The 71,478-nt window shown below is 49.7% G+C and overlaps 3 protein-coding genes across 6 annotated transcripts in view; 1 reads left to right on the top strand and 2 right to left on the bottom strand.

Annotated features, from left to right (window-relative positions):
• Window positions 1–3,136, top strand: part of Shal (potassium voltage-gated channel protein Shal) — a 119,067-nt gene extending 115,931 nt beyond the window's left edge. For both annotated transcript variants that reach the window (XM_017909624.1, XM_017909626.1), the window contains one exon: window positions 1,199–3,136. The gene's annotated coding sequence lies outside the window, so the exon portion shown is untranslated. The remainder of the gene's footprint in view (window positions 1–1,198) is intronic.
• Window positions 3,137–11,496: 8,360 nt separating this feature from the next.
• On the bottom strand, window positions 11,497–24,306 carry HisCl1 (Histamine-gated chloride channel subunit 1). Of its 3 annotated transcripts, XM_017909621.1 has the most exons (9): window positions 23,817–24,306; window positions 23,115–23,190; window positions 22,397–22,528; window positions 20,400–20,577; window positions 19,221–19,447; window positions 19,050–19,132; window positions 17,903–18,214; window positions 16,907–17,112; window positions 11,497–12,554 (listed from the first exon to the last, which is right to left on the bottom strand). In XM_017909621.1, the coding sequence occupies exons 2-9, from the start codon at window positions 23,186–23,188 to the stop codon at window positions 12,378–12,380; spliced, it is 1,389 nt and encodes a 462-aa protein (XP_017765110.1). In that variant the 5' UTR covers window positions 23,189–23,190; window positions 23,817–24,306; the 3' UTR covers window positions 11,497–12,377. The 3 variants fall into 3 exon arrangements, with proteins under 3 accessions (XP_017765110.1, XP_017765112.1, XP_017765111.1); XM_017909623.1 differs by lacking the exon at window positions 22,397–22,528; XM_017909622.1 differs by lacking the exons at window positions 23,115–23,190; window positions 23,817–24,306 and having other exon boundaries at window positions 22,397–22,755.
• A 9,245-nt stretch (window positions 24,307–33,551) lies between these two features.
• Window positions 33,552–69,911, bottom strand: Gfrl (Glial cell line-derived neurotrophic family receptor-like; the record flags this gene model as incomplete). The annotated part of the gene is made up of 10 exons (XM_017909618.1): window positions 33,552–35,259; window positions 60,650–60,778; window positions 61,132–61,277; window positions 61,735–61,939; window positions 63,075–63,139; window positions 63,780–64,043; window positions 65,491–65,696; window positions 67,066–67,203; window positions 69,409–69,561; window positions 69,806–69,911. Coding segments are annotated over 10 exons (1,643 nt in total), but the record flags the coding sequence as incomplete, so codon positions are not given.
• Window positions 69,912–71,478: the final 1,567 nt, after the last annotated feature.

Raw genomic sequence — 71,478 nt, 5'->3', positions numbered from 1 at the left:
GCGGACCCTGCCGTTCGCGTTACAAATGGCCGTCACGCGGGCCCTGCCGTTCACGTCACAATTGGCCGTCACATGGGCCTTTCCGGGCCATATGGACCGATGAGGCTTTAACGAAAAATCTAGCGTCGGTGCTTAGAGTCCAGCGTGGCGTTTAACGCGTTAAAAAACAAAGCACTCGTTTACTTTACCCTCGAACTCGATTTCTTGGCTCGTGCTTCCTCCGTCCGTTTTCCGGTCGCGCAACAATGCGTGCGTCGCGTTTCAAAGACACGCGAGGCATAGTTCTCTGTGAACTTGGCTGCCTTCCCAAGACCTGCTTGTCCGATCATCGTCTTCCGGGCAAATTCGAAACCTCGAACAGGTCCGCGTGACGATTTTTGTCCCCCTTCTCCGCGCTATTGTAGTCGCGAGACTATAAACGCGTGGCGAGGAGTGGCTGAAAGAGTTGCACGAGGCACGAGCAGTCGCATAAATTCGCTGAAAGACGCGTTTTCCGTGAAACATCGTCTCGCGAATGCTTTGACACGCCTACGAGAACGAGATTTCACGCGTCGCGACGTTTTAATGGTAATCTCGGCGAGATTTCGCGCGACGCTATTCACGAGCGTGGAATTTTTCGCGGAAATGCTTCACGCTCCTCCTTCGCGAAAGGGCTTTCCCGGTTTAGTTTCACGACGACGAAGATTTTCCCCCTCGGCGAGCTCGTTTCGTTACCTTTAGCCTGGCGCATGGTTGAGTAAAAGTGATTGGACCAGCACCAAGTGCCGGGGGGTTCCGTCCAAGTGCTCGTCCCCGCGCTATTTCTCCGCTTTATTACCACGACGAAAATTTCTGCCGCGATTTCGGCCCCCGAGTGTCCGTCGATTTTGCGTCACGGGCGTAGCTGAACGTCCCTTGATTTCTCCGTGTATAATTTATGTACGATTCTATAGCCACCGTGGCGTTCGTTTAACGAACGCGGAGAACCGTGAAGGAGGTCAAAGAGGAAGCATAACTCGCTCCACGATCTCAGTCATAGCTCCATCGTCAAGAGAGAAAGAGAGAGAGAGAGAGAAAGAGAGAGAAAAGAGAGAAATCAGGTAAATGAAAAGATAGTTTCTCGAGCGACGAACCAGCGACAGTCGAGTACCTCGATCGATCTTTCGAACGACTGCATCTCGCGTGCAAAGTCAGTGTAGCAGACCGCTTTTAATTTCAGTAAGGAAAGAGAGACAGACGCGAGATTCGATGGCGCCTCCACTCGCAGGCGCCATGATCTACCGTGAGAGACGGAGAGAGAGAAAGAGAAAGAGAGAAAGAGAGAGAAATTGCAAGGAAGGAAGGAAAGGAAAGGAGAGAAATCGTTCAACGACGATCCACGACGTCCTCGAGGAGGACGGAGGGCCTCTCGTTCTCGAAGAGCAAGGATTGCCCGCGACTCGAAGCTGCACGGAAGCCGGCGACCGGAAGAAGATGCAAAGAAGACGCGAAGAAACCACGAAGAAACCACGAAGAAGAGAACTTCCCGCCGATCATCGAACCCGCAATTCCTCGCGCTTTTCGAGGACGAAGACTCCGCGAATGCACGCACCCGCGCCTGCACGCCACCTTGTTCTTTCTGTTTTCGCTCACGACATACGTGGATCGATGAATTTTAGCCCCGCCTCGAACCGCGCCAGCTGCGCCGCTTTCCGCTCGGGAACGCGAGAAGGAAATCACGGAAGGGGAGGACGCGTAACGCAACCGGATCGGCGTGAAATCCGTCGTCGCCGGTCGAAAACTCGGCTCGTCGATGCGTGCCGCTTCATCCACTCTGCCTCCTGTTCCCGTGTCGGAAAGGAGCTTTTTCAATTCCGAGCCGTCCGGCGGAAAATGCCACGCGACTCGATGATTTCCGGGACAACTGGCGCGCGTTCCAGGACCCTCGTTATTTCCGGGATCCGCGCGTCGATCAATCCGCCCGGGAAACGAGCGTAGTCGCGAGATAGATCGGTCGATCGAGTTTCGTTCGCGTTGTACCGACGAAACCTTCGCCACGTCCTCTTCGCGCTCTTCGAAGCTTGCTGCGCTTCCAAGATGGCGCGACGTCGAGACCCTTCTCCTCGACGCTCGCGACTCGCCGCGCGAAGCAAACGGAAGCGCGGACACTGAGGGGATGAACGACGCGATTGCCGCCATCTTGGACGAGGAGATCCGAGACGAAGGCGTTAATCGTCGCGGATCGTCGCGACTCTTTAGACGGGGCACGTCCCCGCTAGTTATAAGGATACTCGATTTTTAAAATGTCTTCGCGACCGCGAGAGAAATTCGATCGATCCCCGAAAAAGCGGGTTCTCGTAAGGAGTCTCTTAACTCGCTAGGTTTAATTTAGCAAACGATACACTTAAGGGTACGCGAGACGATGACAACGATCGATCGATCAGTCGAGGGGGTTGTAAAGCGGCAGGGAAGGAAGGAGACGGAAGTAAACGGGGAGAAAAAATATCGTAGGTTTACGATGGCGGTCGTAAAACGTCGGCAAGATGAGAGGGGTGGGTTTCCGCGCGGTTCTGGCGCCCCTTGTGAGACTGAGGGATGCGAGAGATCGTAGGGAGGGCGAAATGATCGCGAGCGTTCGTCGGGGACCGCGTACCTCGATACTCTAAATAAAGTAAGATGATGCCCTCGTTCTTTCAAGACTCTTCCACGAGTCCAATTTTCGTTCTTTTTTTCCCTAGATAGTAATTCGTCGATCAAATAGCCGATTAGTGATGGAAAGATCTGTCGCGTGGTCGATCGTGGATCGCGGAGGACCCTCTCTACCGCTTGATTCCAGACGCGTCGGATATCGAATGTTTGGGTGCCATTTTTTCTAATTTTATCGAAATTCGCGATTCGTGGGAAGGATTCGAGAGACGTTGAAAAAGGGAGGATCGAGGGGTCCGCGATCGATCCGCGCTTGCCTGGAGGGACTTTCTTTTGGGCGACAATAGACTACGAGGAATCGGTGTTTTAATTTTCAACGTCGCTGTAAATAATCGTGAAGGCATGGGGGGGGGGGGAGAAATCTCGTGTTGTCTGTAAAATTAACTTTGTAATTAATTGTAAACGATCTAACGGAGCGAAGACGAAGAAACGGAGAGAAAGAAGAGAACAAAAGGCAGAGAAAAGAAAAGAGACAGAGAGCATATATATATATATTATATTATAAATGAAAATAAGAAAAGGGATATATATATATATACATAAAGATACAGATATATTCTACAGGTAAACGTACACGTACACGCACACACGAACGTGAGACACGTGGAAACGAGGGGAAAGACGACAGGAGAACACGTTCACACGCGTTACTAATCACACGTACACACATACGAACACAAACACACACTTGCAACACCATCGCGTCGCGCAATAAAACAAATTCTAAATCAACTTTCAAACTAGAATGCGTGCCTGAGTGCGTGGGAGAACAACCCCGTGAGCCACCGAACCACCCTCTAAATCCACCCAATTCCTGTCTCGAATTTTAGCTAATTTTTCACAAGCCAAGAAAGGAATTGCTTCGATCGCTGAAAATGCCGTGGAAAAATCGAAGGTTGCAGCGACTTTAGCTTCTAGTTACGGATTAATCGGATTCGGCGTTTGAAAATAGGTCTATCGGAACGTCGTTCGGGGAACGTGGGAAAATTTCAATTCCTTTCCGTGAAATCAGCTTCTTCCAATTAACTTTCGAATAAAAGATCGAACTCGGATATCGTCTGTCTCGGATATTTTCGACGACTTTCGAAACTTTTCGGTGAACGTCTCGAATTACTTTCAAAAACTCAATTTCCCTCGTCTTAATTCGAATATCGCGGTTAAATAAAAATGTAGAACAGACTTGGAAATACTCGGTGCACCGGCAGGAGAAAAGAAGAAGCGATCACCGAGGTCGGGAAGTTGTTATCGTAGAATACGAAAGTTGCGCCATCAGAGGCGCGGTTCGGTGGCTTCCGGGTCCGAGAAAGGGGTGAACGTGAATTTAAGTAAAATTTAAAGAAAAAAAAAGCAGATTATTATATTATACGATCGTAGAGATAATCGAGAATAACGTGTCAGGTCCTTCGTCGTCCAAAGTGCTGCAGTTGTATCGCGAGATCGCGTATTAAAAGCGAACGAAAATTTCTGAATTATAGAGAATAAAAACAGAAAGAGAGAGAAAGAGAGAAAGAGAGAGAGAGAGAGAAAGAGTGGAAAAATGAAAGAAACGAAGTAGGATTAAAAGTACGATAAAATGGAACGTAGCAAAACGATGGCTCGAGCTTAATCCGAATTTAAAGATAATACCTCTCTCTCCACCTTTAAATTCCATCGATCCCTCGATGTTACCGTACATTTTTTATTCCCTCCTTGCCTCGCAGAAATTCGAATAAATTCGAAAGCGGAAGAAAAAGCCGACGAAAACGAGGCTGATACGCAACGTCCCCATTTCGCGTTTGTTAGCCGAGAAAAATGACTGTCCGGGTTAAGCTTCGACGCCATGTTGCCTTCGCGGGCACTCGAAAGGAATTGCTGGAAAATTTGATAACCAAATTTCGGGCAGTAGGAATAGGAAAAATGAGAGAAGAAAGAGAGAAACCGAAATGAAACCGATGGAAGCGTACTAGTCGCGCGCGCGCAAGTATTACTCGGTGATTAATTCGTGGAAATTAATTAGTCCGTTAGTTGTTGGCCGAGTTGTCGCGCCTTTTGCTTCCGGTTCGCGTAGCAGATTCGCGAATCGAAGATTCAGCGCGAGGATCGCACGCGAAGCTTTTTCAGCTCGGTCTTCGATTTCGATTACGGATCGTCGGGAGTGACCGGTTCGTCCATTTCCTGCCCCGTGGTTTCTCGTGTCGTCGGCCGGAAATCGCGTCGGTGCTGCCGCGGCCGGCCAATTCGCCGGCTAATCGATCGGTCTCGAGCCGAGCGAGCTTCGCGAGCAATTTTCGGCGGATGAAAGGAAACGACGAAACGGTGGCTCTCTCGGTGCGTGTGCACCATGAGGGGAGAGCTACTCGACACTCTTTGCTCTCGTTAGAAGAACGCCATAAAGTTTCTAGTCAGCCGTTAGGGAAGGGGTGAAAACTGGAGGAACGCGGGAAAGAATCGTTATCGTTTCGGTATTCGTCTTATCCCGACTACATTTTCTTCTTTTATCCGAACAAACGTCTCGAATTTTCGACCCCCTTATTTTTCTACCTTTTTTATTTTCATCCCTCCTCCTCATTTCGGTGATTTCGTTTTACTTGCTCGGTGCACGAGGAACGAGAAGATGAAGGGAAGACGCGATCGAAGGGAAGCGAGGAACATGAATAACGAGTCTTTCAATTCACTACCGTACTGCCAATTTTTCCGATGCGACGCGTAATAACTTTAATAAGGGTTTAAGGCGAGGCGAACTGGCGCGACGAGCGACACGATTCGCGTCCACAAGCGCTCGTCCGATCCGTTCGTTTTCTTTCGTCGCTCCGAAGTCCTGACGGAGGACTACCCCGCGACGTTTCCGGGGGACGCGCCACAGAGGGTGCCCCTCTTCCTCGGCCGGCCAATCCGATTATTTCGATTCCGATATCTATCCGTATAATCCTGACACCACTTCCGTGTTCTGTTCCCCTCAACGGCGCGCGAATTCGATCAATGCCGCGTACCGGGCCGCGGAAAAACACGCTCTCGGATGGGTTCCGCCTAAATCAAATCGACACAGAGGGTAGAACGAAATGGCGCGATCGGTGGACAAACCGGCGCGATTTCCTCGCGAAGAATCGAGAGGAAGAGAACGAGCCGTGACGGTGCATCAGACTCGGCTGAATCCGAGCGGCGCGATCGATCAGCCGCGCCGCTTCCGCTTTGTTCCGCGCCGATTCAAAGCTGCACCCTCTGCGCCGGTCCCTCCGGCGGACCTGCTTTTGCATCGTGAACGGAAAAGCGATCCTTTTGTAATCAGGACACCGTCCACAGGACCTGCGAGCGTAGCAGGATCGACCAATGTTCCTGACACGCTCGACCGTGATTGCGATTCGCGCCGATCGACCGGCAGAGATCGAGGCCGTCTTCGAAATCCGACGCAACATCACGCGCCATATAGAGACGTGTCTCGATGCTATACGTGACGAATACGCGTATCCAAAGTACATAAACGATAGATAGATATGGTCCTTATACCACCGTAGAATGATTGCGCGAAGCGTTGAGAAACCGGAAGGTAGAAATCGGTATGGATGGACGAACAAAATCGGACGAGTATGAATTTTGAACTATGTTTCTTTCCATCCTCGATGCTCGCTGCTTTAACCACTTGCGCCGGCAAGAAATTCACAAACGCCTATGTCAGAACGGTCCAGTGTTTCTGTGGCAACTGCCTGGCGACGCGTACACCACGTTGTTGGCGATTCTGCGACAGAAGCATTACGACGTGCGTGGCACGTCTTTCCAGCGCGAGTGGTTAACAGCAATGGAAAACGCCTGGTGTATCGAGTAATTTGCGATTTCTCGTGAGTCGCGAAACTACGTCCACGTAAACTCTTCCGCGAAGAATCACACGTTTCCGCACACGTGTCCCGGCGTGAAACGAAGCCTGTGTACCTGTAGTTTCTCAACGCGTTCAGGTTGGAATCAATGACGATCCTCTCTGCCGGTCGCGGTTAGTCAGTTATGTAATCGAGGGACGATTAATCGAGCCACGGCCGAAGCAGCAGATTCTCGGCGACTCGAGGATCGTCGCAGCGCGCTGCACGAGGCTCGCCGTGCACGAGGTCCCTCGTTATTTGTATATTTTTCTTAAATCGATCCGAGAAGGCCGGCCGCTTCTCCCTCGCGCGCTTCCGATCTCGTGGATCCTCGAATTTTAATTAACCTCGAATGCTCGAGAAGAGAGAACCGTCGGAGTGCTCTTCGACTAGAGGAAGCTCGCCCCGAGGAGGAGTGACGGGAAGCGCGAAAGGAAAGCGACCGTCCTTGGCTGTTCTCGTGGCCCCATGTCGAGAAGTATCGCTGGACGAGGCTGGAGATAAAGGGGTGAAACGAAATGAAACGGAAAGAAACGGGTAAAAATTGGGATGGAAACGGAGAGACGCAGGCGGGAGAAGCGAGAAGATAGGGGATGAAACGGCGTTCGGGTGTACAGTCGAGCGGTGTTGCGCGAATGTCTAGTTTCCGATGCACTAATCCTAGATTCGTAAGCGGGCACGAGGACAATTGTCTCTCCGGTCAGAGGCTCGGGGTTACGCACCGTGTTATCGATCATACTTGGCAATAACGATATTTTTAATCGTACAACTGTAAAAAAGGAGTAAAGAGAACGGAGAGATACAGATGATAAAAAAAAAACAAAGGAGAAAAATCTATATATATATAAATAAATAAATGAATGAATAAATAAACAAGATATACATACGTAATAAGTGGACGGAGAAGTACGAAGGAAAAGGTAGTTGGACAGAAGATTTATCGACAGCGGTCAAGCGCCGGCACGTTGTAACAATTACACCCGATAGTTGTAACTAGGAACTGGGTGAAGACGTTTTAGCCGATGGTGTTGTCCGTCTTCGGTAGCTTCCACGCCTTACTCAAAAGTGAAAAATAAATTGAAATTCATATTTAACGCAGTCCCTTCATTCGCCCGATGCGTTATCTCGATCGGCGGGGATCGACGGGTCGAATGATGAAAGACAGGAAAGGAATCTCAGTTTCGTACCCTCGACGTACTCGTAAGCCGAGAGAAAGGGGTGGCGAATTTTCCAAAAACCGTGACTCGATTTGATCCATCGGGCACTCCGACCCCCGACCACGCCTCTAACCAACGACCATCCCGAGGGAACCGTCCAACTTTCCCCGATTCGTCCGTCGAATCGTGCATTTCCCACTGTCGAATTCTACGACCGTGTACGTCGGAAAGAAAACACGGAATTAATTGGTGTTTGCGGAACGTCAGCCGCATAGGCGGCAGCGGCGCGTTTACGCGGGAAATCGATTCGTATTTGCGCGTACACCAACAGGACGTGCTTGTTAGCCATTGGGTGGTTTGAGCCGGGCGCCATGGTGTTTGCTGGCCGCACTGTCGTTTCGTCGCGGTATTTATGGCCGTGTCGCGGCATCGCGCCACTTTTTCGAATCCCTCGTTTTATTTCCGGAGCGGTGGTCAAGGACGTCGATACGGGATCAGGATTAAATCACCGGGGCAAACTCTCCGTTCAGCCCAGCTGCTTTTCATATATGCATCCACGTACACACAGGTATACACTCATTTGTCCAATCGATTGCGAGGTATCCGCGAGACGAGAAATAGAAATTTATTTTAGGTACAAAGAGTTGAACGTCTGACGAGCCTTTTATCGGTGGAATTGAAGAAAAATTCGAGTCGAAGAATTTAATTTCAGTCCCCCGTGGACTATGTCGTTCTGTCTCCTTGACAGCTCTCAGGAATATTGCCTCAATTTCCATCATCGATCGTTCTTTTCTAAATAAATAGGCCTCTAGACCCGACTCATACATAGTCAGGTCTAATCCTAGAAATTTCATAGAAGGTTCGAAACGATCACGGAGCGAGTAATCGACTTCTTTTCGCGTTAATTTCACCTGGCCATTCGGGAGCAAGTCCCGTACCATGGAATCCGGAACTGGGTTTTCGTGTGGGACGATATTTTTAAGAAAGGCGGTCGAAATTTCCCCCGACACCGGCGTCGTCGATAAAACAGCGCCCTTCTCTTACCTCCGCCATAGACTACGATCTCGATCGAGACGCGCGCCACTTCAGATCATCCCAGATTCGGTGGACAGAGCCAAAGGAGGCGCGCAATTATCGAATTCGCGAGCCCGCGTCGCCTCGCGTTACACTTGGGTCCGATGTAACCGGAAGCAAGGAATAATTATTCCGCTGTCTCTCGTCGTGTGTCCGCCTCGGCTGGCCGGAATCCATTAACGATCGGTGTGCTTCTCGTTAACAAGATTGTCGACGGAAAGTCGATAGTTAATTACGCAAACGAAGGGATCCCGTTAAAGATGGGCTACGACTGTCCTCGATGCCTGGCGAATCGATCATCGCAGGCGGCGAGCTCATCCACGGGTTTCCACGGACTCTGTAATTGCCTAGAAAGAGTCCTTATTAACTCTCCTCGAGGAGTCAACCGGTCTATGGAGATGAAGCCGAAAGCCGGGAGCGATAGCTCAGCGGCGTCGTTTGGAAACAATGTGCAACTTCGCGAAGGGGTGGGAAGAATGTTCGGAGAAAGGCGGGAGAAAAAAGGGGAAACTGCGAGACAGAAAACGGAAGAAAGAGAGAAGGTGTCGGCGGTGTGAGAGAAAAGATCGGTGAAGAGGTATAATTTCCATCGCGTCGTTGGCCAGCGAAGGAGATTAAGGGGCGAAGCCAAGAGGGAGGGTTAAATCGTTGGAACGCGAGGGCGCATAAAGAGGCCGAAGAGGCTGAAAGCTCGTCCGCGTAAACAAAGAGGACGAAGGGAAGACGGTGGGTAGAAGAACGGAGAGGAACGATAGGAAAGGGGTGGGTCAGACGAAAGTATCTTCGTCGCGGGCACAAAGGCTCCTCTCTCGGGATAAAATGCCATGATTAAAAACTGCCTACTCGTACGCCGTGTTTGTACACACGTACACGCGAGCTCGCGGCGCTGTCGTGGTCCCAGCTTCTCTCTCCGGGTGGAAGCCGCGCGCAGGATGGTTGGACGGGGATGGGGCAAACGGGGTGGGCAGAGTAAAGGACCCGGGGTGGAAAAGCGACAGGCGGTGGCAGTTAGAAAGGTCCGCGAAGTGGCGTTTTCGAGGAGCGAAACGACTCCAAGTGGCGGCGCGTGCTGACCGAAGATAGATTGCTCGAGGAGAAAGAGCTCGTGAAATTATTATCGTTGCGGTCTAGAATGCTCTGGCTGGACCACGAGGACACGGAAGAAGCGGGACGAAGAGACAGAGCGGAGAGGGACGGAAGATCGTATCGAAGACGCGATAAAGGCGAGGAGGAATAAAAATCTTGGGGGTGAAACGTAGGGGTGCGTTTAACACGGACGAAACGATGAAAGTAGCGCGACGATTCGACCTGGGAATAGAATCGCACGGATGTTTCGCGCGGATTGGCTTGTTTAACACGGACGAAACGATGAAAGTAGCGCGACGATTCGACCTGGGAATAGAATCGCACGGACGTTTCGCGCGGATTGGCTACCTCGCGAGCGTGTATATCACTTGGATCAAGATTCGGAAGAATTTCGCACGGATTGGCCACCTCGCGAGCGTATATATCGCTCGGAGCAAGATTTGGAAGAATTTCGCGCGGATTTTGGGAATTCGATTTGGGATGATGGCTGGTCAAGTCGGCTAGAGAGGTCGAAATGGGGCAGGACGATTAACGAGGCGAACCCAGCGAAAAAGGAACGCAAGGGGTGACGGCTAAAGAGCTATTAGAAGGGAGCGTTTCGCGTTCGCCGGGATTATTAAAGCGGCATCAAGAGGGCCGGATGCGAGAGAGGCGAGCAGGGACACGCGGAAAGAGTCGACGACGCGTTGTTTTAATTAAGCGGCAACGAAGGAAAAAAAGTGGAACATCTTTTCGAGGCAGCGCAGTTCCGTCCCGCGAAAGGGAGACAGCCATTCGGCCGCGTCACAATTACGCTAGCTTACGTGCGGATTTAATTATTCCGCGCGAACAACGGGGCCCCGCCGCGTGTTCGTTCCAATTAATTACTGCTGGTCGTTTACCGGTGACATTCCGGTGATATTCTCGCCGCGGCTAAAAGTGGCCGCGACCCAAAGGGGTCGGCAGGGCAACGGGGGAGGGGAAACAGCGTGGTCCTTTGTCGTTCACCCGAGTCTCCTACGTTTCTGTGAACTGCAGCCTGCTCTGTGACGCCGAGTAGACCGGGAAATCCTTTTTCCTCGACCGTCTTTCTTCGTTCCAGTTTAGTCGATGCCACGATCGTTAGCTCGTGCAAGGATGACGTACCTCGAGAGTTGTTCCTCGCGCGAGGACGGAGTGGTCTGCGTTTACTTTCTCGATTTCGAGAACCAGGTATCCGTCAGCATATATACTCCTACTCTTTTATATTTCTTTCTATTTTTTCCTTGTACACGTCGACGTGAGAAGCGTTTCTGTTTCATGAACCGATTTCCGAACGGTACGGAGATCGTCTCGCTCGATACCGAAAGAGGAGGATGGGTAAGTCTAGGTTGGGCCGAGGATCTCTAGGCAGAGGTGGTGGTCGTCTCTCTAGCTCCCCGGATCCTCGAGGCTGGGACTTCGCCGTGGCCAGCAGGTCCGATCGATCCACCGATGGGAAGGAAGGGACGCGAGAGGGCAGGAAGCCAGGATCCGTTTAAATACTCGAATAAAAAGCTCTATCGACTGGAGGAAGAATAAATAAGCTAGCTCGTAAAGCTCCACGTCTTTTTCATTCCCCCTTGCCCAACTCTTCCCACGATCGCAGTTTATCTCGTAACGGGGAGGGAACGAGTCTCGACTGGCAGAGCAAAGCTTCTTCTCTCTACGTGTTAATACTCCGTTTATTTGTCCTTACATTCTGCGATCGCACACGACGGCTAAACCGTTCTGCCAACGACGTAATCACGAGCGAACGTTCGCGCGACCAGCCCAGCCTCGCTCCTTTTAATATCCTTCGTAAAATTCCACGGGATTGCGCGTCGAATGTCTATAAAGTTATACGGCCGTCGTATCTTATCAATTTTCGATCGTCCCGCCGTATAAAAGCAGAGCTTTCGGATAAGAAGATTCCGATGATCCCGAACGTTTTATCCCTTTTCAACGACGCTCGCCGGGTCGGTCCGGGACGAGACGCTGGGCTGAACACGGTAACGTATCGCTGGTCCGTCGAGTCGGGTGTCATCGAGTCTATCTATCGACACAGAACTCGATGGGACAGGCGCAAGTAAACGGAAAGGATCGCTAAATTAAATTAAATGGTAAATCGCGATGATCGACGGAGATTCTGCAACAATGATACAAGGGCGGATCCGCGTCGGAGGGATCGCCTGAACGGGTGAGTACACAGTCGTTCGATTCGATATACTCCTCGGAGGAACCTTAATGCGACTTAATTGCTACGATGCTCTTATAATTAATCGACCGTCCTCGACGGCGCGTCTTCTCTAAATTATATTATAAAAGGCACTGAAAATTCTTCTAGCAGACTTCCTGTCGTAGAAAAATCGTCTGCTCCGTTCGATCCTTCGTTAACTGCTCGGCGTATCGTATCGTAAACGATCCAGATAAAATTCAATGCCACCGATCGATGGGGTTCTGCATAGACAAAGTTGACAGCGATCGATACGCCGAAACGGTTAACGAGGATCGAACGAGAGTTGTTTGGAGACCGTCGACGATCCAGCGATCTTCGTTTCCGTCTTCGTCCGTTCGCGGGAGGACGAGCTTCCTACAGGAAGGTGCTCCAGTAGACGACGTTCAGGATGAGGAAGGAGAACGGAAAGAAGAATCTGGACACCTTGTCGATGTAGATGGCGGTCGCCCGACCCTGGCAGCAGGTGTCGTACTGCACGGTCACTGGTCTCACTGGACTTCTGCTCCTCTCGGATTCGTTCCTCATAGGCGTCTGTTGGACAACGTCACGTTTCAGACCTCGGAGATTTTTGTAAAAATGCGCTAAACTAATAAACTCGAGAAAATAAATAATTTCATCGAAGCAACGTTGGGAATAGATCTAGTTTATTATCTCTTCGTAGTTAACTCCATTTACCGTTAAGTCTATTTACTTTGCACGAGGCAAAGGAGCTGCGAGTCGAGGCAGCGTTTATCGTGTAAACTCATGGTGATTGCTTTCGCTAGGAGAAGATATAAACGGTGGCTCTTTAATGGAAAGTATTCGCGCAAGACTGTAGTTGCATAATCGCTCTCGGAGTTAACACGTTGACTGCCACGCAACTTTTCACGATTACGGTCTAAGGAGGCAATTTCATTTAATCGTGTTATATTATTAACCCTTTGCACTCGACGATTTTTTGGCTAGAGAATAGTAGAAATTCAAAGATATTTTTTTGAGCAGTAAATAAAGAATTGTAGAATTATTTCACTTCGATACTTCGCACACATATTAATTAATATCGATCTTCCAAATTTTATGAAACGGTGATTGGAGCTCACCTCTCGAATGCAAAGGGTTAAAAACTTTATTCATAGTACGTGGTAATAATCAAATTTGTCGTTAATTTTTTACAATTTTTACTATAAACCAAACCTGATGTTTTCTTCTTTTTCCTGATATTTATACTACGGTGTTGGGCGACTAACGATTCGTTGACCCTTAGTCACTAGAAGGGCCTGGCTGATGAACGCAGACCGATTTTAGAGTCCAAAAGCAATTGACTCATTCCTAATTTCACTAAGGGCTAATGGTTATCTTCACCCCACCAAAAGTTAACATTATATAAGCACCCACAAAATTTGTGAAAGGTCAGTTCAGTCCAGTTCCAGTTTCAGTTTCAGTTTCAGTTTTAGTTTTAGTTTATTCCTCTCCGTCGACTTGTGTTTCTCCAACGTAGCTCTGTTGCCAGAACCCGTATTGTATATTGAAATCCGAGTTCCAAAAACGGGTTTCCTCGTAGCTGTACAGATATGGCGAGTAACGAAGGGACGAGATAATTCGTAGTAGACGTCCTGCATCTCGTAGTTGGCAGTCAACGTGTTAAACGTAAGAACAAAATGGCGCGAATACCTGGCGTAGGTACCCGTTGTTGCGCGACGCGAATTATTGCTTCACCGATTCATTCGCAAATGCGATGAATTATCAAGGCCGCCGCAGAAACACGCGTCTCAAAATTTCTACGGAACCATCGGACCGTACCTAACGGCCAGACTCGAATGAAATTTAGATTAATCTCTGGTTGCTCGGGTTCCTAGGGTTCATGTCTTATTCAAGGCACGCGAAACGATCTTTCTCTCGACCCTTCGTGCACGCAGACCCATAGAAACGGAAAGCTTCCGTGCGTTCCTTTCGAAATGTACCATTTTTCTCCAGGCTTCCTTTATTTTTCTCCTCGTTGCTCGATTTGCTCAATTTTTTAACCCTTCTCAGCCACATTTCCCAAATTAAGAATTAAAAATAACAAATTTCCACTCTCGAATATTATCCTCGAGCAAAGATCATTCTTCTCGAGGATGAAAGGGAGTGGTAGAAATACCTGCGTTTTACGTAGAGCGAAATTTCGAAGGTCTATCTACGAGATTCGCGATGGAGGGACTCTGGAAAGAAATGGTTTCCGGAGGGCCATCTCGTTTCAGACAAAGTTCCCACGAAGTTCTTCACCAAGCGAGTTTCAGAACTTCTTTACTCACCCCGAGTCGAGCTAATTTCGCCGCGATATAATGTTTGTTCTCGCGGATGGGAAACGCATTCAATCGCAGTGGCCGCCATTTTGATGCGCAACGTACGAGTACCTTTCCTCTCTCGCTTCTTCCTGGGCTTTCCTAACCTCTTTCTCGACGCGTTCTCGTATGCTATTTAAACAGCTTTTCCCGTAAAACCGCATCGAGTCAAGGAGAAATTCGAAGGAACGAATAGATGGACCAGAGCAGACTCTTGGTTAGGTCATTCCTCGACATCTCCTTGTCGCGTTTTTCATTTAAAACGCTTAAGAATTAACACTCGTGTCTGTCGAATAGCCAGGTAATTGGGTCAGAATCTTTTCGATTATAGTTTAAAAGTTCGACAATAATAATGCAGCTCGGTGTAATAATAATTTAAATCCAATTTCATTCGGGTATTCCTCCTACACGGCTCTCTTTCAGACTCCCTCCCTTCCGTCCCGAAACCATATTTCTTCCGGTTGCTACTCGACGCGCCATAATTAACGTTTAATTTTATGAAACCAGAACGAAACAGTCGCGGTTACCTCCACGCGAAAGCAACGAGTCGCAAAGCTCCACGGTCTCTGGGAACGCAATTTCGTCTGTGAAAACGTTGAAAGAGAAAATCGACGCGATCCTCGATTCACAGGTGACGCAAGCTGTCGGCCGTCGATACAGCCGGCAGCTTTCCCGGCAAAGGTTACACGCACGGGAACATAAAGAATTTAAAGGCGTCGCATGGCAAACTCACGCTACGCTGCCGCCATTAATTAAACCCTAGCCTCAGCCTCGAACGGCCGCGTCCCGATATTAACCGATAAATAATTAGACATGGCCCTGGGACCGTTTGTTCCGCTCTGAAAATTCGACGTCAAGTTACCACCTTCCCTTCTCCGTTTCTTTCCCCGGGACACTTGGATCTACCGAGATCAACATCGAGAATATATCGCGAGAACTCGCGGAAGTTCGCAGACGTTTTCCCGTTAATCTTCGTTCCTTCGTCTCCCCTTTTTCTTTTTTTCTTCTTTCTCCCCCTAATTTAATGAGTCTTTGAGCGTCACGGAGTTGCCCGACGCCTGTAGAACGGCCGCGTTAATTAAAGTCGCGGCACTTCCGAGGCGCTGAAGTTGAAGTTCCAACTGTGTCAGGTGTTACCAAAGTGTCGGACGTATACCGGATGTCCCGCGATCCTACTCGTCGCGTTCGTTGCGTTCGTTGCTTCCGTGTCTTCCCAGTGCCACGCATTAAACGTCCGACAGGCGGTACTCCACGGACAAAACCTGGTACAGGCTCGCGTCCTCCGCTTTCTTTCCCTTTGTTCGCCTTCTCCTTCGTCTTTCCCGTTTCTTCCTGCGACCCATTGTGCTCCCAAAGGCAGCCAGAACCAGGCTGCATCAATTTTTCGCATCCGTGCAGCCGGAAACCGACGGCTATTTATTATTACCCACCCCGCGCGACGTTCAGAAACGCTTAACCCTACTAATTGTAAGTTCCAGATGCATAATACTCCAGCTGAATGAGAAACGAGAGCGAACCGCCGCAACCGTTCCATGAATTATGCTCGCGGCTGCCTCTGGAAACGGGCCACCACCCTTTGCGCCTCCACCTCAAGGATTTTACGCGAATTTTCCCCCCTTTCTCGACCTTCTCGCTCTGCTCGCGCCGATTTCCCATTTTCTCCCACGTTGCGACACCTTGGTAATTAACACGGATCGAGAATTTACGGCGGAACATGTCAAATCGTCGATGTTAGAGCGATTATGTCAGTTCACGATGAAGGAACGGAACCTCTTTTGTTTCCTTCTATTCGTCAAAGTTATTTGTCAAACATGGCGACTGATTTTCTTCTGACGATTCCCATTACCTATCTCTTCCCACGTTGTAACACCTTGGTAATTAATACGGGTCGGGAATTTACGGTGGACCATGTAGAATCGTCGATGTTATAGTGATTATGTCAGTTCTTGATGGACGAACGGGAATTGCTTTGTCTCCTTTTATTTGTCAAACATGGCGACTGATTTTCTTTTGTCGATTTCCATTCCCCATTTCTTTCCACGTCGCAGCAGCTTGGTAATTAACACGGGTCGGGAATTTATGACGAACCGCGTAGAATCGCCGATACTATAGCCATTATGTCAGTTTCTGACGAACGAACGGAACTTCCTTCGACTGCTTTTATTCGTCAAATTTATTCATCAAATTTAAACATGGCGACTGATTTTATTCCGACGATTCCTCTTGTTCCTTTTCTGATAATCGATAGAGGGCGTGAATTTATCATAGTCCATTCAGAAATACGGCACCTTTGCGTCCTGCTGTCCTTTTCATCTACGCGAAATTTTTCGCCATCACTGGGCCTTGATAATTAGTAGTCACTACGAATTTACAATAGTCTACCTGAAAATGTACAGGTTCTTACGTGTACCTTTTACATCGATACCGCGCGAGTTCTTACAATGTATTACTTCCTGACCTACATCGACAGGGAGTCCTTTGCTCCCTTTCATCCCCTAACATCGAGTATATAGCGATTTTGCTCAGCATTTTTCCCGTCCTCTGATATCAAATTGGGAAATGAATGAAAATTAGAATTCGTACTTTGAATTCGTCGATGGCCTCCCTGAGGTCCTCGTCCGAGTAGCCCTTCATAGCCTTGGTGGCGACAGGGCCCATGTAGTTATTCACGACGGCGAACTCCATGAGCGAGAGGAAGACGAACACGCTGCAGGAGGACATCCACACGTCGATGGCCTTCACGTAAGACACTGGCGGCAGTGATTGCTGGGACTGCGTGTTCTGAGTGGCTGCGAAGCAAGCAACCAAAGCATTTCTTAATCGCTCGATACCACCGGCAGCCAACCACACGAGCCTACGATACCAATTGAATCGACAAACACTACCGTACACGTGCGAGCAAACAACTCGAATTTCAGCGAATTACTCGCGAAACGACGCATTCGCGGCCAGGCCTCGGCGCAAAGAGCAAACGAGCCGCGGCCTTCACGGGCTCTAAAAGCCTGCATGACCGGCCTGAAAGATACAGCCCCGTCTCATTCAACCATCCACCCCGGCCAAGCGTAAAGCCAAACAGACCGCCTCTGAAACGAGCTGCAACCTAAACGGAGCCCGTATCGCGAACTTCGAGCCCACAATTTAAAGACACCTCGTTATCCCGGACGCCGCGCTGAAAAACGCGTGTCGCCTCTCTGTGCCACCCCTGTCCCTGTGCCGTCGATTCGAAAGCAGCCTCTATCTTGAAAGCCACGCGCAGCTCCCATTCGCAAGCTCGAATGCTCGATTTAAAGGCACGGCTCGTTATCTCCGCGAGTATCCATACCTGGATACACGTCCACGTCTGGTACTCGTATACGCGTTGAGCAGAAAAGGCGAGCAGAGGAAACGAGGGAATACGAAGGAGGTTGAAAGAAGAACGGGAAGCAGGAAGAATAGGAAGAACGAGGAGATTCGACTCGAGATGGTCGCCATATCGTATCCTCGAGTCGATCGATCTATCAGCTGGAAAATGGCCGGGAGAATGGCGATGGGATCGGTCGATCCGCTTCCGGAATGCAGTCGCAGGCGCGACGACCTTACCGAGGGTCAGCAATGACGTCACTCCCAGGGTGACCCGGGCAGGGATCGCCTCGGGTTTGATCCAGAACGCGATCCAGGACATCACCACGATCAACGCGGACGGTATGTACGTGTGGAACAGGTGATATCCCAGACGACGTCGTAGATTGAACACGATCTGTATGCACGTGAAGTTACCGGTCGAGTACTCGATCGTGCAGTCGGTCGTGTAATTGTTCGAGATGTCCAGCTGGGGTAGCTCGATCTCTGGATTCACCACCAGAGGATCGGTCATGTTCCAGATGAACACCAGGTCCTGGGTGGTGTGCGACACTGAAAGTAAGCGGGGTTTGAGCGGTAACGAGGCTGCTCCGCGCGCGTCTTCGTCTCTTCGGGCTCAGCTTTGCGTTCCTGTGATTAGCGCGTGGTCAACTGTGGCATTTAAGGCAGAGTTTAGGAATTTCACAGTGCCCGTTTCGTCGTTGCACCGTGATCCACGGGATCCACGAGATTGTTCGTGGGTTTCCTTGACTCGGTATAAGGGACGGAGAAATTCGGATTTGAATTTCGGGGGCGCGAGGATAAACGGGATTGTGGGGTGAAAAGGCTGATTATTGTACGCTAGATCGGGAAGCAGACAGCGGATATTTCGGACAGTACACACTTCGAATAAAATAAAGGTACTCTGCGTATCTCTTGTATCGCGGAGAAGGAAAACACGGGAAATATATCCAGCGACTGGTAGACAAAAGGTTCAAGCGAGTGTTGCTTTTATAAATATTAATACAGATTTCATTTTTCTCGGGCCATGCATAAATTTCAAGCTCTGTTACAGGGAAATAAGTAACGTTGATATAGAGCGTTCGAAATTAGCGACATTTTCAGAGACGGGAATTTAAACGCGTTGCCACGCCGTTAATTAACCTAGAAAAATCGTAAATTGCGGAAAAGCGATTGCAATAAACCGCGGTTTAAATTACCACGCATAAATCCGACCAGCATATGCCGCGCATATGTTTTGCATACATCTTGCGCGTTTCGGGGTATTGTACCTGCGCAAAGATCCGCTGTCTACCGATAAATCGGGACGTATGTCGTAATTGGTCGTTGATTGAACGTAATTGGTCGGGATAGGTTGCTACTATAAATTAACGTGCACGTTACGTACGACTTTCGATCATCATTGAGCAAATTTGCGTGTCGTGAGGGTAGGACTCGAACTTCATCGCGCAGGAGAGGACGAGAGTTAATCTGAAGACAGAGAGAGAAGAAAACACATGGAATTATATGGAATTACACGGAGTAAGAGAATGACGAAAGTGATTTCAATCGAGCTTACTTCGACATGTAAAGCAGAGTCTTGTCGTGATACAGCCATAAATAATGATTGGGTATCGACATCTCGTGGAAGGTGACCTTTTTCGCGTTCTTGAAAAAGCAATCAGGCCTCCAGATATTGTGCAGCCAGTCTACGTCCAATATTCTGTACTCCTCGGACATGTTCTCCGGAAGTCGCAGTCTCGAGTCTCGCCAGCTTTGCGCCAGAAATATGTCCGCAACGTACGTCTACAAATAAGAGCCAGGAAAATAAACTCCGTCAGATTTACTTCCGCGAGACTATCCCCCGAGCTACACCATCCCGAAACCAAATCTCTACGACGTGGGAAAAAATGGAAGAGAATAAACAGGAATAATAAAAGATTCCACGGATATTCTTAAATTCGCAAGATCATACGAGGCGCGAGAAAAAGTAACGCGATTTGTTATTACGATAAAATTTGTATAAAATATTTATTCACTCATCGATATCGATATATTCCCCTATTTTCGCGAGTCGTCGTCTCGAGTCATCGACGTTTCACCCTTTTATTTCCGCGAATAGCGAGGGCGTCGTGACAGCGGCGTTTTCTGGCGAAAAATTCGCGAATCGACAGTCAATGCGCGATGCAAAATTTCCAATAAAGATACGTCGCCGAGCGTGATAAAACACGTCGCCGGTAAATGACAAACTATGCATCCAAAATGGCCGAAAATTGCAACGGCGATAGCAATCTAGTGGCGGCTGCGCGAGAAAGAGAAACGGGTGGAACGAGGAAGAGGAAAAGGAAAATAGGGAAAAAGGAGTAGAACGGAACACGAGTGAAATTCCCGATGTGGCATCGAACCAGCCCCAGAGTCGGGGGTGGTCGCGACGAGCCGCGAAACGAAAGGTCCGCGTGTCCGAGACTTTAACGCCAACTAAAGCTCGAGCAGCGGCGCACTCGTGGCCCAATTTGCATACGCGTTAGCGGCGAAGCACGTGAAAAACGACGCGCAGCCACAACGTTTCGAAAGGTGGGAAACGTCGCAGCCAGCCGAGGCTCCTCGACCCCTGTCTCCTCGGCCCCCTCCCTGTCACCCATTTACACGGTTTTCCCCTCTGTTCGAGGTGTGTACCGTGTGCGCGGGCAGGCTTCCCGGGTCTGGGTTAGGTCTTAATTAAACGAAAGTGCCGGCGGTCTCGCCCCGGCGAAATTACCATAGATTCCTCGTTTATGGAGTCGAGGCTGAGCACCGTCACGTGGAAGTAGACGATGGTAGGCTGGCCCAGGAACTTCGGCGCCCTGTGCTTGTCGTATTGCTTCGGGTTCAAAGGGAGGATGTCCCTGAGCGACAAAGAGGTCTCCTTTCTGCCGTACTCCTCGAGGTCCGACTCCCTGGAAGAAAACAGAGAAGCGAGGAGAAACGAGGCTGACTACGGCCACCCGCTGTACTTCGTCGCCTTCCCTCTCGTCACGGCGCGTCCGCCATTACGGGTCTGTCGTCGAGAGATGTAATGGCGTAGGATGGTCACCTGCCAATGATCCTGCGCAGCTTTCTTTATCGCCCATTCCTGTCATTTCCCTCCATTATTTTCATTCGTTTTATTACTCGATTATTATGCCTTCTTCGATTATTTTTACACCATTTTCTATTTAAAAGGTCGAAGAACATCGCGACGATTTATTACTACTGCTCGACTTTGCTATCTCGATTCCTGCTAAGTTTTCACCCAAGTTTCGAACCAAAGAAGGAAGAATCCGTTTCGTCTAATATATGGAATATTTACAGAATATGCAAATCGGCGAGTGCATCGACATTTTCCCTTTTCCTCGGTACGCGAACTCTCTCGACGTTATTTTCAACGTCATTAGCCACTCGTTTATGTATAGAATATGATAATCCGAGATGATACGAGAAAGCGCACGCACGCGAGTTACGGATCGCGTGACTCGAGCATCATCTTCTCGAAATTTCCTTAAATTTCGTACCCCGTTTGTGTTCTTCGCGGACGTTACGCGATCGTCACGGAAGAATATCAACGGAATTCGCTCGGCGCGAGTCGCGAATCCTTCGTTATCGCGTGTATCACGCTCGCGGATGTTCTCTGTGAGCTGTTCGTACCTGTGAGCAGCGAAAACGCGGAGAAAATATCGGCGGATCGAGCAGATCGGGGACAAAGGAAGTCCACGAACGGTGAGCGAGCGGGACTCTAAAATATTGGCGCGATTCCGATGAAACAGCAATATCGCAGAAGCCATAATAGGTCTTCGTGCTTGGCACACCTTTAGGTCCGGCCGCGATACGTGTGTTCCTTACATGCGGACATTTTAATATGCTAACCTATGACCTCTTGGCCCGAGAATTTCCACTTTCTTACGACGCTATTCACGCGAAAACCCTTTTGGTCCTACCCCCGCGCGATTTACTCGATTTTCACTGTGATATCGTTCGACGTCAACCGAACTGTCAAGGGACATTGACTCCTCGTGCTCTGACCCCTAGATCTTCGATCGACTCTCGATCTACGACGGTAAAAGAGGATCTAAAAGCTAGGATTCGCGGAGATCTGAACATTTTTCCCCGATCTTTTACCGATCTGCGATTTAATCGTCGTCTTTCGACGTTGGCTACGCTGGTTGCCTTCGATTAGGGGTTACAGAGGTCTAGAATATTCCGGAGAAGTGGAGGATCTTGACGGATTATCGGAAGGAGAGGATCGGAGATGGAGAAGGAATGGCAGAAGGGTGTATCAGGAGCGATTATCGAGTTGATAAGCCGCGATAAGAGGCGGTTCGCGCGATCGACGCGCGTTTATCCGGACACACGACTCGGGTGGACTGATGTCAAACGAGCCGTGGCGCCTTATAGCGCCGCGAAACCTGCCAAGCCGATAATCCACGGCAAGACTTCCAGGCGTTTCCTTCCGATTTCTCCGCGCCGCGACGTCGATCGCGGAAGCTCCAGCTTCGACGTCGCGACGCTCCCATCGGCGGCGTCCGTCGAGACGCTTCGACCGAGCGCGGACGTTCGCGAGAAATCGCGATGCAGTCCGTGGGAAAGCTATGTTCTAGAAGAAGGAAGGACGTTTAGGGGGCGTTTGGGCGTTTCTCCTTTCACGGGGATGGAATGGAACGACGAGCGGTAAGGTGTAGAGTAGCGTGAAGGGGGGTGAAGAGAAATTGTTTGATGATGTCTGATCATTTGGTGCGTTACCTTTCGATCTTCGGAAAGAACCGGTACCCGCGCTTTCTCGCCGAAAGTCGAAACGTACTGGACGATAGGCTATCGACTTTAATATGCCAGCCTTCGACCTCCGTGGAAAGTACCGGTTCGCATATTTCCTCGCTGAAACTCGACACAGGCGCGGGTGATGCTGGGGCAGCTTCGATCGTCGCCATGCTTTGCAACGAGAACGAAATTACCGGGGAACTTTGGAATCGCGTCTTCTCGCCGTTTTCTTTCCTTTTTCTCTTTTACGCTGGCCGCGAGAACGAAATTAACCGACGAGGCATCGATTGGCGTCCAACGAGCCGACTTGCAAGGGAATCGCGGATTTCGCAACGTTCCGCGACGGTATGTTCGTTCTTGCAAATAGGCCACGATATCGTCCTCGAGATCGCGTTAATTAGCGATCGAAAGAGAGCGAGACAGTGAAAGAGAGAGAGAGAGAGAGAGAGAGAGAGAGAGAGAGAGAGAGAGAGAGAGAGAGAGAGAGAGAGAAAGAGAGAGAGAGAGAGAGAGAAAGAGAATATGAGGGAGATAGAGAGACGCAACGAGACGGAAGACTCGAGAGATTTCCATCGATCTTGGCTCGAATCGATCCACGGGCGAATTACGCGCGCGAAATCTCTCCGCCTTCGATCAAGGCTAATCTCGAGTGTTCTGCCCCGATCGCGGCTCTTATAGCTTCCATGCTTGTTCGCCTACTCACGGAAAGTGTAGGGCTGCCATGTCAAAGAGCGTGTACAGGTAGCAGCATAGGATCACCAGAGAGTGCCTCGTCATTCCTGAAACAAACGTTCGCCCGGAACGATGTCAATGAAGCGGGAACGACAGGGGTTGCGCGGACGAAGGAGAACGGTGCTCGTAAAAGCCGCCGTCCGACGTCGGAAGAAGGCGATTTCGGGACGAAAAAGCGCATCGACGCGCGAGCCAATCGAGAGGGGAAGTTTCGAGAAGCGGACTGCCACGATTCGACGAGGAATCCCTCGCGTCATGGGGTTTCCATCGGCGCAGCACGCGAGAATTTAGGTCGAGCTCTGTTTTAAACCTCGCCGTTAGGACACCCCCGTGTTCCTTCCTCGCAGGCAGAATTTTTCCTCTTAATCGAAGCGCGGAGCGCGATGCACGAGGCACGGGAAAACGGGGCGAGGCTTTATCGAACCGAATGCGGGGCGAGGTTGGAACGAAAACGCGCTCGGTTAACGACGAATCGACGATCGCGAGCAAACGTCCCCTCGCCGCCACGCGTGTCCATCGATCGACGCGGAATCCGTAACGCGCGACCAGTTACCATCCGCGGAAGCTCGATCGCCACGCTTCTCCGAGGGGCCGTTTCGCCAGAGCGAAATCCCGAACCCAGGGATCCGTCGGTGTCCTCGAGTCCGAGCTACGATCCACGATACAGACTCACCGATCAGCTGCACATTCTACCGTGCCGATCTTCTTTGTCCAGTCGACCAGCTGGCGCACTTTTACCCCCCTCGTGACCAGCCCCGAATTCCTTATCACGGCAGCACAGCCAGCTTATCAGTCCAGCAGCCACGTCCGCCGCGAGTTCCCTCGAATATCCATCAAAGTCGACAACGCGCGTCGATCTGCGACGACCACTCGGATCCCCGAACGATCATCGGGTTCTCGATCCACCAATCCGGCAACCTCGTGTCCCTCCGTCTACCGATGCTCCTACGTCCCCTGCAGTCTGCCACCCCTGTGATGATGTCCCCTACTGGGGTGTTCCCGCAGGAAGCGGCGCGCGGAACGGAACCAGAGGCCGATCCGAACGAGACGTCGCACTTCCCTGGCAATTTCACCGGTGCCAATTTCGGGCCACGATTCGTCGAGGAAACCCCAGCAAGGATCGGGGACACGGCGCGACTCTTATCGGCGAAGGGTTGATTCGCCACTCGGCCACTGGCCACTGTCGGGGCTTGCTGGTTCTGTAAACCACCCTGTCGGTCGCTGCCTCTAAGCCAATTTGCCTATCGACTAACTGATTAAGCCCTACTCTCTTTCATCGTGGTGGACGTGGACTCGCTATACTGGACCTACCTACCTACCCTGCCCGACACCGCGTGTGCCTCTCCGCGCGTCCGTGTCGATACACTTACGCGTTCCCACACGACCAGCACCGCGTCTGCCTCCACGGAGAGTCTGCACCAACGTGTCCACGCACGAGATACCATTGCCCTAGCTCTAGGACCACGCTGCGGCTCATTTGCCTGCGTTTTCTTGCCCCGCAACGCTGCAACCCGCCGCTTTTTCCTACACCCACCGGTACCAATGGACTTTCCGCATCTCTCCTCTCCGTTCCGCTCCGTGCTACCGATAATTACGTAACCCGCGTAATGCCGTGGCGAGGTAGCCGCGTTGCGATCCGAGCCTCGTGGACGCGGTTCATCTTCGTTTTGCTAAACCCTTCGCCGTTTAATTTCCGATTCGCGCATGCCGCGCAGCGAGTCATCGATTTCCTCGATTTATATACGACAGATCAAAGTCTCGATCCTATCGATAGTATTCTGAATTGATTTCGACGTTGGAACGCGTAGATCGTTCGATTGCCGTTGCTCTGGATCATCCAGAGCAAATAGGACACGCGAGTTCCGTTCGAAAGACTGTGGTGGTTGCCCCGTTTCAGGGGCAGCGTTTAACCAACTATTCGACTTTTATATTAAGTCCTGTCCCAACAGTGAGAACAGTTAGGTGCTCCATTTCCGGTCAATGCGTTCTACCGATTAATAGACGAAAAGTCTCTTAAAATCCGCCTCGTCTCGCTCGCTCAACCAATTTTCCCGTAATTTTCGCGATACACGCATCGTGTCTTCCTAGATCACCTGACGTCGCGAAACTTTCCTCAGTTTCCTCTCTGCGAGTGCACGCTTGGTTAATTCCGTGTCCCACGGAACACGCGTGTATTTCCGGTTCCCGAAGTTCCCGTCTCTCTCGCGAGTGAATTCGAGCACGAGCTGAACTTTTCGAATATTCTTCCGCTGGCTGTCGAGTATTCGCTGTTTGCCAATTTGCGAATAAATACGCTGGAATTACCCGAGACCTCGTGCTGTAATAACCGGTTCGTTTACTCTCACAGCCAGTGAAAACGTCCGTACACAAGCCCGGCGGACGTGTGTGCTCACGTGGATGTTATTGGATATAAATATCCGTACGTGGTCGGTTATGGCACACACGCGACTGTATCGAGTGTACATGCGAGTATCGATACCCTCCTGGTCTAATGAGATTCAACGGAGGCGCGAGTACAAACGAAGAGGGATTTCCGAGCGGATCCCATCGATCGACTCCGGTGTCAGGATCCAGTGATTCTTCGATTACTCTTCCACGAACTGACCCTGGATAATCATCCGGGGCGTGGGTACCGCGAGTCAGGGATCATCGAGAGCGGACTCGGGAGGAAACAATGCCGTTAAAAAGGAATCGCGAGAGGAAACGTAGGCGGCGCTATAAGCGTCGGTAAACAAGACGCAACGAGGATATCCTTCTATTCCTAGTGGATCGATCCCTCGGATCGATCGTCGAAAATAGCCGGATCTCGATGTCTGAGTCACTGCGTCAAATTTGTATTTTTAACCGGTCATCGAGGCCTTTTCGGCTCGAGGCGTTGTCTGGCCTCGCGAACTCGCTGTTCCTCCGCTTCCAGGGTAATTATAATAGAAGACAGTCGCACGGTAGCGTGGAAAGAACACCGGTATATTTTCACAGAAAATAAATCGGTGCTCTCTCGAGTAATCCGGACCGCGGCGAGATATACGCGGTCGTTGAACTAGTTGAACTCGCCCCCTGATTAATCATCCCGCGATCGTTTCTTATCGATTCGCTTTTATCGACTTTAATTCCTCGGACGTTTCATAAATTTCCAAAGATTTAACCGAGAGCCACCCTTTTTCCGCGAATCCCTGCGATTTATCATCGTAATACGACGCAATTACAGACGAGGCAACTGGTACTGTGTATTACCGGGTTTTAATCTCTTAAACCGCCCGTTGATTCATCTTCGAGGATCGATTCGATTTATCGTTGTAACGCAGAAGGAATAAAGAAAGAAAGAACAAAGGAGAAGCTTTTTCATGCCGTTTTAAAAATTCCCTGATACGTTCAACCTTGTCTCCATCCAGGGGTAGCGCTCGTGGCTGGTAAATGCTGGAGGAAAAAAATTGTCTGGGTGAATAAGAACGACGATGGGGTGGAAGAAACCGCGGACAGGCATGCTCGTCTAACCCCCTCGAATCCAATTATTCGACTCGCGAGTGTTTTGACAGTTCGCACGGTTAAACGTGCAGGGTGCCAGCAGCCGATGTTCGCAGGCTGAAATATACCTTTAAATCCTCTCTCCGCTCGGCTGGCAGCCAGGGGGTAAGTGGGGTTAAGCTGGCCTAGTCGTGAGGTCGTGTCAAACACAATCGTAAGAGGGATGTTACCGGGTTATACGCGTACTGGGCGTTTCATAAATTCCATAACGCCTCCTTTGCAGCAGCGTAAGATCATTTGCGTGGTTACGTCTGCTCGCGCGAGTCGCGTGCCCTGCTCCGTGTACGTGACACCCCTCGGGGGTGAGACCGGATCGATCTCGAGCGCCGATAAATATTTTCCTTCCTGCCTCGTATCCTCGAAATTCTCCAACGATTCTGGAGCACGGATTCTCGGGCGAGGATCTCGCGAAATTCTGACATCTCGACTCGAAGCCCGAGGAATCCCGGAAGATTACTCGAGGCGGAAAACGGGAAGGAAAATATTGTCGGCGTTCTTCTGGGATTTTTAACGAAGGAATCCTTAGGTGTGGCACAGTTACACATTTCATTCAGGCGTCCCGCGGACCGATTCGCGTTTGCGTTTGACCTATATGCGTTTGCGGTCTGCGTCCGTGCACGCGTGGACGCACGTCCAAATTGGACGATCGATCCGTGGCCTAGGTGGACGCGCGATATCGATACCGCGGCCAGGCCTCTGAACGTTCGATTTCACCGTGTCACCGTTTCGCCACCAAGTGTTTTCCCAAGCCGCGAGCCGAGCTGACAGGCCGAGCCTGCTCCGCGAACAGTTGCACGATTCGATTAAAGCCCGCGACAAACTTGCGCGAGCAAGACCAAACCGTTCGTTAGCTAACGACCGTTGGCTGGATTTATGGCTCGAGCATGGTGACAATTTCAGGGAGGTAGGATGGAACACCCTTACCCCTTCGGGTAAGATCGATTGGGTCGCTGGCAGACGCCTCGGTTTCTTCGTCTTCGTCTACGGGAGCTCGCGCCGCAAAGGTTACTGCTAACGAGCGAATTCGCGAGGTAATCGGGAAATAAAAATTGACTTAAAAGGATAACTTATAGAGCGTATAGTGAGAACTTAATTAGCCGGGTTAACTTGATAAGCGCGCGAGCAATCGATCTTAGCCGGGGGTGGAAAAAGCTGTAAAATCTATTAGCGCCGTTCGGGTTATCGTGAGGTGGAATGAGAAACTCGAGCAGCGCTTTTATAATTTCAGAGGCCCTGGAGGGCCTGTTCGTATTTATTTACCAACGCCTCGGCAACTCGTTAGTCGTCCGTATAATAATATTATAACAAGTACTCGCGCTCTTGTTCGCATCGTCCACTCGCACGCTCACGCACCCTCCACTTCAATATTCTCTGTTCTCCCCCTCATTTTTATCTATCGTACACCCTCGCCACCCGCACCGGTGTGTCGTTTAATTTTATTATTCTTTTATTTTCGTTAATATTCGTTCCCTAGACGCCTCGTCGCTCATATCTTTCCTCCTATTCCTCCGCCTCGACGGTTTGCTCGCGTTTCTTTAAGCGGCTCGTACGCTCCCCGAGCGGCTCGTTGTTCGAGAACTCGCCGGAAATCATCGAGGCATCGATCATGGCGGAAAACGACGTCGATGGCCGCTCGAGGACCTTCGTCGATCGTTCCGCGTCATTTAGGTACGTGTACCTTCGTGTATATGCATATGTATATTATGTATATTCATATGTATATATATATATATATATGTATATATGTATATGTGTACTTATGTATAGGTATATACAATCAACGTTACATCGGTATCGCACTAGAGGGTTAGTCGAGGGAGGGTTCGTTTTTCCGAAAGGGGTATCCCAGGGGTGTCTTTTAAATTCGCTTCCCCTATTCCTCGCGCAGGAAGAATTTCGAGCTGACTAGATTTAAACGAAGTTTCGTTACGGTTTCGCGTTAATCGCCATTAATCGGCATTAATCGGGGTGGACTTTTCCGTTCCATTTCCTCCCCGATTATGCGCCATTATCGTTGTCCATTAGTAACTAGAATTACGATGCGGATCGCTAACAACCCCTCGTCCATTGTCGCGTTCGTTCTATATACAAGCAGACATTATCTCGAGGACACCCCCGTTGGAACGTTGCGGAATGATTGATACTCTTTTGTTCCTCTAAGGTTCGATGTTCGTTTCCGTTGGTAATTCGGTGAATCGAGACAAACCGTGCCTTTCGCCATCGTTTCTGCCGTTCCGCGTCGTACAAACGACGCGGTCGGAGCGGAATATCAATCGCGTGACGGCTTGTTTATTAGTCTATTAATTTTCATTCCGGCATCTCGTTGGATCGAAGCAGAAAGCGGTCATACACAGGGTTTCCGGGCACACACACACACACACGCGCGCGCGACGATACACGCAAGAACACACTCGCACCCTCTCGCACACGGTTGCGCACACCTCGTGCACGTTTCGAGTATTTGCGGGGAGCTGGAACACGTCCCCTTAAGCTTCGTTATCCTCCCCCTCGTTTTGTTTTCCGTTCTGCGTGCGAACCGAGAGAGATCTACTGAAAGCGACGTCCCACATTTGCGTCTTCTACGGTGACCTCTTAGAAACGTCTGGTAAGCATCCCTTCGTCGAATATTCTCGCGGTGGAAAAGCGGCGCCATTATGCCTCGCCGTGGACATAACTCGCCTAGCTCGCGTCGAACATAATTTTCTCCATCGTCGTTCGAACGTTCGAAGGTAATTTCCCCATAGGATCCTCGGGATTATGTCGACAGCGTGATTTCGTGGATGATTTTCGATATGTCCGAGGGGAGAGATAGGTTTAAAGGCAGGCTGATACGCGCTCGATTCGACGTGGCTTGCTTACGAGACGAGAGGTCTGTTTAAACTTGGCGGTCGTACGTGGATTTACGTGTGTCGTTTAGGAAGGATCAAGCATCTTGAACGGTGCGCTACTTAAGTTTACGTTACATAACCGTACGTTTTATATTACCCGCGTGGCCGGGGTCAGAGTGCGTTTCAAGTAATAAAATATATGTATATATATTATGTATATATATATATATATATATATGTATATTATGTATATGTATATACGCGCACGGGTATATGTATAATTGCGCGCTTAGTAAGTGTCAAGTGTGTAGTCGGAGGGGTTGAGCTTTCGTTCTGATTTACCGACGGAAATGTCCGGGGAATTACCGTCTCCCGGGAGAGACTCAAAGCGAATTGACATCGATACTTTACGCCAAAGTTAAACGATCACCCAATCATTATTATTATTTATTATTATTATTATTAATATTAGGGAAAAAGCGATTAAGATAGCGTAGGTTGAGAAGACAGTACGTTTTAAAAAATTCGGACGAAATTCGCCGATGAAAGAAATAAAACGCCAAGAAAGACAGAATATAATATCCGCCATCGGTACAACCATTGGTGGATGGTAAAAAAGTCCCCAAAGTTGACGCAGCCTGGTCGGTATCGAGAACTCTGCCCCGATACCGAGAATGAGGTAGTTCTCCACGAAACTAGTTACTAAAGCAGGAGAGATACTCGGCGACGATACGTTTCTCGCGGTCGGTAAAACAGGAACGTTTCCAGTGAGCTTACTTACTACCTAAGGAATCGAATACGAGAGGACCACGCGGGTATGCCCCGCGTGGAAAATCGATTTCTGACCCCCGCCACATTTGTAGCGTTCTCGCCTCGCGGTGATACACCCGCGATTAGTTTTTAAACGTAGCGATTGGCGTCGATATGCCGGTGCAGTGTTGCCATGTTCAGGTCTTTTCTCCCCGCGGGGTTTCCCCCTAGATGTCTAGGGAGTGTCTCGAACGAGTTCGGTCGGTAAAATTATGAACGCGTTAGCAGAGATTCGAACCGAATTTCATTCGACTGGACGAAAAGAGAAAAGGATCAACAAAATAGTGTTTTTTATCCGTAAAAAATCGCGAATTGTTTATCTGTCGCGGAGAAATCCCTGAAACGATGGCAACGGAGCGCGTTGGAAAACACATCGGGTGTTTCCTGTGTGCCTCCACGTTCGAAAAAAGCATCGAAAAAACTGAAGCTACGTGAAACCAGAGTAAAATCGCTTATTGGCTGGCCATTTCTAAGAGGCCTTGATATGTTCGATTGGAACCACCGTGTCTTTTCAAGAATTGTTTTTCGTCCACCTCGCGTTCGAGGCGACGCGGCGTGGCGCGACTTTTTGAAACGACGTTTGGTCGTTTTTCGTCTTTTTTCCTTTTTAAACACGCTTGGCGTTTGTTCTGTAAATTATTACGATCCTGCTTTTTTCGCTAAGCTCTGAAAACTTTTCTCGAAACCTGAAAACAACGGCGTCGCTTTTGTAATCGTTTCCGTATGAGTCTTCGTACTTTGCTCTCGGTTAACAGAAAAATGCAATCGTTTGTACAAAGTGTCGATAGAACGAGTAACTTTAATACACGGATATGTTTGAGCGTCGAGTCTCGACCTGTGTACCGTGATGGATAGAATCGGACAGTCATACGAAGACTCACGAGCGCAACTTATTGGAAGAAACAACTTATTGCCCGCCATTTTTCTCCACGATTCAACACCCGACACACGAACTCGTTCCTTCCATCTTTTCTTCCTCGTACATCTTCTTAATTATCGCGGTAGGATTATCCCTGTTCGTTTTCACGGAGCACGGAAGTGTGCGTAACGACGTGAAAGGGGAGAAGAGGAAACGCAAAGAAGAAAATCGAAGCGAATAGTAAACGAGATATACGATTAGGCCACACGAAATTCTCACGTAGCTGCCGAACATTACGCGAGACTGCTAGATGTATGTACAATTGTGCTGAACGTAAATAGCATAGAAACTCGGGAACGATCGCGAACGTGTGCGTGTTTGGTGCAGCTTCGATTCTCGTGCCACGGTACAACCAACGTAAATTTGTGCATACGTTCCGTTACACCTAAGGACTTTAGAATCTTCTCTTATCGGCGCGACAAGGTACTTTATAAGCGGTCGTCTATCGTAGACAAAGTCTTCCGTGCTTCGCGAAAGAAAAGACACACACGCACGCACACACACTCATACATACACGTATGCACACTCGATTCCCCGTTCGTTTTTCCAAACTATTCGGATCGCCGGCGTGAAATCGATCCTCCCGTGCTCTCGCAGCAGAGATCGTTCGTTCGTTCGTTCGTTCCGCGATAAAACGGTTCAGCCATTCGTTCCCCTGCAGGGCCGAGATTTTCCACGCGAATTAACATATGTATATACGCGTTACATTTATAATACGATTTCTTCTACGTGCGTGTTATGTATAACGTGACATTTATACATTTCGCCCCGGCTACATCACCCATCAGCCCCCACCCACCCCCCGGTTTTTGAGCGACGTGCCCGTGGATCGTAAACTTTATACATTATTGCTTTGCCGATAGCCACGTCACGTACCTTCGACCCGGCTCACGCTCGTTCCATTTCCCGTCCAAATTCTACTAATTACACGTACGCGTTCCGCCGGCTTTTTCGCGACTCCAATTTTCCCCCCGATTTCGCGATCGAATCGTTCACCACCCGCCGCGAGAAAAAACTCGAGACGTTGACGCGACAAATTTCAGACGAATCTCGGGATAAAGGTCTACACTTTCCTTTCGCAACATAATCTCGCTCTCCACGTGTCTTTCGTTCAGAACGAACGCGAGTCGGGATCCTCTTCGAACTTCTTCGCGCCTCTTTTTACACGACTGGCGCGCGGAACGCAGCGCGCAATTAATTCTGCTAAATCGACGAATCTTTCGCATTCTCGGATCGTCGACGATACAACGTCGTTGCTTTTCATCCTCGCCCCGATCACTCGTCGGCATCCCCTTCCGTTTCGCGCGTTTCATCCGAGATCGTGACTAACTCGTAACACGTTCTCGCGAGATACACCAGGCATAACGAACGCCTGTCTCGTTCGAAACTCTTCTTTTTCACCGGCTCGAGACGCGACTTCCTGCTTGGCAAGCGGAAGCTAAGCCTTCATCCAGCCGCCATACATTTCCAACCCCTTTGTCCTCGAATTGACTTTTGCTCCTCCTCTTCTCCGACTTTGTACATTCTCCTGTTTCGCTATCTCGCGATCGAAGGAGACGATCCAGCTTTAAATATCCCTTTAAAATTTCGTTCAATTTAACCACTTGCGGTGGCAAGAAGTTCAGAGGCGCGTGAATTTGTGCCAGAACGGTCCAATGGTGTTTCTGTAACAATTTCCCAACGACGTGTACACCACGTCATTGACGATTCTGCGACAAAAGCATTACGACGTGCGTGACACGTGATCACGTGACACGACAGCGCAAGTGGTTAAAGAAGAAAACAAAAATTGAAGAATTACGTTGGTCGAATTTTATCGGGGGGGAATAATAAATCGTGTTAATTTCGAGATGTCGCGGAAAGTTTCGCGCGGGAACAATTGCGAATTTGGAAAATGGCAATTCGAGCGGCAGGCTTTCCGCTTCCGAGATTACAATCGAGCCGACGAGCGAAACGAGGAGTTTTACCACTGAATAATTTGAGGTCGTGTATTTCTGCGTCGTTTGTAAACGTCACGCGTCCCGGGAAGCTGTTTAGAAGTTTGCCCGGTTTTCCGCTTCTTTCTCTTCTCTCCGCTGACAAATCGACCGTTTTGGAGCGGCTGTCTCTCGCGCGCGCTCGCTCGCGTACGCGTGTGTGCGCGCGTAACATCCGCGGAACGGCCGAATTATCGCGACCCCCCGACATCGTAATACTCGACTCGGGTCAGCTTTATCGCGTCACGGGTTAAAGCGTAATTAAACGGATCGGGTCGTTCCTCGAACGTCGTACGAAACGCGCCATAACCGGTTCGATCCTACCTCGAGCTTTTCATTTTCCATTTTGCCCCCCTTTTCTTCTACTACATTTTTCCCCATTCTTCGTCGAAATCGGAATTCACAACGAACAGCGCGAGAAACAGCCGTTTCCTCTCTTCTTACCTTCGCTTCTATTACATCGTTTTGTTACAATTCTATTTAACAATCTACAAGTTATCTACACACTCGAGCCTCTTGCGATATGCCTCAAAACGCCCGTTAGATTTAGCTCTGAACAACGTTAATAAACACCTAATGGTCCGATACAGGAGGAGCGTTCGCGTTTTCTGCTAGCTTATTATAATTACACGGTAAATTAGCGCTTGTCATTTACAGACTCTACGGTGCTTCCTTTATACACTCGCTGCCGCTGCGCGCGATCGAGGAGCCGATTTTTCATCGCGCCAACGAAACGGGAAAAAAGCGAACCGAATATCCCCTCGCGGTGGAACGGTTGAAAGAATTCGTTTAATTTCCAGCGCGACGTCGATTCCGAGCCGAAAAAGTTCGCGGTGTACCGCCATGCAGGGCCAGATTTAATGGAAAAAGAGCGGAAAGCAGGGCGGAGGGGGGAAGGGGGAAAGGGAAAAAGGAAAAGCCGTGATCGAACCGTGACCCGGTGTCAAAACTCGAAGAGGTCTCTAGGAAAACTACCCCCCCCGATGCTTTTCCCTGTCGAACTGGGCCACGGTATCAGAGGCGACCCTCGCGAGGCCAGTTGGAGAGCTGCAGCTAGCAGCTAGTAGCTAGCGAGTAGCAGAGGGCGTGTGTCGCGCGCGATTCTAATCACCGAGATCGTTTCGGGGTCTGGCTTGCAATATCGTCGCTGATCCAGCAGCGAGAGGGTAGGAGAGCCACGTGTTTGGATCCACGCCCATTCTCTGCATATGGGATCCCTCTTATTATTGGCCACGTAGCCGTACGAGAGGGCTATTTCGTTGCTGTCGCGCGATACCGTACCGTGTGGAGCAATAAAAATCCTGGCCCTGCGCCGCGTGCATCTCGCGAGAAATCGAACCCCTAGTTGCGAGAAACGACGTCGTGACGGAAGCTCTCTCTCTCTCTCTCTCTCTCTCGCTCTCTCTGCCTGTCGTCGTTAAGGACTAGGTTAAACTACTCGGAACGGTGAACACGGTGATCACGGGGGTGGGACAGGGTTGACAGAGGGTGGCTGGCGAGATTCGCGGTTTCAAACGAACGGAGAATGGAATTAAGGATTCGCCGGGAGCCGGAAAGGAGGAACGGGATTAGGAGGTCGGCTAAAGCGAGAACGATCCTCGATCGCGGCAACGAAGCAAAATTCTCTACTCGTTTGATCCACGAGGCACGAAGATTAGAGCCCCGTTCGATAAATTGCGACTTCGACGTTCGTTGATGATCCAACGGCCACGTGGGCCGTCGCGAGCGGTCCTCGCCGGTTTTCGCTCTTCGGAGACGCTCGTGCAGCTTTTTCTAGGCGTTCGAGAAATTTCAGTGGTCTCGATAGGATACGGCTGTCGGTCGTTGGTGTCACGAGGCGACCAGGCACGTCGACGTCGATCGAAACAGGCTGAGCAGCAGGAGGATAGTGACCAGCAGCAAACTCGACGACCTCGACAGACCCCCGACCTCGTTGCTGTACGGCAACTTGACCTCGACCTCGGCTATCTTGAAGATCGACAGCAGCGGATGCGTGTGGACATCGTGATGCTTGTTGTTGATCTTGTCGCTGAGATCCTGCAGCATCGAGGCGCACTCCTCCTGCGAAACGTAGAGGAATCGTTAGCGAGAGTATCCCGGGGTCGACGAGGACTCGGGGGCGGTGGGGTTATGAAATTTGTACGCCATAGTCGGGGGGCACGGAAACGGGAGAGCGGGATTCGCGGGGTTGAAGCGCCATAATTTACTTGCTCTCGGATACACCGATATCATTAGTTATCGTGGAAGGGACGGATTAAATATCGAAATTCGATGGAGATATAAAATTTAGCGCACGTCTGTGTTCGACAGAGAAAGCCGAATGCGGCTTTATCCGCGGCGCGATGTCAATAGCGTCTCGATAACCGATCAACTTTGATCCCGGATATATGCGTGTCCAGGAATGGAAAATACGACGTGACGGATTTTGCATCCGCGTAATCGTAATTTATAGCGGTTCTAATTATTTCACGCGGACAACGCGCCGCGCATTCGGAACATTCGTGGATTCGTCCGCCGTTATCGTAATGATTTAATTAAGCGGAACGATAACACGCCTGGGTGGGAATGCCGGATTTCCCTTGTAATCAGAAATTAAATCGCACCGCGTAATATCGCCGGGGCCTGAAAATTTTCCCGCCTTTTGTCCCGGCCGTTCCCATTGTAACGCCCGCGGCCCGACATCCTTCGCCGCGCGGCTATTTCAGATAACAAGTGCTAATTTTTCCGTCGTTGCGCTTAAGCCGCGGCACGGCCTGCGCCCGGGGAAATTATACTAAATTAACAATAACAGGATCCCTTTGTGCCGCGGCCGCGAACCGCTTCCTCGCCCTTATAAAACACCGTGCTCGTGGTTTATTACTTCGAACAAACTGCTCTCCCATCCACGTCGCCCTCTCCTCATCGCCCTACGCCGCCGCACTCGGTCGGGTTTCTTTTCTCGTTCGCAAGGAAAACCCCGCGCAGCACTCGCGTCCGCTTCGAACGACGCCGGGGAAAGTTCTCGGCGAATTAATAAACAGGGTATTGTGTTTTGCCAGGGTTAAATTTGGAACTGGGTAAAGACGCCATCGGGAGATGCAGAGTTACTCGAGCTTACGCCGTTCGCCAGGCAATTCCTCACCGGTAGCCTAAATTATTTTTGACCCAATTTACCCCTCGGCACGAGCACTCGGGATCGAAATAAAAGCGGGGACGAAGAGAGATTAGCACGGGGCAGATCGTCGACAAGGGGGAGCGCCTATAACGCGATTTTAATTCGCTCCGACTTGGAGATCCGGCGAATAATTAAGTCCGTTTCAAGGTCGCATTAGCTGAAAAGGGCGTGTTTCACGCGCTCGCGAGCACGCTCGTAAAGTTTTTCCATCCCCCCAGGGGAGTGGAAAGCGTCCCCCTAAACGTTTCCTTCGGGGATCCCTCGATATCGACTTAACGACGCCGAATGTAACTCGTCCTGGCGTACTCCCGGGCTCTCCGTGCGCATCGATTTCCATTTTCATCCCCGGTATCACTTTCTCCCTTTCCCGCTCTTCTTCACCCCCCGGGTTTCCTCCTTTTTCCTTTCGCCGCGCCTCCTCTTCGCCTTCTTGTTCCTCGTCCCCGAAATTACCCTCGGCTCGTTGAATCTTTAATTTCCGGCGGAGGCGAGACCGAGGCCGGAGCGATTTTTGGCGATATTTTCCGACGACCAGGCTGCTGCGCGCTATCGCGCCACGCTCTGCGACGCTGTGCGACGCTGTGCGACGCCGTGCGCCACGTGGCCCGACCAGCAACGCGACCCGACGCCCACGACGTCAATGCCGCGCCGCTCCGTGTCCCTCTTCGACCTCTCCTCTCCCATGGAGCACGAGCTTCGTTCGTTCGTTCGTTTCGAAGCATCGACGTCGGATTTTCAATGAAATTAAATTCCAACCGAAAGGAGAGAACCATCCACTATGCCCGCCGCGCGCCACCCCCCGCCATTCCCACCCACCTGTGCCCTCCTCCGCGCACCCTTTCGAATAACTTTTCGCGAGTACAGAGGGCCCTCTAGTCCTTTAAATTATCGATGCACCGGGAATTCGTTTTTCCAAGTAGGTTTGCCTCGCTCTTCCCCGATCCACGCGATCCATATCGACTCGATCCGGCGTCTGACGCGAGCCTGGATATTTCGAACGCACCCTCGTCCCCGCCCCTCGATGCCGGACATTATTTCCGCCTTCCGTTTCAACCCTTTCTCTATCAAGAATATTTTCTCCCCGCGTTCCCCTCTTCACTGTCACGCGTTCAACCCCTTTGCCCCCGTTTTCTTCTTTTCTCCCGTACAAGCGTTTCGCCGGATATCACTGTACAGGCTATCGCATTTCCGCCGAAGGGTTGGGAATTTGATACCCGCCACGCTCTAGCGTGCTTCGTCGAAATGCCAGGGTGAACGAGAACCGGGAAGCGAGACGATCCTTCCAGCACGAATTTCGACGGTCGTTCGGTACTTGTTTGCGATATTTATCTCGCAGTTGTTCCACGAGAAATTTGGAAAATCGAGAAAAATCCCACGGCCTCGCTCGATTCCTCGCCGCAATTGAATACACCCTCTGTGAACATCCCCGAGTAATAACGATCCGCACTCCGCGAGCTCGGAATCCGGGACAATAACTCGTTTTACGCACTGGCCAATGCTAATTGTACCGTGTTGTGGCTTAATTATCGAATACGCGAACCGACCTCGAATTTCGTCGGAGCCGCCCTTCTCTCTTTTCCCGCGGTGCCTTCCCAACTACCGCCATTACTGGCCAAAAACTGTAATAAACTCGATTGGCTGCGTGATGGTATCGCGATGCAAGGACTTCGCGATCGTGAATACCCCCGATTGTGAAGCACCGCGATAATTGCACGCCGGGTAATAATTAACATCGCGAATTCCTGTAATTACGGATCGCGAAAGGGCATCGAACGGCGAAGAAAAATTTCTGGAATACACGTAACGTCGCTTTGACGTCCTTTTACTAAGGACCCTGCATTTTAGGCAACGAAGTGTCTCGAAATACAGTATAATATTGCAGGATACTATTTCGGGAAATTATTTCAGAGAAACTATTGAGATACGCAATATACAAAAATTAATCTGTTAAGAGAAATAGATATATCTTTAAACTATGCGTCGAAGAGATACCGGGAATGCGTGAAGTGTTTATTTCACGCGTTAGATAAGAATTGAGGGACCAGGACTAGCTGCAATCGCATACCCTTTTTCTTCGCTCAAGTTTTGACTCTCTACGCGAACAATCAGAATACTTGAGATATACCTCGCTTAGGATAGAATGAAGATAATTATAAAACACAGATAGTTATTTCTTTTTACCTATAATCCCAATATAGATAATTTGAAGCTTCTTATGGTGGAAAGAAAACGAAAGGAAATACTGGAAAGCGAGGAGTAAATAGAGGATGCGATGGTCCCTTGTGTCGGAAGTAACGTGTCATCTTTTGTGTTCCGAGGAAAAATTCTAAAGCTGATTTAAATGAAGCGAGAATTCGATTAGAAGATACGCTTCGATTAGAGAATACAGATGATTATAATATAACGACAGTTATTTCTTTTTACCCATAATCCCAATATGATTAAATCAAATTGGCTTCTTTGACCGGAATCGTGAAAAGTTGCGTGGAAATCAACGTGTCAACCATTTGCACTCCTCTCAGTCGCCATTTAATCAGATTCTAAAATCCAATATGATTAAATCAAATTGGCTTCTTTGACCGGAATCGTGAAAAGTTGCGTGGAAATCAACCATTTGCACTCCTCTCAGTCGCCATTTAATCAGATTCTAAAGATGGATGTCAATTAATATCTCAAATTTGCAATTACCCAACGATACGTGGAATATCGAAGTAAAATAATTCTACGTCTTACTTTGCATACGATTTCTTATTTACCGTTTGAAAAATATCGTCGACCTTATGGCAGAAAGTCTTCGAATCACTATTTTCCTGTAACGAAGAAATCGCCGAGTGCAAAGGGTTAGCAAAAGAGGCCCGCCTTTAAAAGGGCAGCTCGAAAAGCGGGAGCGGCGTGTGAATATCATACTCAGAAGAATAGAGTACAATCGGTCACCGAGTGATAGACTCGTTTTAACCAAGCCCTCTCTTCTCCTCTCCTTACAATATCAGCCAATTAGCGATTGGAAAAAGCACGCCATCGAGCTTACAAGAAGCATAAGAACAGGACCCTTGACGACACAGGGAGAATCCTGAGCGAAGAAGCGTTGAAGAGTCCTCGTAGAAATAGATTGTGACCGGCAAGGGTGTGAGTCGTTCCGTGTTGAAGAGAGTCGAGTTAGAGCGTGTTTCCGTGTGTTATAGTTACGTTATTTTAGTGTTCTTTTCTCGCGTTAAATTAGTTTTCCGAGTTTAATATTCGCATTATCCTTTGCATACTATTCTGTCCGTTTTCGGCGTCTCAAACCCGATATTCCTTCGATTAAAGAAGATATAGATATTTAATTCCTGCACGCTGAAGACAATAAAATCTATTTTCGACGTCCTACAACATTACACAGTAATATAAATATAATATCGCCGAGGAACGATGTCCAATTAAGAAAAGACGTTTCCCGGACGAAGCTTCCCGGAAGTCGCGTTTTCGTGGCTCGTTTCGCCACGGATTCGAACGAGCGAGGAGAGAAAGAGGTGGATTAAGAACGCTTTCGTGGAATAATAATCAACCAGGGCTCGAAACAATGACACGATGCCTTCAAATCGATCCACGAACCGGCTTCGTGCACGAAGTTCCGCGCGGGATATGCAAAGACGAGCGGGAGGAGGACACCTGTTTCATGCTGGCCAGGAATCCCTCTCCTTTCCTCGGGTAAACAGCCCTCGCCGTATTCGGCGAGCGGTGTTCTTCAGGGGTGAGCTACCCCTCGGATCGCGCGTATTTCTGCCGCAACGACGCCAATCAAAACGTGGGTAACGTGACTGGCGTCGTTTAGAATTTATTCGCGAAACGATGACCACGAGGGGGTATTTACGCGAGGGGTTCGCGAAGATTTATGGACTCGTGGATGGAATAAATGACACGCGGAATGATTGTCGTCTGAGAACGATGCCGTGGAAATTAACGAGGAATTCGACGGAAAATCGCGAGGGGGTGACGGGAAAGGTGTCGCGAAGCTGGGAGAATATGGAAGAAACTGGGGTAGAGGGAAGCTGAAGGAAGTGAGGAAAGTGAGAGAAATCCATGAGAGACAGAGAAGTACGGACAAATCGCCATTGTCCGGCTTGCAGGCCAGTGACTGGGAGCATTGCGACTGGGGAGAAGAGTAAAGCAGTGGGAATGAAATGAATCTTTCATTAGGGACATCTGTCGCGAACGATGCGTCACCGGGAACAAATATCAAAAATGGAGAGGCTTGACAGCGAAGCGTAAGTAACAGAGTGGTTCGGATACGCTACTTGGGAGAGTGGAAGCTGGAGACCAGTACACAGTGAAGAAATTATTTATTGGTTCGAATATTCGGACCATATTGACTGGTAATTTAGATTTTTGAGGAAGGAAATATATATATTTTGTTACGAGTTTCTCATTTCCACTCTAGACTCTGCCAAGTAACAAGAGCCAATCTTGACTTCCGGAAAAGAGTAATCCAGTACCTTCCAGAATATTCGAGCAAATAACAATGGCGGCTGTTGACTATAAAAAGGGGCATCTTCTACCCTTAAGTTCAGAGAGTAGAGTTGTCAACTTTGAATAGGGTTAAACTAATTTGTAAACGCGATCCGTAATATATTTTCTAAATACTTCTCCACTGGCTACTCAAATCAAACCCAAATAAGAAATTCTTTACTGGTCCGAATATTTGGACCATATTGACTGATAATTTAGATTTTTGAGGAAAGAAATATATGTATTTTGTTACGAGTTTCTCATTTCCACTCTAGACTCTGCCAAGTAACAAGAGCCCATCTTAACTTCCGGAAAAGTGTAATTCAGCATCTTTCAGAGTGTTCGGGCAAATAACAATGGCGGTTGTTGACTATAAAAAGGGGCGTCTTCTACCCCTAAGTTCAGAGAGTAGAGTTGCCAACTTTGAATAGGGTTAAACTAATTCAACGACGCAATCTAGCGATCGAACTCGTAGAAGAAGAATTCTAAGCCCGATCTGTGACATTACACAGTGGAACGTTGTACGATTTACAGAGACGAAGAAGGGGTTGCAGATAAAATTCGCGAAAATTGTGATCCGGTTAGCAGATAGCGTACAACGAAGACTTTATTTCCTTTTCCACGGAATATTAACTCCTCTTCGTTACTTAGGAGGCAGAGGGTGCGCGAGGGGGTGGTTCTTTCACCGTGGACAAATAAGGATGCGACTTGGAACATCGAGGATTAATGGCTTCGCGTTGGGTGGATCGATAAAGAAGCCGGTGTGATGTCGGTTTCGTGGTTTTCCCTCTCGCGAATTTATTTGCCGAACAGGTGGAAGGTGGCGTCGTCTATAGAGAGTATCTCTGCGGTTCTGTTCCCCGTGGATAGCCAGAAGGGTGTCACTTATCCCCGACAGGACGAATTCCTTATTAATGATCGGCTAATTGAATTTCTTGGAGGAGCAACGTGGCTCTCTCTTGCGGGGCTTTCGAGTGACAGCTGAAGGAGGAGGAGAGGACAGCCTGTGTAAAAAGGGGCGGAGGAGAGAGGGAGAGAGAAGAGGCGTTGAAGATGTGGAATTAAAATGGCGATGGAGAAGGAAGGAAAAAGTACAAAAAGAAATTATATTAAACGGAAAATGAATTAAGTCGAAAAAGGAAGAAAAGCAAGGAAAGAGACGAGAGAGAGACTTTAGTCGGAAAGCAAAGCAGGGAAAAAGAAGATAAAAACGCGGAGGAGATAAAGGAGGCAAACAACGGATTAGGAAGAGCGCAAAAGGTAGAGGGAGGGGAAGGTAAAAAGCACAAATAGGAAGTATGGAAATTAAAAAGATCAGAGGGTTCTTCTTAGATTTAAATGCGCGATAGGAGAGAGCGGACAGGCTGTGTAATAGAAAGATACTTTTGAGAGGAGAAGAGGGCGAAGAGAACGTCGCCTGGGTGAATAGGGAGCCGGCAAGGCGGACATAATGAAGAACAGACAGGGATCCATCTTGCAATTACGATTCCCACTGGCCCTTCCATCTCAGCCGACAGAGAGAAAGCCCTTTCATCGAGGCAAATGCATTTGATATCAGGAACGATTGTTCTCGCGGATTGGCCACCTCCATTCGCTCTATCCGAGGTGATCCTTATACACCCTGTTCGCGCCACCTAAACGACGGTGTCAATTTATAATGGCGATATAATAGGATTTGACGCGTACTCCGGGAGCCCAGGATCAACGGATGATGACGCTAATTATCGCGTCCCTCGCGTCACAAATAACAGAGAGCAGAGCGAGGAACGAACCACTCGATGCAGCTCGTATAATGCATCGAAATAGGCTAAATAGAGAAGCTCGAGTGCCGGCGAGAACAACTTCGGGAATACTTCCGTTCTTTGAAAGAGTACACGAACGAACGTACCGTACGCGGGGCAATAAAGTTTCGCCGATAAAGCGAAAGAAAAGGGAAGGAAAGGGGAGGCGAAAGGAGGGGTGGAAAAAAAGGGAAATTCCGGCATGCAAGATGTCGGTGCGCCTTCACGTGCTCGCTTAATCAATAACGACGTCGAGTCTGCTCGACGTTAATCGTTAAAATGGAGGGAAAAAGGTAGTAAGGAAAAAAAGAAAGAGAGAGGGAGGAGAAAGAGAGCGAACTCGGATAAAGGGGGTAGTGGAAAAATAAAAATCAGCCAACTGGCCTGCCGAGGGGCGAAAGTCAAGGAATAACGACATGCAACGCATGCCGGCTTTATAACACGTAAAGGGTTGCCGTCGCGGAAAACAGCCCTGTCACGCAATGCAAATGAGCCTTCGAGTCGCGCGACAACCAACTCTCGCAACTCCCCAGACCGGCGTCTGCTTCTCGCCATATTTTTGTCTAGATTTCCGCTCCACCCCTCTCTGCTCTACCACGACCCTGAAAACGATATCCTCCATTTTCGATTCGATCCCACCCCCCGATTTCTTCTCGCGTGTACCGATAATAGTTTTCCAACTCACGTTTCTAGCTATTCCCGAAATCCCCGAGAAGAGAAGATCTCGCGAGAAGACTCGACAGGCCGCGGATTCTGAGACGTCGAAGGGTGACGGCCACGGATACGTAAGACGGCTTAAATTTCATCCCCCGAAGATTCCAGGACGCTCGAACGCCAGGGACAATCGCGGAACACGCGAATTTCCAAAATCGCAGAAACGATCGCGACTGGTCCACGATCTCGGCATCTGCAACGACGCCTCGTTGCCCTGGCAAATTGGAACGACGAAGCCGAAATTCTACCCGACCCGGAATCATCGCGATGTAATAGATCCCGGAAAAGGAGACACTGCGCGAACTTCCGCGGGAGAAATTTCATTTCTCGCCGTGGCTTTCGGAACGCGCCTGGCCCGTTCGCGAACAACAGACTCGTTCGCTGAATCGCGATCGGAATCTTCGGGAAATCCGATCCCGTTGATGGGGTAAGGCCGAACGTGTTCCAAGCGTTAACCCTTTACGGACAGAGCGGTTTTGAGTAAACCGCGATGGTCATTCAAGTAGTTACCAGCGCTCATTTCTGCTTAAACGCGATTTTCGTTTATAACGATGCTGGTCATATGGACACAAAACAGTCCATCACTTAACCCTCTGCGGTTCTATGTCGAGCGTCACTCGACACAGCTTTTAAAATAAGAGAAAACTCTTTTTCTGGGGATTGAAAGCGTCTATTGTTAATGCTTTTGTTTCGTACAAAGCATCTACTGCTAATTCGAGCAATCAGAAGATTTAGATAATTTAGATAAAAATTTAGAGAAGTTTGGCTTAGACTAGTTAGGGAATTGCGTGTAACAACAAAAACAGGACGACCATCGTCCAGACAAGGAACAGCGATTAACCCTTTGCACTCGACGATTTTTTGGCCAAAGATGTATACGAGTTGAAAAATTTTCTAGCAGTAAGTAAGAGATCGTATAATAATTAACAGGTAGAATTATTTAATTTCGATACCTCGCACACTGTTACATTGTCTTAAATTTGATATATTAATTAATATCGAGCTTCGAAATTTTATCAAATGGAGGGCGCCTCTCGAGTGCAAAGAGTTAAATGGAACATTACATATAAGTACACTGCATCTGTAGTGTAAACACAAAGATTGGACGGTATGTTCAAATCGAAATATTCCAAAATTGCAGGTGGTAGAAGAGAGGCTACATATATATGCGAAACCTATGGCAGAAAACCGGTGATTGGTAAATGGTGAATTATAAGGTGTTGTTAAAGGGGTTATAGCGCAAAGGAATAGTAGTCAGTGGAAAACTGTGGAAAAGCTGTATAGATCATTATTGAGCGGGCGAACGGTTAGAACTGGCCTGTTTTGGACCACGCAGGTCACAAATAGTCTTCAGAAAACTGAAGACAAAAGACAAATCGCTAGGATGTAGAGTTTACTTTACTATTTAATTTTACTACAGCAGTTGTGAACAAAAAAGATAACGTTTACAAAATCTTAAACTTTTATTTTATACATCCACCCATTCATAAGTATGTCGCGTTAGTAAGCTGAAAAATGTTTTTCTAAGAAAATGGTACTAAGCGGATGAACGATTGACGAAATCTGTCCGAACCACAAAGGGTTAACTTGGGACGTGCGGTCCTAGGGTTTCAACAGCGGCCGCATATATGTAGCGACCATCATTCTCACCCTCGCCACTAGATGGATTCCGATTTCGAGGACTTTCTCGTAAGTCCCGGGAAAACCTCCGTTTCCTATACGTATAACTTCCACACCTTTCAATAGTATCTGAGGCAGGGACTATTAGAGTAGCCTTACCGATGAGTCCACCAGCAGACCCGGAATGAAACGCATCCCTTTCTTTTCCTTTCGCCCCTTCTAGCATCAGCCGATCATCTGCGACCAGTAATATGTGTGACCCCTACACACGTGTTTCTTGGCTATAGCAATATTTATTAGACACATTTCTTTAAGTCCCTCGACCTTATCAGTTGTTTTCCCGTTTTCGAACGCATATACGTGGCGCTCATCCGCAGAGGATTAATTCGCGAAGCGAGGGGGGTGGTTTTTCGGGCAGATTCGAGGAGGAAAGTGAAGGAGAAACGAGGGGGAAACACGCGTCCGGCTGTTTCCCTTTAAAAGCACCGGCGGGATAAGCAGGTTGCGTGTTAAAGGGGTTTTCTCCGGCTGCGTATCGCGTGTTTCGGCCCGTTTCTTCTTAAAGTCTGGAAAGCTCTCTAGGCGTCGCTGAGCCGTTTCGCAGTTTTAAAAATGAAACACCGCCTCTTTACCGGTGTCCGCCTCTTTCCCAGTGGCTACTAAATCTTCCGGTCGAGAAGGAAACTTGGTCACGGGACCGTTCGAGGGGTGGCTTCGACCCCTTCGACCGGCGCCGCGCGAGGGGAATTAGCCGCGAGCTGGCTACTATTAACGTTAACTATTAACGTTATCGTCACCGTGAGACGATCGAGACAGCTTCGCCGTTGCGTTAACCTCGGCGTTAAGGAAACGTTAAAGGAAAACGACTCGTTTCGCATGCTCGACTCTCTCTCGCTCTTAAACCCTAAAGATAGCGTGTGTGCGCTAGCGCGGAGAACGTGCACGCCTTTGGACTGTTTTAAAAATGAAAGAGCCCTTTCTCTCGAGTCTCGCTGCTTTCAAGAATCGCTCGTAGCCTCGTCGCGTTCCCCGCGAAACTCTGTCGAGATACCTTTAGATTTAGAGATTCCGTCCTTAACGATTCCTCGCGATGGCGATTGACCGATGTTCGCTCGCTGGACACGCGCGAGTATCGCGTTGCGAATGAAACCTTACGCTTTGCTCCGTTCTCCTTCCTTCTGGTAGACCAATGATCCCCGAATACACGACTGGGGGAATTTAGACCCGAATTAAGAACCGACTACCGAAATCGGAGGATCCGGGATCAGAGGATCCTAGGTCGAATTCTAGACTCCTGAGATTCCTCTCTCAGCTGTATCGCGGTGAGCTCGAGACCTTCGCAGAAGGGGAATCCAACGTCCCCTTGTCAGTCTCGAAATTACGCTCGCGAGTAGGTACAACATCGAGGGCCAAGGGGTACATCGGGTTCATTTTGATTCGAACGTTCGCTGATCCACTCGCGAGTTGGAACAGAGGACACGGCTTAAAAATGAAGAACACGGTCGTCTGTCGCGGCGGGATCGTGACGTCGAGGACGATCGCCGGAAACGATCGTCCTGGGACGTGCGTCGGGTATCGAAACGATCCACGTAGGGCACGCGTGTCTAGAGGGAGAAAGAAAGCGGCAAAGAGGGAGGCGTCGTTTGGTCTGGCTTCGTCAAATTGGCAAACGTCGCGGGAACGACGTACGCGAGACGGCGTCGTAAATTTTCGCCTGCAATTTCGCCGACGCGGGCCTCGTGGGTGTGGCTTACACTCGTAAACTCGCGGATCTCTCGCCGCTGTTCGACGTGAACTTTACGCTCGCGACACGCACACCTTTCTCCCGGATTTTTCGTTCACGCGCTGCTGCGCAAGTCCCTGCATCCGGCAAAGGCAAGTGTCCGCAGTTTGCGAGAGTCGCGACAACATTTTCGTGAAATTTTCAGCACTGGGAATGGCGAGGAATTCTCACGCGAAGATTCTCGCGAAGATTCTCGCGATCTAGGAGAAAGATACAGAGAAGAATCTTTTGACAGCGTCGGGTTTACGACGGGCAGGGAATAAATTTGGTTAATTGGCCGTGAATTTGTTATCGCGACACGTTTCGCGTGCCTACTCGAAGGAAGGACGTAGCTCTCGATGAAGTTTCGCGCGGATGAAATTTCCGGTTCCCGTGACGGGCCACGGGAACAACGCGAAGCAGGGAAAGGAGGAGAAAGGGTTGAAAAACGCGAGAACACGGTCGAGAGCTCGTTTGCTCTGGCGCGGCTTTCTTTCGAAAAATCCACCCTTCCTCTCGCCTCGGGCGAAATTAATCGGGGGTGGCTCGATCCGTCTGTCGGTGGCTCAAAGGCGCGGCGAATCATTTCTCGCGGGGCTGCCGGTACACGCCGACACGTCCCCCGAGAGAATGCATCCTCCTCGTTACTCGCGCGCGCGCGCGCCCCCGCCGCCCTCTTTCCCATTCCCGCGCGTTTTCCCCGCCACAAAGTCGTCGCGCGCGTTGCGGCGCGCGGCCGCTTGCAGCGGAGAAATTAGCCTCTCCTTTGACACCGATCCGGATATGGAATAAATCGCAGGCAAAGAGAACCGGCGGAATTTTGTCGGCGATGTCTAATGGAAGCGTTAGCGCGCGCCCTCTTCAAAGACCTCGAAGGGTAAAACACGACTCGCGGAAGATCGACGCGGTGTGCAGGAGCTGTTGGCGTTCGTTAACGAAATCGAGTCACTGGGTCAACAGTGTATTTCGCTCGCGGAGAGTCGAAACGAAGGATCACAGGAGTGTTTCGACGCGGATTCCGACCTAGATTCCCCGAGCTGGCTGTTTGCACGGATTCCGAAATCGTCTTCCACCCTAAGAACAATCGAAACGCGTGGAACAAACGCACGACCCATTTCGTCAAAGGCTGCTGTATGCGCGCACCCCGTCACACGTCGACGGTGGATGTTTCCTTGACATTTTCGAGCCAGCACTTTACCCCGTCGAATCGCCGGGACAACAGACGTCTCCGCGAACTCGTGCTCGCGAATCGACGCGGGTCGAGGAGAATCGCTGCTTTGTCGCCTCGATGACGTTCCAACGCCGTTCGCGATTGTTGATCGAGCCAGGATGGAACTCGAAATGGCGGCGTTCGCGCGATATCGGCGTCTTCATTCAGATAAGGTCTCAATACCTTAATGGGTCGGCCTATCGAAGCCAGCCACCTAACATCCTCGTGCTCCCCTGCACCATTGTCTGGCTGCCGTTACTCCACCACGAACATCGACCGTTTCGATAGACGATTTCGATATCTGTTCCCCCGTACGCGGCCCTTTGTTAAATGCCGAATTTAAGACGGAAAATTAAGACGGAACACGGCTAGTTCAACGACACCGACTCCCCGGGCCGGATACCTAGCATTTAACGCGGCTTCATTTTATTCCTCGTTAGGAGAAACCACCCTCGCTCGGGGAAAAAAATGAGGATTCATCGGCGAGATTTATATCTCTCGTACTTGCGCGGATCTTTAGGCCGAGTTTTAATGAAACGTTATTATAGGGGAATGATATTCCCCGCGGCGTGGCGGCGACTCGTAGGCACGGACCACGTCGGATGAATTTAACTTGCCGCGGAGTAACTTTCGGAGCAGGATAACTTTGAATTCTTTATACAAAACGACGTTCCCTTAAAAAATGTCTTCGTTCCACGAAGAACGAATCCCGTGTTTCCGCCCGGTACCGGAATCGTTACCCGACGAAACAGTATGGCCGGCGTTCATCGCGGTTCGCCGTAAACTCTCGGAAAACTCGAGCTCGCGAGAGAGCTAAATAAAAATCAGGAAAATCTCTCTCTCTCTCTTTCTTGCTCGGTCTCGCTGCTTCTATTATCCTGCGAGAAGAGGCAAGAGAGACGAGAAGGGTTTCGATATCTGGAGATGTAACGCGAGGCAGTTCCAGCCTTTTTTCCTCCGTCGTGGCGCGGCGGCTTAATGGAGCGGCAAAGCGCTTTATCTCCGAATTTAAGAGAAGAATGAGCAGAGATGCTGCCGGTCGGTGGAGCTTGAAAAAGAAAATAGAAAGGAGCCCATGGTCCGCGTCGTCCTCGTCGTCGTCGTCGTCGTCGTCGTCGTCGTGGCGCCCAACCCCTAAGAAAATAGAAAGGAGCCCATGGTCCGCGTCGTCCTCGTCGTCGTCGTCGTCGTCGTCGTCGTGGCGCTCAACCCTCGATAATTCAGGGTCGTGGATACGAGGAACGGTATTTGCCTATAATTCGACGCTCTGCTTAACAATGCGAATCGGTTCCCGTTCGATTCATCGATCCCTTCCTTTCTAAATGTTAAATGGAACGAGACGCGGCTCGTCGATGCGAGAATGGAGCGCGGCAACGAGAGACCGCGTTTCCGGCTGTGCCGCCACTGACAGATTCCTTCCACCGCTCCATGAAACTTTCATTCGGGCTTGAATTAAAAATTTCAAACCACCCACCACCGTCCTCCACGGATTTTATTCCCACCCGTACGAGGGCCAACTATGAATCTTCGAATATCTGCCGGAACAGAGGGACTCGGAGTACCTGATAGTTTTACGGCTACCATGACTCTTGGGGGGTACTACCACCTTATGAAAAATCGGCAGATTTATTCGAAAGTATTCGAAAGTATCGCGAGTTCCGTCGGGCGTTTAAAATTCAGATTCAGGGCGTACGCGACTTTGGAACTCGTCCAAGGGGCATTCCGCACCCTAAGGGTCAGGTACTTGCAGCCACGACTTTGCAGGTTTTCCAGGGAACGTCTGGTACGGAATATTTCACGTATGGCCACGGGAGTATGAGAAATTCAAGAAAATAGTCGAACTTTTCGAATCCTCGGGGTTTCTATACTTGCGCGTGTAGGGGGTCTTACCTACAGGGTCGTTGAATGGCTGCTGGTTCCAGGTATCTTCGGTGTGGCGGTGTAGATAGAAGAGACAAGAGGAGAAGGAAGGGATGCGTTTTATCCTGGGCCTGTTAGTGGACTCATCGTGGTAAAGCTATGCTAACAGGTCCTGTTTTAAAAGGAGAGTGCAAATCCTTCGAGTGATTTATTTAGTTCAAACTTTGCAGGTTTGTAAGTACCGTTACCATTATAACGGCAACTACTCAATAGTTTTTGAAATATTTATGATTAAAGCTTTAATTATTCTTAACTAGGGATTTCTTCCGAACAGTTATCGATAGTTATTACAAGTGGCATTGTGGCCAAACGGCACTTGATAAATATTCGAAATAAATCTTTAATTAACACTACATTTACGGAACCCGTCAATTTGACCGAAGGGTTGCTCCAATTATACGATGGTAACAGATTTAGATAACTTATATTAAGACTGTTAATATAATATATAATTGTCTTTAAATTAAACTAATCGTTTAAAAAAAGGCACGTGGTTTCCTTTACCTGTCAATTTGACAGGTGTCCTTAGAAATAAGTATACAGATAGCGTCCGTGAACCTAGTGTTAAGACAATAATAAAACTCTGGTCATAAATATCTTGAAAACTATTGAGTACTTGCCGTTATAATGATATATTTTCTTGAACTGGATGACTAAATTTGCAAACCTGCAAAGACCCGAAGGACTTGCACTCTGCTTGTTAGACGGTGATACTATAGTGAAGATCCTCTATTGTTGAAGTAAAATTAAATAGTAAAGTGTCTTGCGTTTTGTCTTTTGTCTCCAATCTTCTGAAGACGACTTGTGACCTGCGCGGCCCTAAACAGACCAGTTCTAACCGTTCAATAAAGATCTGTACAGTTTTTTCACAGTTTCCAAAGACTACTATTCCTTTGCTTTATAACCCCAATAACATCTATATTCATAGAAATCCATCTATTGAGAATGATCTTCGGTACACTCGTAACCCTAAACTACACACGCTTCTGTACGAGCATGGGGCAGAAAAATGGCGGTCTCGCGCGTACCTTTGTGACAGGGGTTAGGGTAAACTTGGTTCCTCGAGATCTAACAAACGTCTGGCTGTTTGTAAGTGGATCGATCCTCGCGAGTTCGGAATACCGTTCACGGATCAGTCCCTGGCATCCGTCACTTCGATGCCAGTTTCTACGTACGACTTACTCCGATGGATCGACCCGAGATCGGATAAATCCTGCCCCGACACTCGTCGCTGATTCTCGTTCGACGCTGTCGTTGTTGTCGGGCAAAGTTTATTGGAACGTGCTTAATTAACTTTCCAGCGGTGACTTGATCGGTTAACGTCGACGTCGTCGCGGTTATCCCTGAGCCGACGAGGAGTGGCTGGAAATTCAGTTCGTCGAACGACCTACACCTATAAATTCCTCTGATTTCGTTGCAGTTAAGCGGGGCAAACTAATCGGTCTACCTAACGAGTTTCGATCTTATTCTTAGTTACAATACCCGTCGTGCGCGTCGCTTCCTTCGAATTGTCTCGAGGAATCTCGGCTATTAAATCTGGGATTGAAATATCGATGGAATCGTGTCTGGGGTCGAATTAGTGTACGCAATTTTGGAGGTTTCGCGAATTTTTCGCAGCTGTCAGGATAGACAGGGATCGAAGCACCGTGGTGGATTCGAGATCGAAGGACCGTGGTGGATTCGAGATCAAAGGACCGTGGTCTTCGACGCGTTGTCTTTAATTCTGAACGGAAATGGAAGAACAGGAGTGGAAAAGGCAAAGAACGAGGCAGCCTCTTAAACGGCGCATGGAAATTCAATGAAAAGTTACGAGAGGAACGAGATCGATACTCGGGAGCACGGGGTGACCGTGGGTCGAGGAGGCATAGGTGCCTCTGTTGGCCGGCTGCCAATGCTTGCCTATCTATGTGGAACACCTGTGCTTGCTCGACGTTACCTCGATACTTGGAATGACCAAAAAAGAAGCGCGCGACTACCGCGCCCTTCCGTCGACACAGCTAATTTCGCAAATGAATTCGACGATGGCGTCCCGGCACCTCTCTACATCTTCGATCGTGCAGCAGGTGAAAGAAACGCGAAGCCAATTTTTCCTCTGCTCGACCTCGCTCGTTGCGATTTTGAGTCTCTCCAATCGATGGATCCCAGGACGAGATTTCCGGGGAATCGAAGGAGAGTACACGAGTGAAAGATAGGTATGGAATTCCGTACGAAGGGTGGCGAATGGGGAACGGAGAAGAACGAGGGACGAAGAGGGTAAAGACACAGAGGAGTTCCCGAAAGATGACACGACGGTGTATTAACGAAATTTCGCGAGAGTAAAGGCGGAGAGTTTAGGTGGTTGTGCGACGAGAGAAAGTTTCGCGGGGCACCCTTCGGAGACGTAATTCGGGGGATGAAACTCGAAGAACCTGTCGAAATTGAAACAAGAAACCAAGGTTGGCCACTAGACTCGGATGAGCGGAAGATGAACGAGACGCTCTGAATTTCTGGAAATTTAAATCCATTGATCCGACGAATCGAGATTCCGCGCAATCTAAACCGTGGAACTCTTTTGTTATTTAATCCCTCTCACAATTCCTCAAAGTGGTGCCCAATAACGAGTACCGTGGAACGTTTCCAATGACGAGGGCACTTTCTATCTCGCCAACTGGCCCGCTTTGAAGCGATTAAATTATTTTCTTTTCCTTTTAGATTATCGGACAAAGGACGGATTCTGGAGGGTTGTACCGCGAGCAAGCGGTCTTCCATCAGTGATAACGGTCATCCGGAGGCCAATAAGTCCATTCAATTCTCTAAACTCGCTCTTCTCTCTGCATCGTTCCTCTTCAATTTCCCTTCTCCCCCTTACCCCGGCCCGTTCCCCATCCATTTATCTATATATCTATCTGTAGGTCGTGCCATTCACCCGTCCAGTTTCGCGGAAGATCGAAACTGGCTATCTCGAGGTAGAATTGGCAGGAACGAGGCCCCTAATCCCATCGAGCTGTTATTCAAACAGGCTCGATTCTCGTTTGCGGTCCAGGGTATTCGTTTCCTTCCACGATTTCGTACTTCCGTGGCTTAAGAACTCCGCGGAGGATGGAACAATTTATTCCGGTCGAACGAGATTTCGAGAGATCCTCTGACCTCTGAACGAGAACTCGTCGGTCCGAGCGACCGGGACCGCTACACTCCTAACGCTATACTCGACGAACCGCAACAATTTTTCGATTTTTCAAACGCCACCAACGGCTCGGAAGCGATTAACCGCTACTATCCGCGAACGTGGATCGCATGTCACGGTCAGCCGACGGAGTCACGTTGAAATTGAAAAGGAAAAATCGCGAATCGCCGGAAGGGCTCGCGAAAGAAATGGACGAGCGCGAGTCCAAAATTAATTATTCGCCCAAATACATCGGCGATGTAATTACTTTCGGGGCAAATAAAACGAGGAGTACTTTCCATCGAACAAATTTCCATCGCGGTCCGCCGATGGAACAGGTGTCGATTGCGTAAAATGAATACCTGTCGACACGGAACGCGTTTTAACGGAAACGAATTTCGAATTAAAATAATGGTTATTGAATCTACAATGAAGATAGCCACTCCGGCGGAAGGGAGATAGTTGACCGCGTCGTGGAATAATTGGAAACGCGATTTCTGCGACTCGATGGAACGGACGTTGCCGAAAGATCGCCGAGCGGACGTTCGCTCAGAGCCACGGTCTCTCAGCGACACTTTGCGCGGTGCTTAATTCCAGGAAGGTCGGTTTTAATTTTTCAACGCCACCGTGGAGCCGAACTTTCCCATTAAACAGACTTTTAAATCTCCGCGCGTTTAAACGCATATTTTTCTCGCCAACTCTCGACATCTTTCCGCTCGCTGCTTCCCGTTCACCCCTGGCCCCCGGGGGCTCCGGATTTAGACGGACAAACGCGGACTTTAAGAAATTAACTCGGCAAACTACTGTCCCGCCGATCCTGCTCTCGAAAAACGGGAAAAGTTAACAGTTCGCGGAGAGGAAAAATTACAATGCTTCGGTGACTTTGTTAAACAAAACCTAACCGTATCTTACCATTAAACGCTATCGCAAATATCACCCCTAATTAGCTCTTTCTACCGTGTCGCGATAGCTTCTCGAACAGGGACCATTGTGCTCGGAATTTATATCCGTAGGGATTATCCCTTAATAAATTTCTCGTGGATAATTTCTTTTGCAACACTAACAATTTTGTTTCAACTGAAAGATACCTGCCCACTGGAATTTCTTATTTTATTCTTATTTTATAAAACTGCACAGCGTTCATAGTTCAGATTGAATGGTTGTGCGAGAACCCATATATACGTTCATAGCGCTCAAAGGGCTAGAGTCCTTCCCAGCTCGCAATATCAGAATATCAGGCTTTCTAGAAATTATAATTGTAGGGATATAGTTCTGATTGGCAATATACCGAAATAAAGATGTTACTGCTTTCAGTGTATATTTTATTTCGAGCTAAGAGACTAGAGCAAGTTACAAGATAAAGGACTATCGACTAAATATTCACACTCGCACTATCTTCACACTTTCTCTATATGTTCTCACGCAGGACTGTCTTTCACACTTCTTCTGTCTGTTCACCCGCAGGACTGTCCCCGGACAGCCCTTGCACTCTCATTTTAACCATGCACTCTGTCTTCGTTCATACTCGAGCTCTCTCCTTCAAACACGCATTTCCCATAGCCTCGCTCTTGAGGTGGTCCACGTACCCTAAACACTCGAGTGCCTTTCGTTCTTCGCTTGCGTTTCGTACAGTCATAAATATCATTCGTCCTTCCACGCGCACTTCAGACATCTGCTAAACATTCAGTCTGAATCCTAGAACACTGCCATGCAATCTGATGTTACTACATAAAACCTTTGTTCTTCTATTTGTTTTATGTATATCGCGTGTAATTTTATGTTTACACAGTTATGTACATAAAGGGATTCCAATCCGTTTACAAATAAATAAATAAATAAATATCTTTTTCGAAATCTCGTATCGTGTGCAAGAGGGTTGACTGCAACGAATATTTATGGTAAAGTCGAGTGATAGTTTAGGGATGCGTCCAGAGTGGTTGAAGTACCTGGCCCACCGAGGTTGCGTGGGAAAGGGGCATGATTGGAAACGAAAGCCTGGGTATGGAGGACAGAATGAATGGCTTAACCGTTTGAGTCCCAGAGGGTTTTGAAAAAAGCACTGTCGAGAAATCCCAAGAAGCGCGACGGCGCTGCCTCTAAGTGGGTACGAACTATCCCAAGCGACGCGATAGCGCTTTGTTTATATTACGGCGATGAATGGCCAAAGTGACGCGATAGCGCTTTGTTTATATTATGTCGATGAATAGCCAAGCGGAGCGATAAGGCTTCGACTTCGACACTCAGTGACGCACCGTCAGCTGTTGAGAACGCTCGAAATGTGCTGGGTTTCCTCGACATGAAATCTGAACACCGCGATCGCGCTGCTTGGGACTCAAACGGTTAAATAAGGGTGCAAGGGTGCGAACGAGTCACTTTCTAGAGTATGCCAGTATGTCGGTAAGAAGTCCAAGTCGAGCGTGCCCGTAGTGTAACGCGGGTACTACTAATAATATCCTAACAATAAGGACTGGCCGAATATGCTATTTCTAAGAACTCCCTAAACTTTGTCTAACAACTAAGGACTCTTTAACGACTGTCTCTGAGCAACTGTCCTAAAGGAACTCTCTAAAACCAACTCTCTCGTAAACTCTCTAAGACGAACTCCCATTCACGCCCATGTACCCTTATTTAAACCCATGCACTCTATCCTCTTCCATACCCATGCTCTCTTTCCCACGCATTCTTCGTAGCCTTGCACTCAGTGGGTCACGTAGCCCAAACCCTTAGACGCATTTCTAGACACTCTTGACTTGTCGCCGGTACTTCCATAAATATCCCGTCCACACGATCCTGCGCACGGTCACTCATCCTTCCGCACGCACTCCAGATGATGTTCCGAACCCTCGAGCCAAACCCAAGACGGCTGTTTATTATCTTCTCTTTTCGAGCTGGCATTCTCATATATATTCTTACAGTAGTGAATCTCTCTTGTTTCATAGCCGTCAGTCTATGTATAAGCTTATTTTATTCTATTAACCCTTTGCACTCGACGACTTTTTGGCTAAAGAAGAGTAGAAGAGTAGTAAATTGAAAAATTTTCTGCCATAAAGCTGACGATATTTTGTTCAGCAGTAAATAAGAAATCGTGTAATAATTAAAACGTAGAATTATTTGCATACCGTTACATTATCTTAAATTTTGTATATTAATTAATATCGATCTTCGAAATTTTATCTAACGGTGACTGAAGGTTACCTCTCGAATGCGAAGGGTTAAGAAGGAAGAGCACTATTTTAGTCAATCCACCTACAACGCGAACCTACATGTACTATGTACCTATATTCATCGTGCTATATTTTACAGGTGGAGCAGTGTTCGAGGAAGACTGCGAAAATTCCGGAAGATATTCCCAGCGAGTTTTTCCTTCGTGGAGCGCAGGGGCACCCTTATCGAATGACCGGAAGAAGAGAGAATACGAAAGGTGAACGGCAGGTAATCGAAGCGATACGTCACGGGTCACGGATAGGGAATAACCAATCGGTAAGGGTGAGAAGGTTGTTCTCGTGCAGAGGGCCGAAAATCGATTTACGAGCTACCGTGCGGAAGCATGCTTTACGACGGGTCGAGGGCCGGTCGCGGTCCACGCGCCATAACTTCGGCCGGTCGCGTAATTGCTTTATTAGGAACTCATTTGCAGGCCCCCGCAAATGGCCGCGATGCCGAGGTCGACCGACACGTCGAATTAAAGCGACCGATCGAACGCGCGACCGTTTCGCCGAGTTCGTTTGCGGTCCGCTTTACCCACTGTTCCCTTTACTTCCCGCTCCTTTACGACCGACACTCGCCCCCTTCCCGCGCGTAATTATGCCGATAAGGTCTGGTAATCGAGTCACCAGCCACGTTTCCCGCCTTTCTTGCCTCGCCTACGAGATCCTTCCGTATCGATATTTCATCGTATTTGTCGCGTACTCTTTCGCCCCGAGGTATTAATTACCCTCCTCCACCGTCGTAGGTCGCGAGCCACCCCCCTCCCCCCTGCGAAGATTCCGCCGTTTTCACCTTCGCGCGATCGTTCTCGATCCACGATGCCGGAAAATCGAAAGAAGAGCTTCCTTTGAGAAAGTCTCGCAGGATACATCAACCGGCGATGGTGTAAAAAGTTGGAAAGTGGCCATCGAAGACGATAAAAAGTAGTCGTAGACGGAGCGTTAGGGGGGGCCCCGTGATTGGTGCGTCTGCCGGTTTTTACGCTCTCCGAACAATTTCGTTCCGCTCGGAATCGCGCGAGGGTATTCGCGGCACGTAGCTAGCCGCTTAGGAAAAACATTAAAAATCGCCGTCGGCGATTCTCGCTTTTTTTTAATCGCGCGTACTTGGCCAGACGCCAGTCTCGACTAGCCTTAATTAAAGATTTCGAACGAGCGGGGGGTGAATCGTCACGGTGTAGCGTCTATGGTAGATTCGAGCGTGGTCTACACGCTGAAACTAATTATTTCAGCCCCGGCCACACCCTCAGAGCGGAAGCTCGTTGCGGAACACTTGTATCCCCGAGATCATTTCTCAATATTTTTTACTCCCTTTTCTTCCTTTTTTCATTTTTCTATTTTTTATTTTTTGTTTTCGCTTCGCGTCGCTGTTCGTCGAAACAAATAAACCACCGGATTCCTCTGGATTTAATAAAATTCGGGAATCGTTCCGAATGGAGTCGCGCTCGAGAAGCTCGTTGGACCATTTCCGCGGCTTGGTGGAAAAATACGCGTACACGCGCCGCACGCAGGAATATCGGGGTGCGGTGAAGTGCGTGGCTCGCACGTTTTGGCCCCACGAGTCGAACAATAACGCGATATTCGACCAAGCTATTTGATTAAAACGGATCATTGAAGCCGGGATATCGCGAATTCGATTGGAACTCGTTTCGCTCCCTTTGCGATCGCCGGCCGATCACTCGTCCAATTACGAGACAGAAAGAAACCGACCCGGTTCCTCTTCCTCTTCCACGGGTCACCCTCCAGGAAATCGAGCCTGCCCGACGCGTGGCCAAAATTCGCTCGTCCAATTTCCGGCTCGCGCGCATCCACGGGCCTCGATTCTCGTGGAAATTCGCAAGACCTCGCGTAGCGATCTATCCAATTATCTTGCCTAATTCCATCTAATCTTCCTGCATCCAGAAACCTTCTTCCTCCACTTTTACGGCTTAATTAAAGAGCTCGTTGATTAACGGTATTAGCACCGGCTATTTTACACTTGCACCGTTAACGTCGCGAGTCTTCTCCCTTTTCCGACCTCTCTCGCGATATGCAGCCGGCTCTCCACGAGCTTCCCGGTTACTCGATCGCGCGTACCCTGTACAGCGAGCTTTCGACGAGCTTCCCGGTTACTCGATCGCCAGGCCGATCGACGAGCCATTATTCATCCACGTCGGAGACGGGGTAACGGGGCGGGAGGCGGGACGCGTTTAACGGCGGCATGCAAATTGCGTTTTCGCGCGGATGTTTGCCGCACCGCGAGCACTGGCCATCCGCGGCGATTCCACTCGGACCGCGAAATTCTCCCGACGCGGGTATCTTGACCAATCGAGCCGGAATTCGACACCCTACGCCCTTGCGTGCACGCGTTGCACGGAATCCAGGGAAATCGACGACGTTTAGGGGTGGAACGGGGCCGAAAGAGGGAGAACGGATCGCGGCGAACGAGACGGGCAGAGCGCGCCAATTCGAATCCGCGATCCCTCCATCAAATTGCAAATCGACCGGCGCTTAATCGCAAATTGGAAATCGCCGTGGTAGCTCGTATGACCGACGCAAAATGCTCGGCGTTCGCGCCCCGGCTGCAACGCGCCTCTATCCATAGTACGTTCGCGAATTTTCGCGGAAAAATACAGGTAGCCAGGAAAAATGAGAGCGGCGAGGTAAACACGCGTGGAGGTTGATTTCGCGAACAACTCGTTCCGCGAATTTTCCCCGAAAATGGGAATAACTCTCGCGAGCGTAACCCAAGTCGAATTTATTCGCGTTGCTCCGTGCCGAGCGTAAACGTCGACGATTATGCGAGTAACGAAGCGTCGGGCATTCCGCTCGATCGTTTCGAGGACAACGTGGAGGAATTTTTCCGCGGTCCAGGAACTCAGACACGAGGTGGCTTAGCGTTTCCCGCGCGAACGCATCCGGCTCGTTTATCAATTTTTCACCCCCGTGTTTCCCCTTTTTATCGGCAGTCTCGTTATTCGCCGCGTCCCGTCGCGCCACGGTTCCACTCCGGCTGCTTATTTACGATTTCCGCGGGCCGGTCGCGGCTGTTTCTCGCTAAGCAATTTATCGAGCGAGATCGCGCCGGGGCGCGCGCCCGGCCTCCGTGAAATTTCGCGACTACTCGACCGCGATAAGTGCTCGCGAGGCTGCCTAACGAAATCGAGTCTCGCTTTAATTGCCTTTTCAATGCAGGCCCTCCTGCGCTGCGACGGGTAGGAAAAGCCCGGGGACCGGAGGAAATATTGCGCCGCTGCAACGAATCCCGCTCGTAATTAGCATCGCTTGTTCGATTATCGTACTCGGCGCCTGCTCGCGTGCATTTTTTAGAATTTAATTATCGTCCCTTTAATCAACGGCGACCACTGTTTCTTCCTCGCACCCCGGCGGCTATCGTTCGGTTTAACCGATACTTCTTTTAATTAAACAGACATCGCCGTCACCGCGCGACCGCCGAATTTTACCATCCCGAGGCACAGAATCGCATAGGTCCGTGCCTGGGTGTCTGGAACGGGTCGCGAGATCGGATACGAAGGAGGGAATCGTTGGATAAATTTCGGGGAAATTAAGGATGGCGGCGTACCGGCTAATTAATCGCGATAATCCACCCTGCGAGAGGGCTGCACGGCCGTCTGGCTCGCTTCCTCCCCTCGAGTGGCGTTGAGCGGATCGGCGAGAGAACGCCGGACAGAGACGGCGCGAGCGAGAGAAATGAAAAGTTGCGCAAAGTTTGATATCGCCCCTCGGATATAACGCACGCACTTCCTGCGCGTGGCACGCACACGGCCGCGTAAACACGAAGCCAGCCCTTTCGTCGCGAATCCAATCGACGTCGCGCACGCGATCCCACCGTCTCTCTGTCCGCGCAGTTCTTCTCTATTTTTCCCTACCCTTTCCTTTCCTGCCTCCACGCGGGTGATAAGTCACGACCGGGACCCGTGATCTCGAGCCTCGTGCCTGGGCGTAAAATTACGATAAAAAGACCCAGGGCCATGGTAGGGGGGTCGTAAACCCCCTCGCCAAGGACCTAGCGGTTCGATAACGATCGCGAGCTCTCGAAACCGAACGAAATTCCAACGTTCGCGATTAAAAGCTCGAATCTCTCTACTTATCGACGACACTTTGACGACTCTTGGACAATTCTTCGACGAAGGGACAAATAGCCGAGTTGTCCCGGGAAGAGAGCAGCGAAATGCCGGAGCAAACGGCAAAGCCCAAGGGGCTGCACCCGAGTCCGAGATAAAGTTCTTGGACGAAGGCGTGCCTGGCGGCTAATTCAATAACGCGTTACGTATAAACGGCTGACGAGTGGCCAAATAGAGAGGCGGGCTAAACGGAAAGCTGGCTACGACGACATAGTCGTAGCAAGGGTGGGCCAGCCGGTCGGGCGAGCGAGTACAGGCGCGCCGGAAAATAAGATCAGAATTGACGCGAATTCAGAGAACCGGGAAAGTCGTCGCTATTTGCAATTTACTCACCTTGACGCGCAGGAGGTGCTGCAGACTTTGAGCTTGGCTGCTATTTAAAGGTGGATTGTCAGTCCCGAGACGCGCCACTGCAATCACGTTCTCTCGGGTCGCGTTGTACAGGAACAGCGTGCACACTGTCTGCAAATAAAGTGGAAGAAAAAAAAAGGGGGTTTACGGGATATGTCTCGACGTCATCCAACGCTATCTCGTATTATTAAGTTTCGCCCGGCCGTGTTCGCTTTATATTCTCGATCCGTCTCTCTCGCTGTCTCTCGAGATTTTTCTCGTTTCCGCGTGAATAACTCACGGGCCGAGGGAAAGCCGCCGTTCCGGCTTAAAATCCGTTTGGTCCGCCGTTCAGACGAGCCTCCGCGAAACGGATCTTCCGGGTGCGCCGAAACGGGGCGCAATTTCGATCTCGACGTCGAGAAAGAGAGAAGGGTTAGGTGCTAGCGAGTGAAAATGGCGGACGGTACGGTGAGATATTTTACCTGATTGTTAACTTCTTCCCTCATGAAACTATCGAGGGACGACACCGCGTCCAGGACCGTGAGGTTATTGTGCCGTCGCAATAAGCTCTCGTCCTTTTCGCTGTAGCCCAGGAACATGAAAACTCCGTGCGGTATAGAGTAGGTATCTGCGGAGGCGAGTGATCGAGAAAAATTATTAGAAAACCTTGATCCATTGCTAGGTATACCCGAATAAAGTTAACCCTTTGCACTCAAAATGCGCCCCTCAGTCATTTAATCAGATTCCAAAGATGGATGTTAATTAATATATCAAATTTACAATTACCCAACTATGCGTGGAATATCGAAGTAAAATAATTCTATCGTTTTAGAAATATCGTCGACCTTATGACAGAAAGTCTTCGAATTACCATTTTCCCGTAACGAAAGTATCGCCGAGTGCAAAGGGTTAAAACCAGGGATAGGACTATTAAAAATCTCGCGATGATGATTGTGGAAGGAAAAGAAATACCAGAGGTAGTCCGTGAGAGTTAGGTTGGTAATTAAACGGGTAGAAAAATATTCGGTTTACTCGGTGGAGTTATCACGGGGATCGAGTCGTATTCAGAAGGATGGTATATTCACCGGGCGAAGGCCGCATGCATATGAAATCACTGCTGTAGCAAAGGCAGGGCCCGCGATACGCCTGATACGACGGTGATTCGTGATTGTAGTAGGCAAATTCCGTCTTGCACGGCGTCGAGTCCACGCAGATCGTGTTGCAGATCAAAACTACGCCCTCGCCGCACTGGCACAGCTCCGAGCACTCCGGCTCGTCCTCGCGATACAGCTGCAAAGATCAAGCACGCGACTTTTTCCTATGGAACTTCAAAAACATCGTACCTCCGCTTCGAATCTTCCGTTTCTTCGCTGCAACGCGGACGACCGGTCGCGTCGAATCGATTCGGCCACGATTCGTTTTTGCTTAGCCGAGGAAAGGCTCGTAGTCCGGGAAGATACGGCGAGAAAACGTGAAATCTTCCAATAACGTTGTCCGATAAATCCTCGTTATCTCCCTCTCTCCAATTTGCAACCATTCCCAATGATTTCCAAACGGGGGAAAAAAATTGAAGGATACAGCGAACGTAAAATCCGGTTATTTTATTCGCCGTATCGTTATTTCGAAACCGATAACTGTAATGGAACACGATAATCAGGATACACCGTGTTCCGTTTCAAAGATGAATAGCCCCGGCTTGAAAACGCGTACACTGAATATTAATTATCGCCGACGTTAATCGGGCCACTACGAATTAAACTTTTCAGTTCCCATTCGACGCTGTTGCTAATTCGCGAACATCGATCGACGAGATAATGAACTTCCCCGTTTGAAAAAAGAAACATAAAAATAAAAATAAAAAGAAAATTCTTCACCTTCCGCGGGCAATTTTCCTACGGCCGCGCGCATTCAGCGATCACCGTTACAACCGCGTCGCACGATACGGTATTACGAGACTGTTTATTATTTTCACCCGTGCTCCAACATTTTTGCGGCAATTAAATGCCACCCCGACTCGCGTTTCCGCTAAACGATTCGTCCGAATCGAACTTTGAATTCCCGTTTACGCTGAATCCGCGCGTGCATGCGATTAAAGTCACCGATGCCGCACAATAGGCACTCGTAACCGCGTTTACTTTCCGCGAAACGAAGCAACGGCACGGAAAACCGGGTACGAACGTACTCGAATGATTCGTCGAGAAAGTACGCGGCGACCTAGCCCGATTCGCTGCCAACCGCTCGCTAATTAATAGCCCCGTGTCATTTTTATCGATTCGTGAAAAGGCACCGCGACTTTTCATCGCTCACCCTCCTCCATCTGGACCCACGCTATTCGTTTGCCAATCGCACGCGAATCGTTCGCGAGTCCCTGGATCCCTCCGCGCCCGGTCGTCCGCGAAAATACTTTGCAGATTGTCCAACTCACCCTCTTGCCTTCGCCCTCCCTTATGTATTGGTGACTTTGCCTCGACCTTTGAACCACACAGAAGCCTATAAAGAGACGAATGTTCAGACTCGCGTGCTACACGTTTCCCGGCAAACTGTTTTCCTGTCTCCTTTTTCCAGTTCCCGCCCTCGCCCCGGCCACCCCGGCCACCCCCGACCCGGCCGTCGCCACACCCATTCCGCGTTTCGAATCTTTCTTTTAGCCCGTTTCAACCCCACGCTACACGCTCCGCTTTGTAACGTTCGACGGGCTCGCGCCGGCTCCAGCGCGCCAGCGAGACCAACATTCCTCGTGTGTCCCGAACAGAATCTTTCTCGTCCGGTTCCAACGATCAAAGGAACCCTGCATTTCCCATTCGAGAAATACCGCGCTCGCGCACACCTGTGCCCTCAGCACCCCCCTGCCGTCCTTTTTCCCCGAGATTTCGATACTTCCTGCCGATTTGGTAATCCCCGCCCTCCCCAGATGTAATCGTCTGTCGTTGTCAACTAGATTCTCTTCCAATTGGCTTCCACTACCGACGTACATCGCTGCGCCGGACCGGCCGGAGTAATCGCGACTCTCGTCGTCGACTAAATTACGTTTGCACGGTCCTTTGCTCGGATAACGAACGTGATAGTTTACGCTCACGGGCGGGAGACTGGATTATTCGTTATCGTGGTTGGAGAAGGAAACGACACTTACGCGGGGGCATCGTGGTAGTGGTGGTGGTGCTAGGCGTGGTGCTTATGGTGGTGCTGCTGGTGGTCGTGATTTCCCAAGTTTCCGTGGGTTCCGTGGTTGTCCACCTCGTCACTTCCGGTATTTGATTATCTTCCACTTGTTCGACCACGGTCACCGTCATCGTGCTGACCGGTGTCTTCGTGGTCGTCGAGACGGTCGTCGTCGTCGTGGTCCTCGGGTAATGATGGTGTTTCCTTTTGATGTGATAATCTTTCTGAGATTCCACTGAAACCATAGACAATTTCGTTCTTAGTCTCTCGTCACGGATCTCTCCGAATCGTCAGAATCATACCCTGACCGGCACCAGGTCAAGAAACGGTGCTACCATCGACTCGACGACTTTCTACGCCGAGGGATCGGTAAAATGACGGATCGTAGGATCGATCGGATCGTAGATTGGAACTAACGGGTGGGTAAATAAATTCACGCTACAGCCGCTGGTCCAGGTTAATTTGCATCTAGCACGTTTATCGGCCAGGCGAAAGGAGGGCATCAAACCCCGCTGTTCGACCTACATTCCCTATCGGGAATCGACGAGAGACGATCGAGCCGGTCGATGCATTTAACGCCGGCACACACGTACGCCGGCGATGCACTTCTCGAGCGAGCAGCAAGTGCAATTTCTTCATATCTAAATGACTTATCTGTCGGCTGAATGCCGGCTACCATCAAGTTTTGCAACGCAATTCGTGGTAACAGATGTCGGATCGATGAAAGCCTCGTTTCGGCCCGTGGCTTCTTTCCACCGACGTAAGAACGATTCCACGATCGCAACGAACACCGCGCCGATCGCTCGACCATCGCTGCGAACGAGGGCGTCTTTGTGTCCCCCTTTGCGAGCGGATGCTGGATAAGACAGGAGTTTAGGTAACCCTGTTCTACGTCGTTGGGGTTTTATTGTTCGCGGACGACACGAAAGGACAGCCGATTGTTTCCCGGGAATAATTCGCGATATTCGCGGAACACCGGTTTCTTAAGCGACCGTGCACGTCAAGAGACACACGACCATTTATCGCGTTTTCCAATAAACGAGCGAATTACATGTTTAATCGGGAGCAGGGCTGATAAAAATAAGAAGAGCGGGAGCAAAGGAATCGGCTCTGTCATCGCGCAGATATTAATCGTGCAGACATTAATCACCGTGCACAGACTGGCATATCGCATTGTTCAGAATGTTTCGCCGTTCTTTCGGGCCAAATGTTTAATCCCGTCGGATGATTTCGCTAACGCGCGAAAGACACGCTCTATGTCCGCAGCTTTTATCGCGCGATCGACCGGCGATTAAACTACTCCGCGATTTATTCGACCGCGAATTATGTTTGCGACAAAAATACCACTCCGATCCACCCTCGCCTGCCCCTCGTGTCGTCTATAGATTTTCAACGATCGAGGGTCAACCCCGTCCAATGGGGCTGCGCGATATCTCTTCGCTATATCTATTTGTCGTTCGTTCTTTCCAACGTAAACACAGAAGCGTCGTTACCGCGCGTCTATGATATTTCCATAGATAAATTTATCCACCCCCGATGGTAGCGAAATGTCGCGAAAAGCAAACCGATCAGTTTTTCACTCGTTGCTGAACGCTCGTCAGCTTTGCCCACTCGAGAAATATCGATCCGAAAATCGATCCGAAAATCGATCCGAAAATCGATCCGAAAATCCCTATACTCACCCACGCAAGGATTCACCCAGAGGAGTCTCTGCCAGCCCAGACAGTCGTAAAGTTGCGTGAGTTCTGTGCCCTTGCACGCGCAGTTGGACCGCAGTTCCGTCCCAAGGATTCCCAGCATCGCCTTCCTGCACTCCGAGGTTGGCCCGGCGCATTTCTTCGTCACGCTGTCCATCGCGCAATTCTGCTCGTAGTACTCCAATTTCGCTCTACGCAGCACACCGGGATTACGACGTAAGAGGATTATACGCAAAGTGACTCGCTGGAACGCGAGCAAAGGCGGTACGCGACGAAGGCAATTGCCGCGACGTTTCGACGCGGACTGAACGCTTGGACAGCAGAAACGTCGCTCGGTCGGGATCGAAATCGCGGGAAACCGTTGTGTGCAACTCCGCGACTACGGTCTAATGGGATTTTCGAATTTTTACGCTCAGTTTCGACCAGCTCCTCCGATTGTTTCCTATTAGAGACAGGAGCACAGTCGCGCGCGTAGCACGTGGCTCGATGAGTATGCGACGTAATACTCGAGTCGAGTAAGTTCAATTATTATAACCGATTCGTCGGATGTTTTCTGTACGAGGATACCACGGATAATTATGATAATTCCAGGATTGTTATTCGTGTTTGTACGATGCAATCAGGGTAATCCTCGTAATTCATCGGCCGATTACGACTCGCCTTTGAACGTCGTTATAAGAATTGGCGCATAATGCGAGGAACGATTAAAGGATATCCGGTGCGTTGACGGGGAATTCGTTTCGCAGGGAGCGATAATAAAAATGAATTAAATCGCGTCTACGGTATGGAAATGTAATTCGACCGATCGTTTCATCGATACCCGGAATATTTTCGTTCGCGTAAATCCATTCAGAGTCGGCGCGCGACTCCTTTTCAATTCGAAATTTTCAATCGTATTAATCAACGACCGGCTTTTAATTAGATTCCGTTAATCGAGTGGCGATAAATAGATTCAATCTTTCCACCCTTTGCTCGCCCCCGCTGGATTCCCGTGGACCCCGCGGACCGCCCCGAGGAGCTCGGAGCGTTTTCGTAATTTCAGTGCGGGCACGTCTTTTTCTTAGTAATGAAGTGTTTCATTACGCGGCAGGACTGGATCAAGCCACGTCTCGTTGACTCGCAATTTAACTTTCAAATTGAAACCAGCACTCCCACTACTCCGGGGCTGTCCGAGGCGAGAAAAAAGGATTCCAGGCGTTTAATCAAAAGGTCCGGTTTATCCCAGCTCCGCGATACAATCTAGCCGTGCTCGCGATAAACGCCAGACCAAATCACCCCGCCATTGTTGTCCGCGTGGACGATTAATTTTTCCGATCTTAATACAGCCGGGATTAATCTCGCCTCCAGGTGTCCCTTTCCTCTTTGATTCGCGAAATTACGTCGCGACGCGGGTCGTCGCGCGCGTGCCCGGATTAATTTTCCCTCTATTAAATAACGTTAATCATCCCCTGGGAGAGCGCCGAGCTTCCAGCTGTATTAATTTCGCATAATCGCGAGATTTCTGCTTGTCCAGGCTAGCATCGAGTAATCGATCGAGTCGTCGCCTAGTTGCATACGTACTTGCAAGCCTCGTGCTCCTTGCAGGCTACTGCCAAACTGTGACAGGTCGGCTTCTCAGCGCCCTCTACGCGCTGAGCGCACGCAGGGTGCATCTTCTCCTGCGCCACTATGCACTCGTCCTTCTTGTCGTCCGTTTTCCTGCAAAACGTGCGCTCGTGTCAGACCTCGCGTCCACTCGGGATCATCGATTCGCTCGTTAAGGCAGCAGGTAATTGGAGGGTTATTTGGATATCAGAGAAGGGAGCTCGATTCGTGGACGCGGCGAGAGCGTGGAAACAAAGGGAAGACCAGACGATTTACCGCGTCACGGAACACCGTGGAGTCTGCCGATGGAGAGACCTCCATCCACCTTTCCGAGGGGGCTCGAGTTTTAAGGGTGGAATTCCCAGGCAGCGCGAGGCGAGTATTGCTCAACGAGCATTAAACGAGACCGCCGCGTATTTTATTCGGCTCCGGCGACTTTTCTTCCAGTCGCGACGCCTCGTTCGCTTCTTTCCGCTCCTCGACCCCCTCCGCCACGAGTCCTCGCGCTTTGTCAACACCCACCGCAAATACCGCGAGACTTTTACCCGTTTGCGCCCGATCCCGGTGACGAATTTAATTAATTAAAGATCGATTCGGTCGTGGAACGGAAGGCTCCGTTCGACGATCCTCTGAATTTTACACGGACATCTCGCGAGTAATTATCCCGAACGCTGTTAAATTAATCGCGGCAGCTGGAACAGCCGGGGCGCCGAACCGGAGTCGGAGCGTACGATTTCCAATTCGTAAGAGGCGAGAATTCCGAGCGCAACGAGGGCCATCTAATATTAATAAATTCCAGGACGATACCGATATCTCGTTCCGGGCCAACGGGACAAAGAAACGGTCGCCGGGACAATGGAATCCGGCATACGGGGAAAAGATGAAGGGAAAAAAGGGGGCAGGAGGGGGAAGGTGAAAGACGGATAGAAAGTTTCTGCATTGTTTCGCGGGCAAAAGCCACTTAAAAGTTAAAGGAGCTTCCTTGGAAAAGAAGCCTCGACCGGTTGGCGCTCGCGCGAAGGGATTAGAGATGCAGAACTCCGAGTATTTCCGGCGCAACGACGGTTCTTTGTGCGCCGGTACGCTCTCCCTTCCCTATCACTTTTGCCGCGAGTTTACTCAGGATTACGGCAAACGTACAAAGACGAGCGGCTTTAATTGAGTCGTATCCGACGAACTCGTGTTTCCAGGGACCTCCTCGTCCCCCGCTCTTCGAATAATCGTCTCTGCTTTCGCGTGTTCGTTTCGTCGCGGAAAAACTAGCTTTTGTTCCGAGATAACCGCGCGCTCTGCATCCGCGTGTTCGTTGCTTCGCCTCGATAATCAGCTGGGTAACCTCGATCGCTAGTGTCTTCGGTAGCTACGACTGTCCTCGATCTTTCGATCCATGTTCGATCAGCCACGAAATTAATTAGCTCCTGACATTCGTGGATCAATTGTACCCAACCCTGTACCCTTTAACTCGGTATCCCTTCGGTATTGTGTCTATACCGGTCAGATGTGTTGGAAACGGATGCACTACGTTCGGATCGTTTCTTCGCGAACTTTTGTTTCCACGCGCAAATAACTCGGCCCGCGCGGAAATTTATAAAATCACGCGCGCCCCGTCAAATGGCCGATTTTTCGCGTGTTTCTTTCATCGTGGAAGAACTAGCTTTTGTTCCAAAATAACTCGTGCAATGTCACAGAAAACGCTGCATCCGCGTGTTCGTTGCTTCGCCTCGATAATCATCTGGATAACCTCGATCGCTAGTGTCTTCGGTAGCTACGTCTGTCTTCGATCTTTCGATCCATGTTCGATCAGCCACGAAATTAATTAGCTCCTGACATTCGTGGATCAATTGTACCCAACCCTGTACCCTTTAACTCGGTATCCCTTCGGTATTGTGTCTATACCGGTCAGATGTGTTGGAAGTGGATGAACTACGTTCGGATCGTTTCTTCGCGAACTTTTGTTTCCACGCGCAAATAACTCGGCCCGCGCGGAAATTTATAAAATCCCGTGCACCCCGACAAGTGGCCGATTTTTCCCCTGTTTTTTCGTTCGTTTCCCACCGTCGACGAACATCGATTTGCGAGTACGCCGGAATATTCCCTCTGCCGGAGCCGCTGCGAGCGGGGAACGATTTTCACACGGGCTGCGTGTCGCGGATTTATGGAATTTTTTATCTCGTTATTTCGATAACGATCGCGCGATCGCGCTTGTCCGCTCGAATTCTCCATCTCCCAGCCACGCATCGCGTCTCGCGGGAACCGCCGATCTCGGATCCTCCTTCGAATTCCGATCACCGATCGGCCGAAACGTCTGTCGCTACTCACTTGCACAAACAGAACGCGATCTCCACGGAATGCTTGTGGTTGGCGAATTTGTAGAAATGCTGCAACGCTTCCATGCACTCGTTCTTCGCGCAGCTCGCCGAGTCGCAGTGGTCCAGCACCGGCTCCAGCAACGCCTTGCACTCCGCGTTGTTTCTGCAACGAGAATCCACGGAATGGATCGCGCGTTTGTCCCACATCCTAAACACCTGACGTCTCGATTAATCCACCCTAATTACACCCATAAACTATCGCAGTCGCTGTTACCGTTCGGAACTGTCGAGACTGAAAAAGCTCAAAGGTCAGAGACCCATGAACCTTAGAGACTATTGCGATTTGGGAACACAGGGAACAGGCATGCACGAAGATACGCGAAGAGAGGAAGAGCATTTTTACTCACTTGCAAGCGTTGTACGCGTGATGACAGGTGCTGGAGAGCACGACCTTCACCGGCTCCTGGATCCTGTCCAGGTCTGACGTGGCGGACGGCAGCACCACGGACGTCTCTGCGGAAAAGCAGATCGGGAAGGTGTTCGGTGAAACGTCGTGAGAGATTCGCGGTTGCTCGAGGTCGAAGCCAGTGTCACTCGGCGAGTTCACACTGACGGGTTAAAGATCCTGGGAATGCGGACAAATGGCAGCTTGGCTAACTGCTGCTTCCAGGGCTTTATGCACGCGACGTGACGCTTCTTAAAGGAGAATAGCGCGTAGCGGGAGTTTAGACTTGGTCGTAGCAAGCGGAACGCGTGTTTAGCTAGTTTAGAGAGAGCGCGCCTAGCTTTGCTACCAAACTTCGTATGTTGCATTAAATTTAACTGAATCTGCTTAGGGTGTCTTAGAGCGGAGCTTATGATTTAACTCTCGCACACTCCCTTCCGCGAGGAAAGAAATTCCTGGTCGAGGAGAGACCCCACGAAGAGCCGGTGGTGGGAAAGCTAGATTTTCGAGAAGTCGGCCCCGATGAACGACGAGCGAAGGTAAATGATAAATCATTAGGTGTCCGGTTTGTCTGCCCGGATGAAAGCAACGGCTCTTAACAGCGAATCTTGAATATTTATCGGCCGATATTTATGCCGGGTACGCTCGCTAGGTGCTTAAAAATAATCGTCGCGAATAATTGTTTATTTATGCAAATGGCGCTCTGTTGTTTCGCGCAGCCAAGCTGGTATTTACGAGTAGCGGCCTCGAGTAGCGGCCTGTTAAACGAGTGAAATTAGGGAGACGACGGAAAGTCGTAAAATATTAAACTCCGTCCGCGAGATCGCGCTGCTGACGAATTTGCCGATTTAAATTTGGAAATAAAGGGCAGGGTTAGCGGGTGGGGGTGGAAATCGCCATTATTACGTCCGCAACTGGAGCAATTTCTCATGCATCCGAATTTGCCGCTCTAATCGGCAATAAATATCCAAGGTTCGACCGTTATCCGGCTCCATCGAGGTGAAACCTCTCGGGACCAAGGTAAAGGAGTCGAAAGGAGGATGAAAGGGGGATGAAAGGGGGTAGGGTCGAGGGTGGTCGAGGAAGGATCCACCCGATGACGAATGTTTGGCATCGTTAACCAGCCACCCTCGTTCGATTGATGGACTCGGTAGACAGGGTTAACGACCCCGGGAACCCTTCTGAATATCGCTGGAACAGAGTAGCCTCTCTCTTCCAACCGCGGGGAAAAACCGGTGGAAACGGGTCGTAAGAAGGGTGCAGCCTACTCGGATGACTAGCCATAAGTCAGCCGTTCCGAACAGCGTGCCTTCGACGCACTTTATTAAGACAAACGATCGACCGACATCTTTCTGTTCCTTCCTGCCTTCACCGCTTTAATCGCCACCCTCGAAATCTTCCTTCCGATGGACCCTCTCTCGCCCTTCACCTTCCATCCCTGTGTTCCGAATGATCAGGAAATTTCACCCCGCTGCTTTACGCGCGTCCACCGAGAAGGTTCTCCCCGTTCGATTGCTCCTCTTTGGGACGTTGGAATTTGGCAAATTTATAGCAAAGGTGGAAAAAATAATAAATTATTGACTATTACTTGAAAAGTATGACGCATTTATATAAAAATGTACATGTAATTCGCAA

The sequence above is a fragment of the Eufriesea mexicana genome, unplaced genomic scaffold (assembly GCF_001483705.2).
Source record: "Eufriesea mexicana isolate 0111107269 unplaced genomic scaffold, ASM148370v2 scaffold19034, whole genome shotgun sequence".
In the NCBI taxonomy this organism is placed as follows: domain Eukaryota; kingdom Metazoa; phylum Arthropoda; class Insecta; order Hymenoptera; family Apidae; genus Eufriesea; species Eufriesea mexicana.
The sequence above is the reverse complement of the archived record's forward strand: the minus strand, read 5'-3'. Positions and strand labels throughout refer to the sequence as shown.

What these genes read in the sequence shown, in the direction of transcription:
- HisCl1 (XM_017909621.1), bottom strand. Translation starts at nt 23,188, where the DNA reads ATGACGAGGCACTCTCTGGTGATCCTATGCTGCTACCTGTACACGCTC. An exon ending in TTCTTTCCGAAGATCGAAAG is followed by an intron (nt 20,578 to 22,396) that starts GTAACGCACCAA and finishes GTTTTCTTCCAG; the next exon opens with GGAGTCGGACCTCGAGGAGT. An exon ending in GACGTCATTGCTGACCCTCG is followed by an intron (nt 17,113 to 17,902) that starts GTAAGGTCGTCG and finishes CTTGCTTCGCAG; the next exon opens with CCACTCAGAACACGCAGTCC.